The sequence below is a fragment of the Gopherus evgoodei genome, chromosome 1 (assembly GCF_007399415.2).
Source record: "Gopherus evgoodei ecotype Sinaloan lineage chromosome 1, rGopEvg1_v1.p, whole genome shotgun sequence".
NCBI lineage: Eukaryota > Metazoa > Chordata > Testudines > Testudinidae > Gopherus > Gopherus evgoodei.
The window spans coordinates 224,590,458-224,662,012 of record NC_044322.1 but is presented as its reverse complement, the minus strand read 5'-3'; the positions used below and the strand labels follow the sequence as shown (position 1 = coordinate 224,662,012).

Sequence of the window (71,555 nt, the reverse complement as noted above, 5' to 3'; positions counted from 1 at the left end):
CCCCCGTTCTTCAGCTCTACAAGAAGAATAAGGGAAGTCAACTGGAGAGCATCTCCCGTCAATGCGGCACAGTGAGGATACCAGGATAAGTCAACCTAGGCTATGTTGACTCCAGCTACGTTATTTATGTAGCTGGAGAAACATAACTTAGGTCGATTCACCCCCCTTAGTGAAGACAAGCTCTAAATTTTAACATATACAGTTCAAGAGTAATTCAAAACCTTTTCAAAACAGCTTTTTAAAATTCAGAATCTCTCTAAGCTTCCTCCATCTGCATTTCATTCAACACATTCAAAGCTTTACCAGAGAGTTTTGTAATCAGTGTGGGGACTTTCTTGTCCTTAGAACCTCATATAGACTTTCAGAAGTGGCAAGGTCTTCAGTGGTAATAGTCTTCAATGCAGTCTGTTTCCTTGTATGCAGGGCACAATCTGTCCAAGCTGAGGGGAGGGAGAGGCAGGTGATGGTGGGATCTGTCCATGTTTTACCATCATGTCCAGATTCTACTTCCTCTCCTCCTCCTTTTCCAGGGTCTCTTTCAGCTCCATGGCTAGGTGGGCAGCTTACTGCTGCAGTTCTTCAGCTTGCCTCTCTCTGGCTCTTAACTCCCTGTGCCACCTTTGGTGTTCACGTTCTGTGTCTCTTTCTGCCCAGCTGAAGCTTTGCAGTTATTTTGCTGGTGCTCATATTCGTGCCTTACCACTTCGATTTCAGACCATAGGCAGCAGGTATAATAGGCCTGGGCAGACTAAGCCTCCTCTGGTGTAGCTGTGCCTGCTGGACACTGGTTGCAGGGCTGCTTGGGAAATGTTTGCATATTGGGGGGTGGTTATGCTTATTATGCTACTCAGCTTCTTGGGTTCATCAGCAATCTCCCTGGACTCAGGTTCTTTGGAAAGAGACAAGCTTTTCCCACAGGGTGGCTTGAGGTCTCGGGGCAGGGAGGGGAGGGAGAGATACAGCGTGGCTGGAGTGGCTCGGGGGGGTAGGGCTTGGGGGTCCTCCAGCCACAAGGGGGCTCAGGTTGCGATGGGGGGACCTTGGATAGAAGGCGTGGGGCTAGGGGGCTAGCCTCCCTGAAGGGGGGCTCCATCCACCGCCCATGTTTGACACAGATTTGTATGTGTCCACAGCATCCATGTTTGAGCTCACAGGTAATTGAATGCAATGCTGAGCGCCATGACAGAGTGTCTGCTACTTCCAGATTTTTTCTAGGAACATATTTATCAGTTGAGTTAAATTGCATTAACTTAAGCAATAGACATTGGCACCTCAGCAGTGTTTTGGTTTATATTTGTTCCACTGATGTGGGTTGCAAACAGTTGAAGGTCTGTTATCAGTAGGAACAAATCCTGTCCACACAGATATCCATAAAAGTTCTCATATGCCCTTGCTCTTGCTGGACACTCCTTTTCCATCCATGCACATCATTTTTCTGCTTCTGTGAGTGTGCAAGAGCAAAATGCAACTGGCTTCCACTCAGAGCCATGTTATTGCAACAATGCACCACCTGCTTGTATCTGCATGGACCATTGTGGGTTGGTTCACATCACAGTACTTGAGAACTGGAGCTGTAGGGATAACTTTTTACCTTTTTGAAGGCGATTTCTTGATTTGGCTTCCATAGCCAAGATGTGTTGGACTTTAATAGTTCACTCAGTGGTTTTGTCACTGTAGAAGGGTCTTGTAGGTATCGATCAAGGTAATTTACCATCCCCAGTATACGTCTGGACCGTTTACAGAGCTCACTTACACACACCACATGGTGATCGTCATATGATCCTTTAAAACTCTGCCAGGTATGGCTGAGGTTCACTTAAATAAGGTATTTTACACACAGTGTCACCTAATGTCTGAGCAGTATAATGCGATTTATAATTCCATTACAGGAGCTCTTTACTACCGCACAGGTCGGAGGGTCCTGGCAGGAATGTAGTGACTCCCCTCACCCCTTCTTTTGCTTCCTGTGAGCAAGTCAACCTGCATTGGAGTTTACTTCTCCACTGGAGCCCTGCTAACTCGGAAACTTCTTTTAGGACTCAAGCACTGGGACTGGGCGGGGCAAGTGTGGACTGGAGTGAAGTTGAAATGAAGAGACTGTGAGGGAGGCAGAGGGAGAAGGTTGGTGCAAAAAGCCAATCTGCACAGAACAGAGAAAGCCCAGTTCTTCTTCGAGTGATTGCTCACATCCATTCCAGTTAGGTGTGCGCGCCGCGCGTGCACGTTCGTCGGAAACTTTTTACCCTAGCAACTCCAGTGGGCCGGCAGGTCGCCCCCTGGAGTGGCGCCGCCATGGCGCCCAATATATATCCCTGCCGGCCCGCCCGCTCCTCAGTTCCTTCTTACCGCCGTGTCGGTCGTTGGAACTGTGGAGCGCGGCATAGCTGTCCTCCACATCCCTAGCTCTCCTAGTTCTCTATCGTTTATCTATCGTTCATCTCTAGTCTATTATAGTTGTTAATTAGTTGGTTAAGTAGATAGTTAAGTTAAATAGTTGTTAAGTAGTTCTTCGCCGGGGGCTTAGCCCTTCCCGGCACCCGGCGCCAGGCTCATGCCTGTTTCGCCGGGCTTCAAGCAGTGTGCGGCCTGCAAGAAGCCCATGCCTACCAGCGATCCCCACGAAGCGTGCCTGAAGTGCCTCGGGGAATCGCACAGATCTGACAAGTGCCGCATCTGTAAGGCTTTTAAGCCAAGGACAAAGAAGGAGAGGGATCAAAGGCTCCGGACTCTCCTCATGGAGGCGGCACTTGACCCGACGGCTTCGCAGGCCGTGATCTCGGCGCCGGCACCGGATCGCACCGGCACTGAGAAGACTCCCCGGCACCGGCCCTCTCCGGCACCGGAGTCAGAACCAAGGCCGTCGAAGTCCAATACTCTGGCCAGGCAGACCCGGCTAGAGCGCCCGGCCTCGACATCGGCCGCGGCACCGTCGACTCCGGGCCCAGCGGGTCCGTCGAGTCCGGTACCGCCGAGCTCCCCCATGAGATCTGGGGTTGAGATACTGGTCCCATCCACACCGGAGACCTTCGCCTCGGCTCGGGACCTCATAGCCCTGACTGAGCCCACTCGGCTGCCACCCCCGGTACCTCCGGTGCGGGTTGTGTCCAGAGGCAAGCCCATGATGTCGGCACCGCCCAGAAGATCTCGTTCACGATCCAGGTCCCGACGTCTTGGGCGCTCCAGATCCCGCCGCCGCTCGCAGTCCCGGCACCGCTCCCCTCAGCGGTACCGGTCGCACTCGCGGCACCGGTCGACATCGAGACGATCGCGGTCAGGTTCCAGTCGCCGAGACCGGCACCGTGATTCTAGGAGCAGGTCCCGACGCTACTCGCCGCACCGGTCGACCTCCCGGCACCGAGCCGGTGGCAGGTCCCGGTCCCGATCGACCTCCCGGCACCGAGCCGGTGGCAGGTCTCGGTCGACCTCCCGGCACCGAGCCGGTGGCAGGTCCTGGCACCGAAGCGGCGCCCGGTACCGATCAGGATCCCGGCACCGCGACAGAACTCGGTCCCGATCCCAATCCCGGCACCATTATGACTCCCGGCACCGGTCCCCGGCACCGAGACGATCCTCCGTGCCGGCCCGCGCAGACCCTTACCATCCAGGGTCGGCCCCTCCATGGCCCTCTAGACAGCCGTCCGTATCCTCCCAGACGGACAGCGGGTATGCGCTGGGCACCGACCGGCAGACGGCGCTGTTCGGTGATCCGCCGCTGCAGGACCAAGGCCCACAACAGTGGGGATTCTGGACACCCTGGGCATACCATCAGGCCCAGGGCCCCCAGCAGCTCCCTGCTAGGCCGGCGACTGCGGAGCGTAGGGCTCCTGAAGCCTCGTTGTCTCGCCCCCCTCCCTCCCCGGAAGGGGAGGAAGGGTCCAAGCAGCAAGACTCCGCTGTGGCTCCTGAGGCAGAGGCGAGGGCTGAGGAAGACCCTCAGTTAGACACTCTCGTGCCTGGGGTCTCCTCATCCTCCTCCCCGGATGAGGCGGTGGCGGGTACCTCCTCCAACAGTCCCCCCCCGCTGGATCTCAGGGCGCACCAAGACCTCCTCAGGCGATTGGCTCAAAATCTGAGTCTGCAGGCAGAGGAGGTCTCGGAGATAGAGGATCCAATTGTAACCATCCTCTCTTCTGATGCTCCCACCAGGGTCGCCCTACCCTTCATACGGACCATCCAGGCCAACGCCAACACCATCTGGCAGTCCCCGGCCTCCATCCCTCCGACAGCGAAAGGCGTCGAGAGGAAGTACATGGCCCCTTCTAGGGGATACGAATATCTCCATGTACACCCGACTCCGGGTTCACTGGTGGTGCAATCAGTGAACGATAGGGAGCGTCACGGCCAGGAGGCTCCAGCCCCCAAATCCAGAGAAGCCAGGCGGATGGACCTCCTTGGCCGTAAGGTGTATTCGGCTGGGGCGCTGCAGCTCAGGGTCTCCAACCAGCAGGCCCTGCTGAGCAGATATGCCTTTAATTCCTGGGTGGCAGTGGACAAATTTAAGGAGCTGCTGCCACAGGATGCTCGCCAAGAGTTTACGGCCATCTTGGACGAAGGCAAGAAGGTCGCACGCACGGCCTTACAAGCCTCCTTGGACGCTGCGGACTCGGCTGCCCGTACCCTCGCGTCAGGAGTTACGATGCGTCGCATCTCCTGGCTGCAGGTTTCCGGCCTTCCGCCGGAGCTCCAACATACTATACAGGACCTTCCTTTCGAAGGCCAGGGCCTGTTTTCTGACAAGACAGACCCCAGACTCAAGAGTCTGAAAGACAACCGGGTCATTATGCGGTCCCTCGGGATGCACACCCCCGTGACGCAGCGTAGACCCTTTAGGTCGCAGCAACAACAACAACGCAGGCCGTTTTCCCAGTTCCGCCAGCGGCAGGACCTTTACAGGCGCCGCGGCAGGAACGGAAGGCGCAGGCAGTCGGGGAACCAAGGGGGGCAGAACCAAGGCTCCTCAAAACCCCCGCCTGGACCTAAGCCTTCATTTTGAAGGTGCGCCCGAGGGCGCAGTAACAGTTTCCCCTATGGATCCTTCCCCCCCGTTTTCCAACCGCCTTTCGTTTTTCCTCCCGGCGTGGTCCCAAATAACATCGGACCGCTGGGTCTTAAGCATGGTGCAGACGGGATACCGCCTGCAGTTTGTTTCATTTCCTCCTTCCCGCCCTCCTTCCTCGTCCCTCTTCAGGGACCCCTCTCACGAGCAATTCCTTCAGCAGGAGGTGCAGACGCTCCTCAGCAAAGGAGCTATAGAGGCGGTTCCGGAAAACGAGAAAGGCAAGGGGTTCTATTCCCGCTACTTTCTGATCCCCAAGGCCAAGGGGGGCCTCAGGCCTATCCTCGACCTGCGAGAGCTCAACAAATACCTCGTGAAGTTGAAGTTCCGCATGGTATCCCTGGGGACCATTATTCCATCCCTGGATCCGGGAGACTGGTACGCCGCCCTCGACATGCAGGACGCGTATTTCCACATTGCCATTTGGCCGCGCCACAGACGCTTTCTCCGCTTCGTTGTGGGGGCTCTTCATTATCAATTTGCAGTCCTCCCATTTGGCCTGTCCACGGCCCCGAGGGTGTTTACAAAATGCATGGCAGTTGTCGTGGCGCATCTTCGGTGCAACTGTGTCCACGTGTTCCCTTATCTGGACGACTGGTTGATTCGGGGCACGTCGGAACAACAAGTCAACAGCCATGTCCGCGTGATCACCGGCATGTTTGCAAGTCTGGGCCTCTTGATAAACACAGACAAGTCCACCCTGAGGCCCACTCAGAAGGTGGAATTTATCGGGGCCGTCCTGGACGCCACTGTGGGCAGGGCCTCGCTGCCTCTGCAACGGTTCCAGACCATGGTGGCGATCGTTCAACGTTTGCGGTCAGCCCCATTGACGTCAGTGAGGACATGTCTAACCCTGCTAGGCCACATGGCGGCTTGCACCTTTGTGACCGACTACGCTCGGCTCCGCATGAGGCCTCTCCAGCTGTGGCTTATCAGTCATTACAGGCCGGCAAGGCAACCGTTAGACATGTTAGTCACAATCCCCCAGAAGGTCTTAGATTCTCTCGGCTGGTGGCTAGACCAGTCCGTATTATGTGCGGGTCTTCCCTTCCACCCCTCTCAGCCCTCGGTATCCCTGACAACGGATGCCTCAGATCTAGGCTGGGGGGCCCACCTAGGGACCCTGTGGACACAGGGCCTGTGGTCCCAGGAGGAGGTGGGGCTACACATCAACATGCGGGAGTTGAGAGCGGTCCGCCTTGCTTGTCAAGCGTTCTGTCATCAGCTTCAGGGTCGTTGTGTCGCCGTGTTCACGGACAACACGACGACCATGTACTATATCAACAAGCAGGGCGGCACCAGGTCCTCCTCCCTGTGCCTCGAGGCGATACGACTCTGGGACTTTTGCGTAGCCCACTCCATTCACCTCAGAGCTTCTTTCCTCCCTGGAGTACGGAACACGCTGGCGGATCGATTGAGCAGATCCTTCCTGTCACACGAGTGGTCCCTTCGCCCGGACGTCGCTCTCTCCATTTTCCGGAGGTGGGGTTATCCCCGGGTGGACCTCTTCGCGTCCAAGGGGAACAGGAAGTGCCAAGCGTTCTGCTCCTTTCAGGGCAGGGAGCCGGGGTCGATAGCGGATGCCTTCCTCATCCAGTGGTCGACCCACCTGTACTATGCGTTTCCCCCGTTCCCTCTGGTCCACAAGGTCCTCCTGAAGGTGCACAGAGACAGGGCTCTCGTGATCATGGTGGCCCCGGCATGGCCCAGGCAACACTGGTACACCATGCTGCTGGACTTGGCCATAGCTGGCCCAGTTCCCCTGCCCCTTCATCCGGACCTGATTACCCAGGACCACGGGACCCTCTGTCAACCAGACCTGCAGTCGCTGCACCTGGCGGCGCGGCTCCTGCGTGGCTGACTGGTTCCGAGCTGCGCTGCTCCACGCCTGTAAGAGAGGTGCTCTTGAGCAGCAGGAAACCGTCCACAAGAGCCACATATTCGGCGAAATGGAAACGCTTCTCCTCTTGGTGCGTAGAGAGAAATCTCCGCCCTATGGAAGTTTCGGTAACCGAAATCTTAGACTATGTTTGGTCCCTCAAAGGGCAAGGTCTGGCCTTATCGTCGTTGCGAGTCCACCTAGCAGCTATCTCCACCTTTCACCCGGGTGCGGACGGTCGCTCCGTTTTTTCTCACCCGACGGTGTCGAGATTCCTTAAAGGGCTGGAACGTTTATTCCCTAACGTCCGTCCCCCTGCTCCGACCTGGGATCTTAACCTGGTGTTGTCCCGGCTCATGGGGCCCTCTTTGAGCCGTTAGCTACTTGCTCCCTGCTCTACCTCTCTTGGAAGACTGCCTTTCTAGTGGCTATCACCTCAGCTAGACGGGTGTCGGAACTCCGAGCTCTTGTGGTAGACCCCCCATATACGGTCTTCCACAAAGACAAGGTGCAGCTGAGACCACACCCTGCTTTTCTGCCCAAGGTGGTCTCAGCTTTCCACGTCAACCAAGAGATTTTCCTTCCGGTTTTTTTCCCAAAACCTCACTCCTCAGGCAGGGAGCAGCAGCTCCACTCGCTGGATGTCCGTAGGGCTCTCGCGTTCTACATAGAGAGGACTAAACCCTTCCGAAAATCCCTCCAGCTTTTCGTGGCGGTAGCAGATCGTATGAAAGGGCTTCCTATCTCCTCCCAGAGGGTATCCTCTTGGGTTACGTCCTGTATCAGGACCTGTTATGACTTGGCCCATGTCCCTACGGGCCGTGTGACTGCGCATTCTACCAGGGCGCAGGCGTCGTCGCTGGCTTTCCTCGCCCGTGTGCCCATCCAGGAAATCTGTCGGGCAGCGACCTGGTCATCGGTCCACACCTTTGCTTCCCACTACGCCCTGGTCCAGCAGTCGAGGGAGGATGCGGCCTTCGGAACTGCAATGCTCCGTGCCGCGACTTCTCACTCCGACCCCACCGCCTAGGTATGGCTTGGGAGTCACCTAACTGGAATGGATGTGAGCAATCACTCGAAGAAGAAAAGACGGTTACTCACCTTTGTAACTGTTGTTCTTCGAGATGTGTTGCTCACATCCATTCCACACCCGCCCTCCTTCCCCACTGTCGGAGTAGCCGGCAAGAAGGAACTGAGGAGCGGGCGGGCCGGCAGGGATATATATTGGGCGCCATGGCGGCGCCACTCCAGGGGGCGACCTGCCGGCCCACTGGAGTTGCTAGGGTAAAAAGTTTCCGACGAATGTGCACGCGCGGCGCGCACACCTAACTGGAATGGATGTGAGCAACACATCTCGAAGAACAACAGTTACAAAGGTGAGTAACCGTCTTTTCTATCCCTACTGTTGTTAAGTTCCTAGTGGCTGTGAGATGCAGCAAAATGGCAGCTGTGATATCCTAAACCAGCTGCAGATTTGGTCCGAAAATCCTAGATTGGTGGGACATCTTGAAATACCCGGCTAGAAACCAATATGGGAAAAGTTATTGCCATATCATACATGGATACAGTAGATAGAAAAGTTAACACATCCAGTGGGATTGTATTTTGTAAAGCTGTGAATAAATTAAAACTGGGCTATGACATGGACAATCCTGGTCACCTGGGGTAACATACATTTCTATGCACAAATTGCAACAGACAAACAAATCATGGATTTTATTCTTTTTGGATTCCATGTTACAGGAGGCATGCTTGGACACTGATCTGGGAAACTGATGCTTATCCCTTTTCTGTTTTACAAGGATACATTTCACAGCTATCTGATTGCAGCTATTGGCTTGTGTGTGTTAGTAGTGTTAATGAGCTTTCTTCTTGTAAAAAGGATCTGAATAAGTTCTCCCCTGACCTCTGACGATGAACTGGGGACTTCAGGAGCAGACCATATGTGCATAGACACTCCTATCCTGCCTAGGTGATCAGCAGAGAGAGCTGCTTTGCCAAAGTGATCAATTTTGGGTCACAATTCACTTTAGTGAAGTTGGGAAGGTAATTGACATACTTCTCTGATAGGTTGCCCTTCAGTAAATACAATCCATCTTAAATTCTCAATTCCTGAAGGACAATCTACACTCATTGCTATATTTGTTGCAAAATATTTGGATGCTAATATTTGAACTGTGTTGTTAAGTTTATTAACCTTAATTTGGGATATTGCAGATTATATACTATATGTATTTTATGACTTTTAAACCAGACTTTGTACTTTGGGATAATTTAAGCATTATACCCAGATTTATGGACACACTTTCCTTAACCTGTATATCAGATAATTTGAACATGAGCTTTAGTTTTAATAAAAAAAAATTAAATTTGAATTCAGGGGTAACGAAATGTTATCCTTATTCTATGAGTAAAGGACAGCGGAACTATGCCTAGCAGGTCCTGATTGAAGGGGTCACCCTGACTTCAACCTGACTAGCTAAGCAGGGGTGGTGATTCTAACTCCATGTGAAAGTCAGAGGGGATGGGGACAGGGACTCTGTTTAAAGAGTCCTAGATATCACTTGATTTCCCCCTCTCCAGTGTTAAAGCCAGAGATGATCAGACTCAGTTGAGAGTCTTTGGTTTTATTCAATGATTGCTAGAGTTTAAATTGCTGATAAAGCTCAGCCCCTAGATCTGCCTAACTGAGACCAGGCCTCAGAGTTTTTGCAGGAACTCTTAACTTTTGATTTACCTGGCTGGTGTGTGCTTAAATTCTCTGCATTCACAAAGATTTTGTACATGTAACTCTAGCCAGAACCTCACTGAGAGCTGAGCTGGTTTGATGTGCAAGAAGCTACGTTCCTTGTTGTTCCTCATGTTTTTGGTGATTTTTGTACTGCTGCTTTAACACAACTGCATTGGGATTGATATTGGAAATGAAAATCAAATACTTTTCAGAAGCCCACTGTCGGCAAATCACTGGACAATACTTAGTATTTCTCTTTGTTGTACTATAACTGATGTAAGCAGCTGTGAGGAGTATTCAACTGCATTCACTATGAAAGTTTGCTAATATCCTACATTCCTGCATCTGGGCCTGTGCACTGCTGCTTCACTCGAGGAGTCCAGACACCCATCTCCTGCTTCCGCCCCTGTGCGATCTTCAAACTAGGGGAATATAGGTGTTTGCTTGCCGAGCTTGCAAGCGGGGCCTGATCCAGTAGCCAAGCTCAGAGGCCATCTACCAGATCGGGCCATGTTCAAAATGAAGATGATGGTGCTGCCACAACTAGTGCCCTTATAACTTTAGCCCAATGGTTGGAGCACTCTGCTGGGATGTGGGAGACCAAGGTTCACTTTCCCTCGTCCAGTGTCAAGAAAGGATTTGAACATGGGTCTCCCACCACTCAGGAGAGTGAACTAATGAGTGGGCTATGGGATAGTTTGATGTGGGGCTTCCTCTGTCTCTTCTGTTGAAGCTGTTCCACTCTTGATAAATACGTAAATAGGCATTGGGCCAAAGACAATGAGTAAGAATTACACTGCAGCCTGGTGATTTGGGCACCCATCTGGGAGTCTCAGCGTCCAGTCCCCCTGTTCCAATGATTCCCAGTGGGAGTTAGGCACCCTAGGTACTTTTGAAAATCCCACTAGGCACCTGCCTGCATCTTTAATTGCCTACATGCTGTTGTCTCTTTTTGACCTGAATGCTAAGTCAAAAATTGTGGCAATAGAAATAGGTGACAGATTTCTTTCCAGTTTTGTTTGCTCACAAGTAAGTGCAAAGTCCTGTGTCTCTGAACACCGAGGAAATGAAATAGCAGGAAACAGCTTCTTTTGCCCACAGCACTGAGAGCTCTTTTTCAATCTTCTCCTTTCACTCAAAAAAATCTCTCCCCGGGTTTCTTTCAGGGTCAGCCACTGTGCTTTCAGCTGCTCCTTCAGGCTCTCTCACTCACAGGCTTGCTGTGTTAAAGGGGTCACCAGTACAAAAGTTTGAGAACCACTGAGTTAGCAGAGGAGGACCATACAGAGCAGTTTGTTTACCTACATGTACATGTCCCTTGAATCCTCCTGAGAGATCTCAGTGATCTGCAATCCTGTCTTGAAGGTTTCTAGGGATGACAGCCTTATTTCTTCCTCCACAGTAGAACACTTTCCCACACCAGTCAGTGATAACTCTGGCAAGAGCCATTGCAGTACATAGGCTAGTAGCATATGGGCCCGGGCGGCTTTGAGATGCCAGCAGCTACCCTCTGCTAAAATCACCACTGTTTGTGGAAAGTGGTTCCAGTATTCAGTGCCGTTGGCCTATGCTGCATAGTTTCATGAAAAGGAACAATTCCCTCCTCATTTCCCTCACCCCTGGTGGGCTACGCTCAGCGTGGATGGTGCCGCAGCCAGTACTGAGCACAAACTCTAAAGCAGAAGTGTCAATTAGAATGGCTGGTGCAAAACTTTAGGGGAGCAAGGGAAGGAAGTTCTGAATTTTAATTTCTGCTTTCCTTTGTGACTATAGTGACAATGGTACCTCCGTGTTTTTTGTTCTGTACCTGCTGCCATTGTAACCTTGAGGGATTCCCCCTCCACACCCATGGAATACTTGAGCCAGATAAAGAGGAGAAAGAAGACAACTTGGCATGACATATTCCAGGAGATTGTGCAAGCCAGTACTGCATCAGACTGTGAGCAGAGGGCCTGGATGATAGGGGTGGCTCCAGTCCCCAGCACGCCAAGCACGTGCTTGGGGTGGCATGCTGCGGGGGGCGCTTTGCCGGTCGCCGGAGGGCGGCAGGCGGCTCCGGTGGACCTCCCGCAGACGTGCCTGCGGAGGGTCCGCTGGTCCCGCAGCTTCGGCGGAGCATCTGCAGGCAAGCCTGTGGTAGGTCCACCAGAGCCGAGGGACCAGCGGACCCTCCGCAGGCACGTCTGCGGGAGGTTCACCGGAGCCGCGGAACCGGCGACCGGCGAAGCACCCCCCATGGCGTGCCGCCATGCTTGGGGCAGCGAAATGGCTAGAGCCGCTGCTGCTGGAAGGTGAACACCAAACACAGCCTGGAGAAGGAAAGAGAAGACTGGAGCAAGGCCCAGGAGTCCCAGCAGGAAAAGGAGAGGGAGATGCACAAGGACGTAATGGGGCTTCTCCGGCAGCAAACACAGATGCTGAAGACTCTTTTGGACCTATAGGTTCAGTGGTACTGGGCTTGCCTCCCATTGCAGTCCATGCAGAACTCCATTGTAGCACCTCCCTACACCCCCTCAACATTCCATGTGGCATTAGGAACCACATCCCTACCCCTGCCACTCCACACCAGGGGAAACTATAAGAACAACCACAGCTTCACACATATTGACCTGTCAGAGCCACGGTTGCTGTATGTGTAGCAGAAATTGATTTGAATAATCTTTCTCCTTGTTAAGTTCTCTTCCATTCATTTGTTAAGTTTTTGATGTATTTGCTTTTGAATTGCACCATATGTTGTGAATGTATAAAAATGAATTATGTTCCAGAAAATAGCACTTTATTGCTTAACAGAACCAGAACAAAAAAAAATTTGTGCAGAGTGCTTAGTGGTATTGAAAGCACCTACTTACTTGTTATTGTGCAGTGTGAAACAGCTCATAGGATCAGTGATAAACAGTGTGATAATCATAATGTACAACAAGCACCACACAGTTCCTAACAGACTCCAAAACAGCAGGGCCAGACAGAGCACAGTACACCACACGACATTACTGTGGCTCACTATTAAAGTGCTCTTTCAAGGCCTCCCTCACCCATATATCTCCTTGTTGAGCTCTTCTAATAGCTCTTGTGTCTGGCTGTTCAAACTCAGCAGAGAGCTGCTCCACCTCCACTCCAGCAGAAACTTTCCCTCTTTTGCCTCACAGACATTGTGCATGACACAGCAGGCATCTACAACTGCTAGAATATTTTTCTCCCAGAGATCCAATCTTGTGAGTAAACAACACCATCGTTCCTTTAATCTACCAAAAACACGTTCAACTGTCATTTACCACCTGCTGAGCTGATAGTTGACTCTTTCTTTGATGCTGTCGAGGTGGCCTGTGTACAGCTTCAGGGTCAAGGGGTAGGCTGGGTCCCCCAGGATGACTACTGGCATTTCGACGTCGCCATTGGTAATCCGCCAGCTGAGAAAGAAAATCCCTGCTTGTAGCTTTCTGAACAGTCCTGTGTTCTTAAAGATGCAAGCATCACACATCTTCCCAAATCAGCCAACACTCATATTGGTGAAGTATCCCCAGTGATCAACCAACACTTGAATAACCATAGACAAATTAGAAGATTGGGCTAAAAGAAACCTGATGAGGTTCAACAAGGACAAGTGCAGAGTCCCTGCACTTAGGACCGAAGAATCCCATTCACTGTTACAGACTAGGGACTGAATGGCTAGGAAGCAATTCTGCAGAAAAGGATCCAGGGGTTACAGTGGACGAGAAGCTGGATATGAGTCAACAATGTGCCCTTGTTGCCAAGAAGGGTAACGGCATTTTGGGCTATATAAGTAGGGGCATTGCCAGCAGACCGAGGGACGTGATCATTTCCCTCTATTCAACATTGGTGAGGCCTCATCTGGAGTACTGTGTGCAGTTTTGGGTCCCACACTACAAGAAGAATGTGGAAAAATTGGAAAGAGTCCTTTGGAAGGCATGTGTTTGGAAACACCACTGTTATTGCTCTCCCACACTGCCCTCACCACAACCCCCACCTCTCTGTCCACCCTCACCATGATGATCTGTGATAGTCTTGAGGTGATGAGCTTCCCATGGTTTGTCACAGAACAGCTCTCCCTTGTAGCTAAACCAGTGGTGGATTACTGTACGGGCTGAGGGGGCCCGTCCCAGAGGCCCCAGACAATTCAGGTGCCCCACAAGAGCAGCTGGAACTCTGGCCTAACCCCCTGCTCCTCCTCCCTGATCCTCCTCTTCCCCCTGAGGCCCTGCCTCCATCCCAGTAGGAAGCCTGTGGAAGGGCGGTGAGCAATTCCCACTGCCCCCAGGCAGAGCTAACTGAACGCTGCTAGCCCAAGCCAACGCTGAGCTGGCCTGAGCCCCTGCTGGACCAAGAGCCCCCCCAGCCTAGTATGGGCAGTGGTGGACTAAAGGCCCTCCCCATGTGGGGTTGAAGCGAGACCCTCTCCCTCCCCCGACCTCCATGCAGTGCAGAGCTCACCTGAGCCCCTCTCTTTTTCCAACTCCCCTCCCCAGCATGAAGCTGCTCTGAACCCCTTCTCCCTTTTCCCCTCCTCCCCCTAAGCTCCTTTTTGGCAAAACTGGCCATTTGTCCTGTTTGCTCTTGATAACTGGTGATCAGTTGACAAGAGAAAACAGGACAAAAGCCCAGTTTTGCCAAAAAAGTCGGGACATCTGGGGCCAAAATGGGACGTATGGCATATGGCCAGGGGTGTGTTTTCAGTCAGGCCCCCCTTACCTGGTCAATACCCACCCCCAGGAGCCAGGGCCACCAGCAAGACTGGGGCCCGCAGTTGGGGGCTGTGAGGGGGGGTGCAGCCAGGAGCAGAGCCACAGCTGGGGATGGGGTGGGGCTGGGGTGGGGTCAGAGAGGAGCTGGGGGTAGGGCTGCACCCTGCTGCCCCCCAAACATTCCTCCATGTCCTCCTGGGGGTCATGTTCCACAGTTTGGGGACCACTGCCCTAGGCTGCGGTATGATCTGCCCAGGGTGCCTGGGCAGCTGTGGGGAGCCCCAGACCCTGCACCTGCCTTGGGCAGGGGGCTAGGATGCCCAAGAGTAGCCCCCAGCCCATGTCGCTGCCCCCCAGAGTGCACTGCCCAGGGCAAGTGGAGGGTCCAGGGCTTCCCACAGTGGCTCAGGCTCCCTGGGCAGCTCTTACCATGGCCCGGCTTCTGGCCATGCCAGAGAACGAGACCTTGGGGCGAAGGGGAGCAGCAGGGGGCATGGCCCCATGGCAGGGGTGTGTGTGCATGCGGGGCCCAAATGTTCTTTGTGCCCAGGGCCCCAATATATCTTAATTCACCTCTAACCTAAACAAGCAAAGTTGTCAGCCCAGAAGCTGTCTCAGTAATAGAGCTTAGATCTTTACTTGTCAGGTGAGTTTGCCTGCCAGTTTCCCCCTCTCTGCCCTCTCCTCCCCCAATGTTTTAGCCTCTAAAAGCTACAGGGGCAGGGAGAAGGGAAAAGTGGGAGGCACACTCCCTTGACAAGTGCTATGGACATAGATGACCTGTGCCTGCTGATAGTGTGGGGGCACAACCCCAGAGCAGCTGAAGTCATCCCCCCCCATTCCTGGCAGCCCCCCACCAGGAAAGCAGTGGCCCCTCAGCTGCTCCCAGTTGTTCCTCTGTGCCTCTCCTGGCAAAGTTAAAGCTTGGTTGCCTCCCAGCAGCTCCCAGCTGCTCCTCCACTCCTCCCTCTTCTTGACTGGTGCAGCTCACTGGCTCAGCTGTGAAGCAGGGTGGGGGCCTGGAGGCACCATGTGACCGAGCAATCTTGGGTGGAGGGCATGCGACCCTGCATGCCCCTCCCCCCCCCACAAGCCTTGCCTCTGATTATGGGAAATGCACAGCTAGGCCATTCAAACCACCTTAGCGCTGTCCTCTAGTTACTCAGCTGGATAATTAGAATGAGCTTGACATTTCAGGGTTTGCAGTCCCAAAGCAGATTAAACTGATTTTTCAAAATGATTCAAGGTTCCTTTTTCTTTCCCACCTTGTGTCACTACACGGTAGAGTGAAGGGTGTTTGGGGGCCATAGCTGTGCCTTTTTGATCTGAATATGTTTGGTTTTCTTTTAAATGCATCCTTAACTCAGAATTGCTTGGCTTTATAATGCTTGTTTTTCAGATGATTACTCTATCCCTGTGAAGCTTTCCCCCTTAAATTATGCATACACACTTCCCTTTAGTATAACTAACTCTCTGTTAGCATAGCTTTTTCTTTGAGAATATGACTCAGAGGAGCATTCATGGTCCCAATAGCCACTAGGGTAATTATTACCAGAGCTATGGATGTTCATGCTCAAGGCATGAGCAAATTGCTAGCGAGGGTCAGGAGTCTGGTAAGAAATTTCCCTCCATGAGACAATGTTACCTAGTGAGGTGCATTATGGGGCTTTCTCTCCCCCTCTGAAGCATCTTGGCATTGGCTACTGTCAAGCATAGGATACTCTATTAAATAGACCAATAGGCTGATCCAGTGTGGAAGCAAGTGGGAGAATACACTAGGTGAAATCATGCTCTAGGTCAATGATCCCGGTGCTGTGTGGGGAGAGCTAAGCTGTTGTCCTGGGGAATGGTTAATGTGTACAGACTGTTAATGGTGAAATTGTTGGCAGCTTCCCACCTCCATCCCACCCTGTACCCTCCCTGTGTGCCTGGGCAGGGAGGTGAAGGCTGGGTTATCTCTGACAGGTCATGCCCAACCTCTCTCTGCCCCATTTGCCTGCACTAGGCCTGGATAGGTCTGTGCGTGGGAAAGAGCAAGCAGATGTGTGGGTTTGGGTGGGATCTCAGAGGAAGGAGGGGGCTCAGCAGAGACCCCCATTTTCAAACCAAGCAGGGATGTTTCTCACCCTCCTTATACACATAGGGCTCAGGCCCATCCCCCATTGCTTCCCATAAAACATCTCGACTGCTGCACCCCCAGTTTGAAGGAGCATCTTCCCCTTCCCTCAGCACCTCATTTAGCATTGGTTCAGGTTAAGTGGCCAGCACTGCATGCTGAGCTCCATCAGAAAGGAGGTTCTCATTGCCACTGCCTGCTCTGCCATCTCCCCTCACCTTTCTTTCTGTCCCTCTCCCTCATCAGACAGAGCTTACCTGATCCCCTCCCCCTAGTTTGTCAGGGACCAGCTAGAAACCTCTCCTGTTGGCTCCGGTTTCTCCTCACCTTCCTCTTCTTATTTGCCAGATGGTCCTGGCCCCCTGCCCTTATCTTACTGTCCCAGGGGTTGTTTGCAGAGAGAGGTACAATGGGGCGGACCCAGCAGACAGCCAGGGTGCAGGGAGCCAGCAGACAAACTGTATCTGCCTCACTCACCACCCTCGCTCTGCACCATGGGGAAGAACAGACTGCCCGGTGGCCCCAGCATCTTCCTCCTGCTCCTCTTCCTCCTCCCTGGAGACACCTCACCCACCACCGAACCGTAAGCTGCACACGGAGAGGGGGCTCATGATGTTTTTGGGGAATCAGGAGTCCTGGGTTCTATTCCTGGCCCTGCCACTGACTGACTCTGTCACCATGAGGAAGTCACTGCACCACTCTGTACTTCTGTCCTCCCATGACTGCCAAGGGGGTAATGATACCTTGCTAATGCAGTGTGTGTGTGAGGATGGAGGGAGGGCTGAGTTCTTTAAGGTCGGTAAGGTGCTTTGAGATCCTTGGATGGCTGGCAGCAGGTCAGTGCATTGTATTGTTTTCTCTCTCTCTCGATCATTGCCCATGCATTCCCTCCCACCTATTAATAGGTAAAAGTGAGGGGTTCTGCCACAAGGGAGACTCTCTCACCTGGGGCTTTGGCAATATTGCTCCCTCCTCTGGTGCCAAAAAATCACTGGGGGCCACTGCAAAGCAGCCATCAGGTTTTAACAAACACAGGTAAAGACCGCAGCTATGCGTCTGTGCTTCCTCTGAGCAAACAGACTGAAGGAGATAACAGTGCTGCTAGCACTGACCCCTGTTTCCTCTGAGATACATACAAGCCCCCTGACATACCAGCCAGCAAAGAGATCGCTGCGGGCTAATGCTCTGTTCTGATATGCAAAGACTCGATTCCTTATCCCAGTTCCTCACTACTCTGGGGCTGGCAGTCACTGGGAGTACTGGGAAGGCTACTCCTACTACTGCCCCCTAGAGATCAATGCTCTCCATTGCCACCTGAGAGACTCAGGTTTGATTCCCAGGCTCTCTCTGATGTATGTCTACATTGCAACTGGGAAGGCACCTCCCAGCCAGGGTCTACAGACTTGCATTGTTAGTGTGAGCCCTGCTAGTTCACGAAAACTAGCAGTGTGGACATTGTGACTCAGACTGGCACTTGGCCTCTCAAGGGGTTGAGCATCGTGGCACCTACTTGTTAACACTCTGCTCTGCCAGGTGGGAGACCTGGATTCAGGGCTTGTCTACACTTACCGAGCTGCAGCTGCACCACTGTAGGACTTAGTGAAGATGCTACCTACACCGACGAGAGAGCTTGTCTCATTGGCATAAGTACTCCACCACCCCGAGAAGTAGCTATATCAATGGGAGAAGCCTTCCTGTTGACATATCACTGTCTACACTGGGAGTTAGGTTGGTATAACTGTGTTGCTCAGGAGTGTGAATTCCCCACCCACCCCACCCCCTTAGTGACATAGTTACACTGACATAAGTTTGTTGTGTAGACCAGGACTCAGTGTTTGATGCAGGCAGAGTCCCAGAACTAGGGTGATCAGACAGCAAGTGTGAAAAATCGGGACAGGGGTGGGGATAATAGGTGCCTATATAAGAAAAAGTCCCCCAAAACAGGACTGTCCCTATAAAATCGGGACATCTGGTCACCCTAACCAGAGCTCTGGCTGAAATGCAAAAGAGTCGGAGAGAAATTTTGTCCCAGGGAAACCATGCAAAGTGCACTTGCTCTGGTCCTTTCTTAAGATCTAGCACCACCTCGTGGCCATTTGCAGTAACTGTACTAAATAACTTGTCCTGTTTAGTAAATAATCTCTGCCACATTTGTCTCTAGTGTCTATTGCCTTGAAGATCACGTCTCAGACTATAAAAAAGAGCTCTGGAGTTAACACTCCATTATTGTTCACCCATTGGAAAGAGTGTTTGTGAATCTAGATTACATTATCTAGCAAATGGGACAACTGTGGTCATTTCTGGCATTTGTCACTCCTCTCTAATACCCGTCCTGCACACAGTGTGTGACGTGGAGTTGCCAATGCCACTGTTGCTGTACCAGGCAGTGGCTCAATGTCAGACACTACTAGCATTAACAGCTGTCAGTCTTGTTCCACTTGTCACCTTGGCCCTTCCTCACTCACCAGCACCTCTCGTGGTAATATGTTATAGACACAAGGGAAAAGTCCTCGTCATTTGGAAAAAATATACAGCTCCCATTGGAAGGTGAAGGCTGAGACCATTAACTGGTTTTTTTCTGACCTGTGCCCTTCCCTTCCCAGGCAGTACATGGTGCTAGTGCCCTTTCTGATCCACACCAACGTTCCTGAAAAGGTCTGTATCCAGCTGACCCACCTGAACGAGTCTGTGACGCTGAGCGCCACATTGGAATATGCAGGGGAGAACAGGAGCCTGATTGCAGACGTGGTGTCAGAGAAGGACGTGTTCAAGTGTGTCCCATTCACGGTGAGTCTCTGACCCCCACAATGATTATATCTGTGTCACAACAGTAAAGCATAAGGATAGTGACCAGAGGGATTAACTCTTGGAGCTCTGGTTGATCAGCAGGTTAACTAAGAGAAGCTAGTCTGCGAATAGAGGAGGTTGCCTGGACTGTGGCCTGCCCTGCCCTGTGCCTGACCTGCCCAATTCCCACTGCATATGCAACTCCTTTCTCCACTGCTGGAAACCCAGCCTCAAGATCCCCCTCTCTGCTGCTGGAAACTTTCTCAGTCCTCCCTACAAAGTCACTCCCCTTCTTATTCTAAGAACTCTCCTCAGTCCGTTGGAACACCAGGATGAGAGCTCTAGCTCAAGGCAGCTGCTGCTGAACCTTAGTTTATAGAAACCACAGGGTTAGAAGGGACCGCAAGGGTCTATCTCTAACCCCGCACCAAGAGGCAGGATTTGTTGCATCTATACCATCCAAGACAGATGCTATCCAGATGGCTACTTCAATGGTTTCTAGTCAGTGTGGACAGGAAGCTACAAGGGTTTTAATGGCCCTAGGCCAAGATAACTGTATGAGTTGCATCCCCACTGCAGTGTATCATAAACAGTGGCCAGGCTCTCTGTGGCTCCTCAAGTGATAGTTCTCAATGCTGAGAAAGGGTCACTGACTATTCCTCCTCAGGGTCCCCCTGATCAGTGGCAGCAGGCATGTGAGGGAGGCAGAAGGACTTGTGGGGGGAATCAGGGTACAGGAGGAGTTGGGACGCTGGAGTAGGGGGTGCGGTGGGAGAGGCGTGCAGTTTTTGGGTGCATGAAAGGTAGACTTTTCTACCTGAAATTATCACCACCACATAGCCAGAGGCGTAGAGGGAGTTTTGAACAGTGAAAAAACAATAAAAAACATGATTTGCTGTTTGGTTTTTTTGGTCTCATGATTTTGGAACCATCTCATGATTTTCTGGGTCTAATGCTGATGGTTGATCTCTTGAGGTTGGCAATACTGTCATGATAACTCAAATGAAAGGGTTATTAGTAAGGTTGGCAGAAAGGATTCAACGAAGTGAGTTACAACCAAAGATGAATGCAGTAATTGCCAAATTTGTCCTCTCAGGGGTGGGTCACTAGAGGACACAAGGCTAAATTTGTCCAATGAGGCTCTTCAGGCCTCATAGCTGAGATGTTCCTTCTAGACCAGCTTGCTTTAGAAGGGCAATTAGCCTGAAGGTCCCACTGGCAAGGGTCAGTCCCGTAGTCTGATGTATCACTGGAGTCCCTCTGTGTTGTCCTGTCCTGTCATCAAATGTAGCAGTTGACTCACATCTGCTTGCATGTTGTTTCACCTATAGGCAACGATTAGGCTGCAAGGCCACCCTAAACTTCCCATTATGCAATCTCCCTTTATGGGCACAGCACTTTCCCTGTTCCCAGAGTCTACCATTTGGTCAAATCATGTTGATGCTTTCCCCAGGCAAATCCCCGGTATCTAGAACAGGAGTTCCCAAATTTTAATGAATATTTCCTCCTGGGACAGCATGGAGGATGCCATTTTGAAGAACAAAGTGGTATTGTCTATGCAATGTGATGTATGGTGCGTGTGGAGGTCATGCTGTGCAGAGGAAGCCATTTTGTAGAGCAAAATGGCGTTCTCCATGCATCGTGACTTGCCTGCCCATACATGTGAGGCCATGCTGTGTGTAGCAAACTGGCATCCTCTGCACAGTAGGATTGCTGCGACCCCATTTGCTGATGGCATGTCCCCATTTGGGGTCATGACCCACAGTTTGGGAACTGCTGGTCTAGAGCAACGGTTTGCAATAGCTTATTTCTAGTTACTGCACTTTTAAGTCTTGGAGGGCTGCCGCCTCCATTGGTCCCAGGGCCCCATGCCAACCTCTCTTTGGTTCTCTGGTTGCCGGGCTGCCTGCTCCAAGTATCTACTGCTTTCTCACTGGGTTTATCCACACCTGTATCCTGATGGCATCAGCACTCTGCTCTTTGCTGAATGCTCCTAAGCCTCTCTCAGCTGGCAGTGGCTGTTACTGGGTCCTCAGAAAGCAAGCTGCCTCCCAATCCCCTCGTGCTATTGGCCAGGAGAGGGGACTGGATTTGCTTTACCCCTCCTTCTGATCTATCTCACCATTTGGTGGTAGCGGGCAACCGCTCAGCAGGTTCATCTCACTGTACTTCCAGCAGCCACAGTTAAGTACAAATGGCCCTTCAGATCGGACTTGTGCTTCAGATCAGACCTCAGATGCTTGGGAACAGCTTGTCTTGTGAGTGTAATAAATGGGTATGTTGTGTGTGATCATGACTCCGACTGCTACCTTGGTGACTAACTCCCGCTACTAACTGAGAGCTAACAAGACTCCTCAATTAGCTCAGGAGACAGGGACCTGGCCTTTGGGTCTGATGTTAAATCCCAGCTGATGAATGCAGTGTACATAGCTAGGATTTGTGGCACAAGGACTGGAGAGTGAGACTTAACTTGTGTAGGGAGTCAACATGTTTAATCTAGAAAGAAGTTTCCACAGAGTCAGGATTGCAGTGGACGAATCCCTTTAGAGGAACAGTATAACAGAGGAAGGGGGTTTATTCCCAATCTCTGCAGATGGCAAGAAAAAAGGAAGATACATTTTGGGCTAAGACACGAAGGGAAATTTGTCAGAGCGCTGGGGTGGAGGAAGCTGGTCCGAAGCCCTGTTTTGCAAAGCACCCAGAGCACCAGGTTAGAGGGAATGTTAGTGGAAATGTGGAGATAGGGGAGGTCAGCTTGGGTGCCCCTGCTCTAATACTTGTCACCGCTGTGGTTGGGCCTGTGATGGCTTCCCACAATGTCCTCATCTCTTAACGGCAGGTTCAGTTAAAGAGGCTGTTGAGGGGAGTCTCTAAGGCAGGGGCTCTTTTACTGTTCTACAGCTTCCCAAATCTAACAGCTCATCATCAGCGTTTCTCACGGTGCTGGTGAAGGGACCAATGCTGGAGTTCAGGAGCCGGAAATCGGTGCTGGTCAAGAACTCAAAGAGCCTGGTCTTTGTCCAGACGGACAAACCCATCTACAAACCAGGACAAACAGGTACAGGGAATTGGGTGGGGAATCAGGAAATCCTCCATAGCCCTTATAAGCATTGGATCCACATTGGCCTGACATCGCAGTGCACTGAAGGTGCCAGATCAATAGTCCCTGGAAAATGAAGAATTTTTTTTATCCCCACATTGGTGCACCCCCTGCTGTACCTGTGCAAGCCACACACACACACAAGCACACACGCTGCCTGTGTGCCTGGAGGGAGTTCAAACTCTGTGGCCTAGGCAGTTTTCATCCTCTTTACTGAGACCACCAAAGAGGAGACATCACTCACTGCAATGATGTATTTTTGTGACTTGGATACTTGTCCCACTAAGAACTAGGCTGAGGCCCAACCAACTCATTTCGCATAAGCAATCAAATAGCCTTTCAGGATGGAAACTGACTTTGCTCACTATAGACATGGAGTAAGTGCTGTAAGGTGAAAGAATTCCGTAAGTCATGTTGATTGTGCCATCCATCCCCATGACTTGGAGCTGAATTGGAAACTGGTGCCCTGAAGGTGGAAAACTCTGTACTATTTTCTTGATAATCCTGAAGCCAGTATTCTTAGTCTGAGAGTAATGGCTCAGGGCGATCAATCTGGTGCTGGAGTGGAGCTGATTTCCCAAGGTTTGTCTTTTCTAACATGACCTTGTTGTATAGAACACGACCTTGAGGGATTGTGTTAATTAACATGATGTTGCATACAACATTTCAATCAGTGTAGACATAAATAAGCCACGTTTAACATTGCGTCAGCTGGTCCTGATGAATCTTACAGTTCCAGTAGTGTTTACCCATGATTAGTAGCCACCATGTGAAATATGACTTGTCCATATCTACACTGACTGCAAAGCTGCTTTTCACATTGTGTTAATTAACATGATTCCTCAAGATCTTGTTCTAACATGACCTAATTTTGTAGTGAACTCAAGTCCATAGAGCTGAAAGACTCCATATCCCATTCCCCAGCATGCCATATGCCTGACATTTCCTGATTTGGTGGCCGAATGTCTCATCATGGAAATCTCTCTGTCTGTCTGTCTGTCTCTCTCAGTCCTGTTTCGAGTTGTCTATCTGGATGAAAACTTCCATCCTCTGAATAGGCTGGTAAGTATGCTAGTCATTAAGTCATCAGTGAGGGGAAAAGGATGAGAGAAATGTCCCTTCGAGAGGAGATGTTCCTCAGATTAAGGTGGGGCTCTAGTGCCAGGAGTATCCCAGAGCTTTCTGACACTCCAGGACTCTTCCTTTAGACTGCTTCATAAAGTCGTCTTGTTACAATCTTGGAAAGATTTGGGAATGACATGACACCACAGACAACATTCATTAGCCACTCAGCACTAAGCAAAACTCACTTGTTACTAGGGTCGCAGAAGCTGCCCTTAGCCTTCCAAGGGGAGCAGTGGGGGCAAAAGACATATCTGGCTTCAAGACTAAGCTGTAACATTTATGGAGGGATGGTATGATGGGATAGCCTAATTTTGGCAATTGATCTTTGACTATTAGTGGTAAATATGCCCAATGGCTTGTGATGGGATGTTCGATGGGGTGGGATCTGAGTTACTACAGAGAATTCTTTCCTGGGTGCTGGCTGATGAGTCTTGCCCACATGCTCAGGGGTTTAGCTGATCGCCATATTTGGGGTCAGGAAGGCATTTTCCTCCAGGGCAGATTGGCAGAGGCCTTGGAGGTTTTTTGCCTTCCTCTGCAGTGTGGGGCATGGGTCACTTGCTGGAGGATTCTCTGCACCTTGAAGTCTTTAAACCACAAGTTGAAGACTTAAATAGCTCAGACATAGGTCAGGGGTTTGTTGCAGGAGTGGGTGGGTGAGATTCTGTGGCCTGCGTTGTGCAGGAGGTCAGACTAGAAGATCTTAATGGTCCCTTCTGACCTGATCTATACCAGATCTATATCTGATCTATACCAGATCGCTGCAATTGGACCATTTATACTGGTATTTCTCCTCCCTGATATACCAGATCACAACCTGAAACCACCATGCTGCTATCTGCTTCCTTGCTAGAGCTGAACAGACCAATGGTCTATCTCATGGTCCCCCAACCTTTCTATGGGATGGGCACCGGACAACTATCCACCGAGGACCGTGGCAGCTGGACAAGCAGCCACTGAAAATGCTGCCATGAAGCGGGCAGCGTCAAGAGGCGTCACCGCCCGAAATGCCGCTGAACTTCGGTGGGATTTTGGTGGTAGCGCTTCTTCATGTTGCCAATTCTTGGTGGCATTTCGGCAGCTGCTTGTCTGCTGGTCAGTAGGCGGATGCACATGGATGCCCTGGCAGGAGACATGGCATCCGCGGGCACCGCATTGGGGACCCTGTCTATATCTACTTCAACCCTGTCTCTCTCTGACTGGGGCCAGTGCCACATGCCTCGCAGGAAGCTTTAAAACTCTCATAATGCATCTCATTATGTAGTGCTGTCCTATGGAGGGACATTTTTTCCAGGCCTTAGTTGGTGATTGGTTTATGCCTGAAGCGCGATGATCCATAGCCCTTGTAAATTTATAGCCTAGCTGGTGTCACTCAAGATGCTGTTCTCCTTTACATTAATGTCTCTGATCCTTTTCAGCACTTGCTAACATTTCCATCTGGGGTATGAATTCTAAACTCATTCTCCCTTTGCACTTTTTTCCAGGTTCCACTGGCCTATATTGAGGTATGTAGAGGAATTTACTTCATGTTCAGAACAATCACATCTCACCATGGGCAGCAATCAGCCCCTGGCTGCTTCAAGCTGCTTCTTGCTGATTTTGTTTAGACCCATAGTGCTAACTGGAAGAGGGATACACTTTACCCCCCACAGTGCCAATAATGTATCCAAATACTGCCATGCAACCTTCCTGATATTCCAGTCCTGGGCTCCCCACACAACTCTGCCAATGCTTCTCATTTCTCACAGGCATCACCCCTTACTGTCCAAGTAATCTTGTGGTCTTGACACCTCTAGGACCCCCAGAAGAACCGTGTGTATCAGTGGCAAGAAGTTGAGTTAAAAGGGGGCTTCACCCAGCTCTCCTTCCCCCTCACCTCCGAGCCCATCCAAGGGACCTACAAAGTGGTGGTGCAGAAGAGCTCTGGGGACAAGGTGCAACACCCCTTTACTGTGGAGGAATATGGTAAGGATGGCTGCTTTCATAGTGTCAAGCCAGTTGCTGATAGTTGATCCAAGGCGTTGACAATGGAGAATGAAGGCTAGATTGAATGGGTCAGTTGGTCTGATCAGCATTTTCTGTATTGGAATGGGGCAGGGAGGAGTCTGTACTCTCACAGGTTGGGGTAATGCCCTCTTCAGAGTTGTCCTTTACTGTCTATCTTGAGGGTCGAGTACCAGAGAACTCAGTGAATCCTCCACCAGTACCACCAGTACAAGATCTACACTGCTGGAGCGGTAGACAACCTGTGATCAGGGTCCCAGTGGGGGCCAGTTGTGGTCATTCAGTTAAGCTGAACTGCAAAGAATGGGGCAGACAATCCCCATAAATCTGGTGGATATTCCAATACTTAGATTTCCAAGTCAGCATAAAAGAGTTTCTTTATTACCTCACTGGTTACTCAGAAGTACAAACAACACAGTTCTCTTAAAGTGATCCAGCCTCAGGCCTCCGTCCAGATACTGAAGTCAAATATGATGTTTTCTGAAAATCTTATTTCATCATATAAAAGGAAAGGTTCTACCAATCCCAGGTTAATGAATGTTTCAGATCTTACTCAAATGCATTCTACAGCCAATTCTTATTAACTAAACTAAAATTTATTAAAAAACAAAAGAGAGGGAGTATGGTTAAAAGAGCAATATACATACAGACATGAGTTCGATTCATTGAGGTTCAGAGTCATAGCAGAGATGTTGAGCTTTGTAGTTGCAAAGAATTCTTTCAGAAATAGTTCATAGGTTAGAGTTGTGATAGACCCAGACCAGTGGGGTACAGGAGTCTGGTTGAGGGCAAATATACTGGTCACTAGTTGAGTAGTTTTCTGTTCCCTGAGTGACCAGAGCAGGGGCTGCACTAGAGTAATCAGGAACCTGCAAGAATAAATTAAAGCAGACAGGCTGATTAGAACACCTGCGGCCAATCAAGGCAGACTAATCAGGGCACCTGGGTTTAAAAAGGAGCTCACTCAGGGAGGGGGGAACCAGAGGAGAGGAAGTGTGTGTATGGAGCTGGGAGCAAGAGGCACAAGGAGCTGAGAGGGAGAGGGAGAGAGAGAGGGAGACAGAGAGAGAGAGAGAGAGAGGGAGAGGGAGAGGGAGAGGGAGAGGATGTGCTGCTGGAGGACTAAGGACAAGCATTATCAGACACCAGGAGGAAGGTCAAGTGGTGAGGATAAAGAAGGTGTTTGGAGGAGGCCATGGGGAAGTAGCCCAGGGAGTTGTGGTTGTCATGCAGCTGTTACAGGAGGCACTATAGACAGCTGCAATCCACAGGGTTGTGGGATGGAACCCGGAGTAGCGGGTGGGCCCAGGTTCCCCGCAAACCTCCCAACTCCTGATCAGACACAGGAGAAGTTGACCCAAACTGTGGGGAAGATCACTGAGGTGAGCAAATCTGCCAAATAAGCGCAGGACCCACCAAGGTAGAGGAGGAACTTTGTCACAGAGTTCAATGTCCAACTATCCTATTCAGGGTGTACTAGCATAACTGGGACCTCAGTCTTGAGACTCAAACTTCCCACAATGAAGCATAAGCAGATCTGAGATGACAGAATCAGGACCCAAGGATCTTTTATACAATTTCATGTCCTCTTTGACAAGTTGGGAGTTCCTCCATGAATAAAAGGTAATTAGGATGACTTTGAAGGAGTCCATCACTGGTACTTAGCTATATGGATTAACATAAGGCAGTTTGCTTGTTTCTCCACCATTTACAGTGCATTTCAAAGAGCGATGAATACAGAGATATCCCATGTTTACAATTCATTTAAATGCTAGGACAGGGGTAGGCAACCTATGGCACGTGTGCTGAAGGTGGCACATGAGCTGACTTTCAGTGACACTCACATTGCCCGGGTCCTGGCCATCAGTCTGGGGAGCTCTGCATTTTAATTTAATTTTAAATGAAGCTTCTTAAACATTTTAAAAGCCTTTTTTACCTTACATACCACAATAATTTATTATATATTATAGACTTATAGAAAGAGGCCTTCTAAAAACGTTAAAATGTATTACTGGCACGTGAAACCTTAAATTAGAGTGAATAAATGAAGATTCAGCACAACATTTCTGAAAGGTTGCCGATCCCTGTGCTAGGATGTTCTTTTAACCTGTGATAGCGTTCTTTGATAGGATAACGAGCCTTGTGGATAAGGGAGAAGCGGTGGATGTGATATACCTAGACTATAGTAAGGCATTTGATACAGTCTCACATGATATTCTTAGAGATAAACTAGGAAAGTACAATTTAGATGGGGCTACTATAAGGTGGGTGCATAACTGGCTGGATAACCGTACTCAGAGAGTAGTTGTTAAAGGCTCTCAATCCTGCTGGAAAGGTATAACAAGTGGGGTTCCGCAGGGGTCTGTTTTGGGACCGGTTCTGTTCAATATCTTCATCAACGATTTAGATGTTGGCATAGAAGTACGCTTATTAAGTTTGCGGACGATACCAAACTGGGAGGGATTGCAACTGCTTTGGAGGACAGGGTCAAAATTCAAAATGATCTGGACAAATTGGAGAAATGGTCTGAGGTAAACAGGATGAAGTTCAATAAAGATAAATGCAAAGTGCTCCACCTAGGAAGGAACAATCAGTTTCACACATACAGAATGGGAAGAGACTGTCTAGGAAGGAGTATGGCAGAAAGAGATCTAGGGGTCATAGTAGACCACAAGCTTAATATGAGTCAACAGTGTGATACTGTTGCAAAAAAAGCAAACGTGATTCTGGGATGCATTAACAGGTGTGTTGTAAACAAGACACGAGAAGTCATTCTTCCGCTTTACTGTGCGCTGGTTAGGCTTCAACTGGAGTATTGTGTCCAGTTCTGGGCACTGCATTTCAAGAAAGATGTGGAGAAATTGGAGAGGGTCCAGAGAAGAGCAACAAGAATGATTAAAGGTCTTGAGAACATGACTTATGAAGGAAGGCTGAAGGAATTGGGTTTGTTTAGTTTGGAAAAGAGAAGACTGAGAGGGGACATGATAGCAGTTTTTAGGTATCTAAAAGGGTGTCATCAGGATGAGGGAGAAAACTTGTTCACCTTAGCCTCCAATGATAGAACAAGAAGCAATGGGCTTAAACTGCAGCAAGGGAGATTTAGGTTGGACATTAGGAAAAAGTTCCTAACTGTCAGGGTAGTTAAACACTGGAATAGATTGCCTAGGGAAGTTGTGGAATCTCCATCTCTGGAGATATTTAAGAGTAGGTTAGATAAATGTCTATTAGGGATGGTCTAGACAGTATTTGGTCCTGCCATGAGGGCAGGGGACTGGACTCGATGACCTCTCGAGGTCCCTTCCAGTCCTAGAGTCTATGAGTCTATGAATTATCAGATTACAGCATAGACAGGGGCTGTTGATTACATTGTCAACCCTACTCATACATATGTAAATACACAAAACCACAAACATTATTTCCTCACATGTCTTTTGAGGGTTATTTGTTTTGCAGGATGTTTAACCTTTTCTAGCCACGTGTCACACACCCACCTTAGAAAGACTCCAATCAGACAGGAATGTGCTCCCCTTTGAGTCAGTGCTGACCCCAGTGCAGCAGCCTGGTGCTAGAGGCACTGTGCTGTTGGAGTCCTGAGGTTTCAGATGCGCTACAAGGCCAAGGTCCTGACTCCTCCTGGTTAATAAAAGTCCTGAGGAAGTTTCTGCAACAGCAGGGTGTGAACCCCAGTGCCCTGACCACATTCCAGTTCCATTACTATCCTACCTCCCTGAAACACCTCCTGGCAGTGCCCCCACAGAAAGTGTTCACTGCCCCTCTTAGGACATGGCTGTATAGTGTGACTGGCTTGGTGTGTGTGATGCTGCCCTGTAGTTACTGGCTCATAGAAAAGGGAAAAGCAGCTAGGGGAGATCTCCTTTGGCTAGAGGCATGTGATTCTGGAACTCAAGGAACCCGGGTTTAGGCTTAGCTCTCTCTGCTTGTGTATGCAGGTATGTGATTTATATAATAAATATATCTGCTGTCAGACACCATTGTGGGACAGACTAGCTGCCATGTTCCAACTCCGAGGCTGTATATTGGTGGCAGGTGAAGTAATCTTCATACTAATATGGCATTAGTTTAATAGAGGCTGAACAACCGTAGCTCCATTTATTTCAGCAGGAGTTGCAGGTGATCAGAACCTCGGGAAATCAGGCCAATGAGAAAGGCTATGAAATGCATTGGGTCTACTTGGGAAAGAGGCCTTAGAGCAATAACCAACTCTCCTTATCATGTTACCCTCTTTCCACTGTGCTTATCATTCCTTTTGGTCTCTTTTCTGCAGTGATGCCCAAATTTGAAGTGCTGGTGAAGCTGCCCAAGGTGATCAGCATCCTGGAGGAGAAGTTGAAGGTGACAGTCTGTGGTCTGTGAGTATCATTCTTATATTCACTCCTTTTTGGTGGGTCTCTCAGCCCAATTGCTAATGAAGCCCCAGCTGGGAGCTGATATCAATATGCTTTAAAATATTTCTTAATACAGTTTTTGGGACCTATACACAAAGGCATCATGGCCCAGGGCCAAGAAGTGAAATGCTTCCTGTAAGGCTCTGTTTATAACAGGCTAACAAGCTTTTCATCAACTGCTTTGTGGAGCACTTTGAGCTCCACCCCTTGTGGGCATAACACAAGAGCTATCCCAGGTGTTCTGCAGTTGTTGGTTGCAATGCCTGTGGAAAAGTGTTTGGATCAGGTCCAGTAGGACTGGTGCTTTTAACAAAGGTGTCTGCATCATTGTTGATGGGGAAACTATGAGGCAACCCTAGTTCAGCTAGTTCACCTAGTGCTGCCCCGCAGAGCAGTGTCTCGTGTTTGGCAATCTCCAGAGTTCATGCTGAGCACTCTGAAATACACGGCAGAATGCACTGTGACAGTGAGTTGCAAGAAGTTTGGTATGTAGTAATTTGGTCAAAAATAGACACTATGCAACATGCAGACAAGTGATTCAGCTAAGCATTTCCAGCAGTTGGTATTCTTGCAATTGGTTCTTCAAGACTGAGTTCTGTTCTCAGCTGTACAAGAAACATGGCAAATTACTTCAGTAAAGTTGGATGGGATTTACAGAGGGACAGCTGGAAGCTTTGCCCCTCATACAGATGCACACCATTTATCTGGATCTGTTGAGGATACTCTTGGAACAGTACTTTTATTTCTTGGGTACTCACTGTCCAAATTAAAATGGAGGGGACTTAGAGAAGAGTAACACAAATAATGGAGGGGCTGGAAGGATGTACTCATGAGGAAGGACAAAAGAGCTAATAGGCTAAGTCAGCCTGATGCAGGTAGGGCTTACTCCATAGCTGAATTTGAGCCCAATATGTTAACAAAGCTGTGGCCACCAAGCACTTCCCTCTTATCACTAGGCTGCGTCCTGGAGAATAAACAACCCTGCCCAGGTCCTTGTGGGGATGGACTAACCATCTCTCCATCTCTTCCATGTCACTAATGGCCTTGGTTTTCTTTCACCCCTCCCTGGTTATAGCTATACCTTTGGAAAGCCAGTTCCTGGCCTTGTGAACGTCCATGTATGCCGGAAATATAACCAGCCAGGCACCTCCTGTTATGGTGAGGATGCAAAGGCAGTGTGTGAGGAATTCTCTGGACAGGTGGGTCATTGCTACTCTGGTGCGTGGGGTGGTGTGAGATAAAACTGTATATATGATGTGGGTACAATCCTGCACTGACAGGGAGCTAGACTGGATAGATTAATAGGGTTTTTTCCATGAAAACACTATGGAATACCAGACTAGATGTACCAGTAATAACGGATCTGGACTCCTTGCCATTGCAATGGCATCAGGCACTAGTGCACCCCAGTCCCTCTTATTCTCTGCCTGTGGCACATAATAGTCTAGTCTCCTAATTTTGGTTGTTGGATGAGCATGCAGCTACTGGATGATGTGGGCAGCAATATTGCTGTATATTTCAGAATGTTCGTTGTCAGTTTATGGGCTTTCTGAATCTGGGGAAAAAAAAACCCTGAACAATGAAAACGTAGTGTTTGCCAATTTCTTTTTTCTCAGTTCAGTGGGTGGGGATGGGTTTTCTGAGTATGGTAAACCTTACAAACAGGAGAATAAGAGACAAAGTCTCGAAGAATTTTGTTCTTCTTTGTCCATCAGGCAGACAGCCACGGCTGCGTTTCTGAAGTGGTAAAGACCAAGATATTCCAGCTCAGGCGAGCTGGGTACGAGGATAAAATCCATGTGGAAGCCAAGATTAAAGAGGAAGAGACAGGTATGAATTGTATGGAATTGCCAGGGCTGTGTGGGAAGCCCAGGACTGGAATAGCAGGGGGGCTGCAGGGCAGGACTGAGAGCAGGGCCGCCAGAGGATTCAGGGGTCCTGAGGTCTTCGGCAGTGGGGGGCCCCCTCTGCCGAAGACCCAGCACTTCGGTGGTGGGTCCGGGGTGGAAGGACCTGCTGCCGCGGGTCTTTGGGACACTTCGGTGGAGGGTCCTGGAACGGAAGGGCCCCCCGCCTCCAAATTGCCACCAAAGATCCAGCACTTCGGTGGTGGGTCCTGGGGCGGAAGGACCCTCCCCCCCCCACTGCCGAATTGTGACCGAAGACCCGGAGCGGAAGAAGCTCCAGGGGCCCAGGCCCCAAGAGAGTTTTCCGGCGCCCCTGGAGTGAGTGAAGGACCCTGCTCCTGGGTCCCCGAAAAACTCTCATGGGGGCCCCTATGGGTCCCAGGACCTGGGGCAAATTGCCCCACTTGCCCTCCTCCCTCTGGGCAGCCCTGACTGAGCTGTGTTGGGAGCCCAGGGTGAACAGCAGGGGGCTGCAAGGCACGATTAAGATGTGTTAGTTCACGACCCCTCTTTTTTCTCTTCTCTTGCAGGGGTGGAGTTAACTGGGAAGGGCTCCTGCAAACTCACATCCACCATTAGCAAAGTCACCTTTGAGAAGATGGACTCCCATTACAAACCTGGGATCCCCTTCTTTGGGCAGGTAGGGAACCTCTGAAACCACAAGCAGTTAAATGACATGTGAGTATCAAATGAGTGTGCCACAGAATCTGCAGTCACAGGGTGGTGGTATCTCCTCTCCTTCCATGGGAGCTGCCGGATCACAGTATTTTTAACACCCAGTGCCTTTGCTTCTTTGTCACAAGTTCTGACACCAGCATTTCTGCAGAGTAAGACCCAGGGTTGTGCAAAGCTGGTTATGCTCAAACTGAGCTAGAGTTTACCTATCTCTGTGAGACCCCAGCCACTCTCCTTGACTGTCCTGAGGGCCCAGAGGAAATGCTTGTGGTGGAATTTTTCCTCTGGCACTTCGCCTACCCTTTTCTGTTCTGAGGATGCCTTCTGCTGTGTTGAGTCAAGGTGCTGCTTCTCTAACTCTTCAACTGTTTGTGAAACTCACAGCTCTGGGATGTGTGACCTCTGAGCCCACTGTGCACTCGTCTGACCCACAGGGAGTGATGAGAAAGATACAGTGAAATGAGATTCAGAGATTGCATTTCCCACTCTGGGCACAGGGTGTTGTCCTCACCTCAGACACTTCAGTATTCTCTGGCATATTCATTGCTACCTGCTTCTGAGAGTCCCTTAGCAGATTCCCTAACCACAATGTGTTTCACAGCAAGCACTTTTCATGGTGATGGAGTAAAGGGCCAGTAAGATTGTGGGCACCAACTTCCTTGCCTAGTGTAAACATGGGGCATTGGTGTATCTCCTTTAGGTGAAGCTGGTGGATGGGACCCATGCGCCAATCACCAATGAAATAGTCCAGATTTCCGTGGAAGAGAGCGGCTATCAAGTCAACTACACGACGGATGATCAGGGGCAAGCACGGTTTGCCCTGGACACATCTAAGTTCAAGTTCGCCTCCATTGGGCTCAGAGTGAGTGGCTGAGGGAGGGCGAGGAGTTACTGATGAGGCTTCAAGGGGAGTATCCTTTAGGGATTTATGTAGCTTTTCTGCTGAAAACAGATATCCTTTCACCCAGAGAGTGTGTGTATATATCTATATCTCCTTCATATCTGTGAGGTGGTAACAGCCCTGCCATCAGTTGTGTAGCCACATATGATAAACACACTTATCTTGTACTTTTGACCATCTCACTCTGCCCATCAGTCCCCATCCCCCAGGACTGATTCCAACATTCAAAACCTCTGAGCTGCCATAAAAAAAATCAACCTGCCACACAAATGGCTTCTTTGCCCCAAATGTAGAGTTTCCTGCTGAGATTGCATTAGCGTGAGATGCAACATCAGAATAAACAAGCCTCAGTATGTGGCCTATCTTATTGTCCAAACATATAACAGGTGGAAAATAGACTCGTTCTCCGTTATCTCGCCCTCAAAGAGGGAACATTCTATGATGCTTGATTTTTTTAATGTAACTCTCTTGTCCCAGATTAAAAACATTGAAAATGTCCACAATGTAGCAGAGACATTTTTGAAATTTTCAGAGATTATAGGGAACAATTTCAAGAATCTCAAATCAGACAGGTTAAAATAAAGAATGGCAAGCCTATGGGGCAAGCTCAAGGCATTAAATAACTTCCTCCTGCAAATACAAAGTAGTTCTCTTCTCTCTGCTCTCAGACCAAAATTCTCTCATCTCGAAAACTGCTGTTCAGTTCGGATTTTAAATTCTGTGGGTACAAGGTAAATCATTCGTAGTTGTCTGTAAAGTTCTTAGCACACTTTTGGTGCTATACAAATAATATGTCATAAAAATAATGGGCCAGCTTTCCTATAGATGTTAATGGCAGCTCTGGCTGAGTAAGGATTTTTGGATTTGTACTACTATTACTACTAAAGAAAGAAAAAAAGAATGTGTCTTGTTTTGTACATGGCAAGGAGTCCATGTCCTCTGTGAAGGGCCGGTGCAACCATTTAGGCAAACTAGGCGGCCGCCTAGGGAGCCTAGTGGTTGAGGGCACCTAAAAGCCCTCTCAGGCAAGGAGGTGGAGTGGAGGTGATCTGGGGAAGGGGGTGTGGGGAGGGTCTCCTGCAGTAACAGGGGGCCGGGGGGAGGAGCGCACAGGGGAACTGCTCCCCATCCGAAATCACCTCCACTCTGCCTCCTCTGCTGAGCACACAGCCCCTGCTCTAAGTCTCCTCCAATTGGCGCCGCAAGACTGGGAGGGGAGGAGAATTAGAGCAATGCTGGCATGCTCAGTGGAGGAGGTGGAGCCGAGGTGAGCTGGATCAGGCTCCCCGGGCGGGGTTAGCTGCCGCGGTGGGGGGAGTCTCCCTGGGCGGGGTTGGCTGCCATGGGGAGGGGCTTCTCAGGCAGGGTTAGCTGCCATGGGGGAGAGTCTCCCCGGGTGGGATTAGCTGCCGCAGGGGGCTCCCTAGGAGGGGTTAGCTTCTGTGGGGGGTGGGTGGGAGGGGCTCCCCGGGCAGGGTTAACTGCTGTGGGGGGGTAGCTGCTGCGGAGGGGGGCTCCCCAGGAAGGGGGGTGGCGGGTTCCCCAAGTGAGCAGCAGATAACTGAGTTCATTTGGTTATCTGCTGCAGGAGGTGGGGTTTGTGTGAGGTGGGCTCAAGGTGGAAGTTTCGCCTAGGGAATGAAACTTCCTTGCACCGGCCCTGCCTCTGTGGACTTTATCCTGTGAAATGCTGAACACCCTGATTTCCTATTGACTCCATGATGAACAAAACACCCAGCACCTTCCAGAAGCAGGGCCAGATCCAGGGTTTTTGCTGTCCCAAGCAGCGTGAAGGGAAGAAAAAAGCCACGATCGGTAGTAGCTCCACCGCACCGCTTTCTTGATGGCAATTTGGCGGCAGGTCCTTCCCTCTGAGAGGGACTGAGGAACCCGCTGCCAAATTGCCGCCAAAGAGCCAGACATGCCTCCCCTTTCTGTTGGCTGCCCCAAACATCTGCTTGCTGTGCTGGTGCCTGGAGCCGGCCCTGTCCAGAAGCAGGCCATTATTATCTCGCTCTTTTAAACACATGCTGTGAATTTCAATTCCATTTTTAAATGATTTATATAAATATTTTCTCTGCTACCAGGCAACTCATAAAACAGGCACCTACTGTTACGACCGTTCCTGGACCAGTCCTTCATATGAATTGGGCTATTTCAGAGCAAAGCGGTTTTACTCTTCAAGTAACAGCTTTCTCAAAATAGAGCCTGTGTCAGAGACACTAAGCTGTGGCCACACTCAGGAAGTCCGGGTGCACTATATCCTGAAGCCAGAGGCCGTGGGGGAGCAGAAGGAAATCGTCTTTTACTATTTGGTAAACTTGGACATACTGCTCTTTGTCTACCTATAGATGACGCCAACAGATAGGCCCAAGCACCTGCCAGACAATCAGTCCCTGGACAATAATTCTAGGTGGAGCCACAAATTGTGTGTGGCCTGGGGTAAGGACTTGTACCTATATTACCCATAATCCTTCACACTCTTTTCCTTGGGCTGATGCCCTTTGCTGAGCCCCAATACTGGGTACCAACATTTTATGAGGAGAAGAAGAGGAACTGGGTTCTATTGCCTCTGATTAAACACAAAGAATTTTGCTAGCAGAGATCAATAGAGCAGCTCTGCTGGCTCCAGCCACCTGAGGCCCAAAATTCCTGACATTCCTCTCACAGGTTCCCCCATTCTAATGCCTCTCCTACTCATAATACCCATAACAGGAAGGCTTCTTCTTCCATGCAGGTGATGGCCAAAGGAGGCATTGTGCGAGCAGGGACTCAGGCTCTGGCTGTGGAACATGATGATGGTGAGCTCTCACCACCCCTTCCCTTATCTTTGTCCCGGGAGGCTAGGCCACTGTGACTGAAACACAGGCTGCTTCCATATGCAGTGAGAGAATCATCATGTGCTATCCCCTGAGATGGGGGAAAAAAGAGGGGGAGAACAAATTTCTTTCCTCTATAGCCATTCTAGCTCTGCAGCTCTGGCTGAGCTCTAATCCCCCCAGCTCCTCATATCTCCTGACTGATATATTCTTTGTCACTGATGTCAGTCTCAGGAGACTCTCATCTTGAGTAATTCAGGCTGGATTTGCTTTAACCCTTGGGTAGAAATTGCACCCAATCTGCATCCCTCCTTCAGCCACTAGGCTCTTACAAAATTCTCCTTTTTATTTTTTGGGGCACGTGGGGCTTCTGGGTTCCTGAGGGACACAGTTAATAATGAGAGTCTATAAACTAGATTGAATCTCACCAAACTTATGTCACCTGTATATGCCAAAGCAGTAAGAGCTGATGTTATCATCAGCAAATCAAGATCCATTCCCTGTGTTTCCATGTGGTCAAAATCCCAGCTGTAACAAGTTTGGCATGAAGGGAAGCCTAGAGACTCTAGAGAGGTGTGTGGCCCTGGCCTGGAGCCAACTTCCTGTAACTTAGCTTTTCTCTCTTGTTTTATTTGCTAGTTAATGGGACCTTCTCACTGATGCTCCCCGTGGAGTCTGATATTGCTCCCCTGGCACAGATGCTCATATACACCATTTCACCCAGTCAGGAGCCTATTGCTGATTCAGTAAAATTCAAGGTCGAAAATTGCTTTGCCAATAAGGTGGGTGTCTTGATTGAGAAACCCCCAATTCACTTGAAGTCATTGATTAGAGAGCAGCAGCAGTTTGTATTTATTTATTTAGATTTATGAACATTAAAACAGTCACTTATCAAATGCTCTGGGTGATTTTATTGTATATTAAAAATAGCCCTAAGATTAAGCCATTTGTGGTATTTCAGATGAGGTGAGGAGGTGGAATAGATTTCATAGCCGAAGGGTCCTCCCAGACAACACACTACCAAGAGCCTCTCCTTGTAAAATTGACAGGGCTCCAGCTCTAGCACCTCCACTGATCTTCACTGGCACTGTGGGATGGCAAGGGATGTGGGTTAGCCAGGTAACCAGATTACAATCTAGTTAGCTTACTACCATCACCTTAAATGCAGCCCAGTAACTGACAGGCAATCAGTGCAGATCATGGAGGACAGGTAACAGCCGTACAGCCTCCAATCAAGGGACAGATCTAGTTCTTGCTGTATCTTCTGGCTTGTTCCCTCCATCCTACCAGCATCACTTTCACCTCCTCCATACTGAACTCCAACCAGCCTACCCTTATCCAAGCCACACGCTGTATCAAGCAGTCAGTAAAGCATTCAGTAGCACTGACTAGATTGGATGAGACAGAGGAGAGCTGGGTGTCCTCAGCCCATTGAAAGACCATAGCCTATGCCCTCCTAATGACCCCATATACTCTTTGAAGAAGAGAGAGGACAAGATGTGCCCTGTGCAACCCCACACGAAAAGGCCCTCAGAGCAGAAGACCAATTGCCCAAAACTATCCTTGGGGACCCATCTGAGAGACAGGCACCGAGCCACCGAAGGGCTTCTCCTCTTCTCCTAGGGTTCACAGGCAAATGAATGCCCCTTTGAGATCAGTAGAATCAAAGGTGGTTGACAATATCCACTTGGACACCTGTACCTAGACCAAAGGTATTTAGGTGCCTAACTTCCATTAATTTCAATAGAAGTTAGGGATCCAAATACTTTTGAGGATCTGGGCCCTGATCTTTATTCATCATATGGAGATCATCTACCTAAGCAGTTAGTGCAGTCACTATACCAGCTCTAGGTCTGAACCCAAGTTGGCCCGTGTCAAGGGGAGTCGAGGCATCTAAATGCTGTGAGAGCTGTTTCACTGCAACCTTCTCAATAATCTTAACCAAAAAATGGAAGAATAGGTACTGGGCCGCAGTTAGCCAGCTTGTCAGCATCAAGTGACAAGTGAAAGCCACACAGTAGCTTCCTTAAGAGAAGCTGACAGCCTGGGAATGTTGACAGTTTCCACCAGGCCCCAGCTGTGGACCCAATTCTTCCCTGGTGGCCTTCATCAGCCAGTGAAGACATGGGTCCAAAGCACTGCCTGTGTGGCTCAGTGTATTCCCAATATCTCTAGAACCTCAGTGAGGATCACTGGCCTAAACTCAACAAAGGGAGGGCTTTGTCAGGTGATAGACTGAGGAGTGGGCCTTGTCGCAGTGCTCTTGCAATCTCCAGCTGATGGATGGATTCTTGGGAGCTATTACCCATCTGCAGCATCCAGGTCCTAGGCTGTTCTTCATTTTACCAGGGCTGCTGTAAAATCAGCTCCCTGATGGCCCACAATCCTTCCTGGTATATCCAGGATGCAGCATAGGCTCTGGGCCCAGAGCACAGGTGTGTCCACTGTACAAGCAGAGCCAGCAACCGCTTGTGGTAGTATCACGGTGTTCATGGTAGCTATAAAATCATGAACTGAGTCATCAGTGTGAACAGAGAATTTACCAAGCACCGATTGCTCCAATGCCACCTTAGAGAGTAACTGAATGTCAGTAGATAATAATGTATATCTGTATCGGGAGCCCAGCACTGGAATAGCAGGGGGCTGCAGGATCGGTCTGAGGGGCATTGGCAAAGCTGTGTGGGGAGCCCAGGACTGGAATAGCAGGAGGGCTGCAGGGCAGGACTAAGGGGCATTGGCACAGCTCTGCGGGGAGCCCAGCACTGGAATAGCAGGGGGGCTGCAAGGCAGGACTGAGGGGCATTGGCAAAGCTGTGTGGGGAGCCCAGCATTGGAATAGCAGGGGGGCTGCAGGGCAGGACTAAGGGGCATTGGCACAGCTCTGCGGGGAGCCCAGCACTGGAATAGCAGGGGGGCTGCAGGGCAGGACAGACGGGCATTGGCAGAGCTGAATGAGGTGGTTCCAGGACTGAGTTGTGCTGCAGGACAGTGTGTGAAGGTATCTGGAGAAGTAGCTCCTCTAACTCCTTTCCTGGGGTTGCAGGTCAACTTGCATTTCTCACCGGCTGAGGGCCTCCCCGCCTCCGACACTCACCTCCAGGTCGGAGCATCCCCAGGCTCCCTGTGCGCCGTCCGTGCTGTGGACAAGAGCATCCTCCTCATGAAGCCTGAAGCCGAGCTCTCTCCCAGCTCTGTAAGTGATCAGCAGATGCAAGAGCTGGTCTTCTCTTAGGGGCTGTGGTAGCAGAAAATGTAGCAGCCTGGTCCAAGCAAGACCAACTCAGTGCTGAGGAGTGGCATCTACTGGAAAAAAAATTCTTTCTGTCCATGGGAAGGTCTTAATGCTGTCCTGCCCTTATCTTATCATCTTTCGCTAAAGTCATAGCATAATTCCCAATTCTGAACCTTAGCGTCCAAAATATGGGTACTAGCATGAATTCCCCTAAGCTTAATTACCAGCTTAGATCCTGTAGCGCTGCCACCAATCAGGACTTAGAGTAGAGTGCCTGATAAACTCTGGTCTCCCCCAAAACCTTCCCTGGGGACCCCCAAGACCCAAATTCCTTGAGTCTCACAACAAAGGGGAATAAACCATTTCCTTCCCCCTCCTCCCCTCCAGGTGTTCCCTCCCTAGTTTCCTGGAGAGATATACAGATTCAAGCTCCGTGAATCTAAACAAAGGGATTCCCCCTTCTCCTTTCTTCCTCCCAGATCTTTCCCTCCCTGGGTACACTAGGAGATCACCGTGATTCAACTCCTTGAATCACAACACAGAGAAATCAAGTGGGTTCCCCCCCCGCTGCCTCTCACCTCCCTTCTCCTTCCCTGTTAAGTACAGACTCAATTCCCTTGAGCCTCAACAAGGGGAAAAATCAGACAGGTCTTAAAAGCAAAACTTTTAATAAAAGAAAAAAAGAATAAAGAAAATCACTATAAATTCAAGATGGAATATTACAGGGTCTGTCAGCTTATAGAAACTGGAGAAAAAAGCCTCCTCCAGCAGAAATACAATTTAAAATACTTTTAGCCAAATACACATTAGACCCCTACCAGCCAGATACACATTTGCAAATAAAGCAAAAACAATTAAAAAGACTAAACCGCATTTCTATCTTTTGTACTTACTAAATTGGAATAGAAGATTAGAGAGCCTGTAGGTACGTGTAGTCACTCTCAGAGCCCAGAGAGAACAAAGCAAAACCCAAAAAACACAAACAAAGGCTTCCCTCCACCGAGATTTGAAAGTATCCTGTCTCCTGATTGGTCCCCTGATCAGGTGGTTGGTTCCCTGTTTGTTAACCCTTTACAGGTAAAAGAGACATTAACCCTTAACTATCTGTTTATGACAGCTAGGTAAGAAGCAGAGAACCGGGCACCGTTTAGATTCCAGGAACTTTTTCAACTCCTTTGGGATGCTGCCATGTCTGGAAACAGCCCTGGCCAATGGGGCTGCTGATTTTCTCCTGTTCAGGGCCTATTATTTACTTATATTGGTGTAACGCCTACAGGCCTAGACCAGTCTCAGGCACTTTACCAACATATAGTAAGTAACAGTCCTCCCCTAAGAAACAAGGGCCATTGGTATGAGCATTAGGGCCTTTAGCAGGTACTTTGATATAGCAGATCATAACAGCCAGAGCAACAAATTGCCCTCAGCCAAAGCAGCTTCCCTCTTTCCTGCTCCCTGCTCTGTAGTGTATTTACGGCTCTTGGTTTATTTTCTATCACTTCCATCTTCTCTCTGTATATAGCCGTCTGTCTGCCTCTGCCTGTCTGTCTCCCCCCGCGGTGTTTCATGGCACTTGGTATTGATGAGGCCAAGTGACGCAGTTCTGTTTGCCCAGGTGTATAACCTGCTGCCAGTGAAGGAACTTCAGGGGTATCATCATGGTACAGACACGCTGCCGATGGATCCCCAGGAGGAGTGCATTGCCGCAGAGAAGATAATTGTGAATGGAGTCACCTATGCTCCACTGTCGGAGCCAGATGAAGAGGACACTTATAGCATCTTGAAGGTAAAGTTTCCTCATCCTGTCCTTGTGCCTGTGGGGAGATAAGGACATTTAAACCTGCTGTGAATGGCATGTGGTGCAGGGCTAGTTTCTCTGGAGTGCTGATCATGGAGTTGTATCTGGAGCAAGTACATAGGTGGTGAAAGCTTCCACCATGCACTGGCTCTCATCAATGTGCTGCAGGTCTGACCTGGAAAAATCAGGTGTGAGCACCTCTAGGGCGAGGCAAATGCTGTCTTCATGAGCATTTCAATCCTTGACCTCTCTTCCAAGGCTGCTAAAAAGGGGCCTATTAGTGCTCATGGTGAAGGTGTTCTTTGTAAAGGGGGGCACCTGCACCACTAAGAACTGGCCTAATACTCACCAGCTTATTTCACATAGCAATGAATAATCAGTATATAGGAACACCTTGGAGTCGCTGCTGATTTGAGACTAAATTGGAACTGGTGGACTAGAAACAAAATAATCCATGTGCCTTTACAATCCTCCAAGACTAACGAATGCCCTCTGAGCTGGAGCTAGATTGGAACAAGACATCTAGAGATAAGACTCTGTATTTCATTCCCTGATTCACCCACACCTCTGACCTGGGGTTGGATTGGAAAACGGAACCAGTGCGCTAGAGATAAAAGGACCCTGTATCCTATTCCCTTACCCCTTTGAGCCATCCATTCTCTCAGACCTGAGACTGAGTGTCACCCTGTGCTCTATGGGTAAGGCTAAGATTTTTAGTAAAAGACACGGACAGGTTACGGGCAATAAAAGAAAATTCATGGAGCCGGTGACCTGTAGGGATAGGTAGGAGGGGGAATGGAGTCCTAGTGGCTGCAGTGGGGGTGCAGCCATAGGGGGCAGACAGCCCCTGCTCTGGAGCTGGCAGCAGCTGTGGGACAGGGGTGCACGGCCCCTATTGCAGCTCCCACGAAGCCCTGGCTGCAGCAAGGGGGGAAGAGTGTGGTGGGGCAGATGGCTCTGTGAAGCTGCAAGGGGGGCACGTGGCCTCTGTTGCAGCCACCGGGCAGGGGTGCATGGCCCTGGCTGCAGCCCCCACCAAGCCCAGGATGCTGCGGGGCTGAGGCACACTGTCCCGGTTGCAGCCCCAACAAAGCCTGGGACACTGCAGTACTAGGGCACATGGCCCTGGCTGCAGCTCCCAGCAGAAGCCATGAGGCTGGGGCACACGGACCCGACTGCAGCCCTCACCAAGCCCAGATGCCGCAGTGCTGGGGCTTCAGGGTCCTGGTTGCAGCCAGCCCCAGCTGCAGGGCAGGGTCACACAGTCCTACCTCCACCTCCTGAAGTGTAGAAATCACAGAGGGCTGGTAAAGTCATGGAATCTGTGACTGCTGTGACCTCCATGACTAAATCATAACCTTACCTATGGGTGATAGGCTCCATATCCCATCAAGGAAAAGTGTCAAGGTTTCATCCTTGCCCATTAAACCCCTAATACTTGTGTATGCAGTGGTGTTGTAGCCATGTCTGTCCCAGAGCAGGTGAGTGAGGTAATATCTTTTATTGGCCAATTGGTGTAAACTCAAAAACTTGTCTCTCTCTCACCAACAGGAATTGGTTCAATAAAAGATATTATCTCACCCACCTTGTCTCCCTAATACTGAGGTCATTTTCAACCTCAGTAGAAATAAATAACAAAATGTGTGGTGGGTTTTTCCCTACAGGAAATGGGTTTAAAGGTCTTCACAAACTCCAAGGTGAGGAAGCCACATTATTGCCTCCAGTTCCCTCCAGTTGCTTGGCATTACAGACATTATGAAGGTGAAGCCGGGAGATCAACACAAGCACTCAGGAGAACTGGTAAAGGCCAAAGGCCTCACAGGGATTCTGTTCTGAGCAGAGAGCACATCTGTGTTTTGGGGTGAATGCTGTTGCTCCTAACTGGCTGCATGTTAGCTCTAGTGTTGGGACTGGGGTTGTGGATTGAGCATTTGGAAGTCTTTCCCACATCATGAGGTGACCGCTCCCTCCTGAAGTTTGAGGTTGGGGCACACTTCTCCTGACAGAGTGAGGGGCCTGCTTTGATAGCCTCACCCTTGGAGGTTAATGGAACCAGATTGTTTCTGGGAGTTCTGAGGGAGAACATTATGCTGCTGGCAGACAAATCTGTGAGTAGCTCGCTAAGACTTTACAATGATTTTCCATCCTCAGGCATCAGTAGAGAGTTCCCCAAGCACTGCTTTCTGGAAAGTCATCATTGTCATGCTGTCTGGAGTGGCTCACAACCATAACTGTCTACCTCAGGGCAGATTGTCAGAAAACAGGGCAACACCCCAAATTGGTGGTGTATTCTATAGTTAGATTTCACCAAGCCAATGACAAATGTGAACTTCTGGATCACTATATCAATCTTACCATGGAGTCACAGACAATCCCCTTAGATTCTCCAGTCTATCTTGCCCTCCAAACAGACTGAACTTTGTGATAAAAAGTCACTTATACCAAAAATCACCTCACATTTCAGAAGGCTTTCAGTCCCAAGAGACCAGTCACTTACCCCTAGATCTTACACCAAAGATAATGCTGGTAGCCAATTCTATAGTAAACTAACTGAAGATTTATTAACTAAGAGAAGGAAATTAGAGTTATTGAGAGGTTAAAGCAGGTAAAATATATGTACAGGTGAGTCACAGTCTGTAATTCCAAATGGTGGCAGTGATGTAATAAACTGCCAGCTTCCCAAGTCTTTTCAGGATACCCAGATTGTCTCTGGGGATCTCCGCTTCGCATCTGGTGCACTTCCCTGTAAGAGTCCAAACAGTCCAGAGATGCAGGATCTTTCCTTGAGTCCATACTTATAGCTTCTTCTCACAACAAGCTGACAGGGTTACTGCCCACATGGGCTTTTCCTCTGATGACAGAGGCCTGGTCTACACTACGCTTTTAAACCAATTTTAGCACTGTTAAACTGATTTAACTCCGCACCCGTCCACACTACGAGGCCCCTTATATCAATATAAAGGGCTCTTTAAATCGGTTTCTGTACTCCTCCCCGACGAGAGGAGTAGTGCTAAAATCGGTATTACCATATCGGATTAGGGTTAGTGTGGCCGCAAATCGACGGTATTGGCCTCTGGGTGGTATCCCACAGTGCACCACTGTGACCGCTCTGGACAGCAATCTGAACTCGGATGCACTGGCCAGGTAGACAGGAAAAGCCCCACAAACTTTTGAATTTCATTTCCTGTTTGGCCAGCGTGGAGCTCTGATCAGCACAGGTGACCACGCAGAGCTCATCAGCACAGGTAGCAATGCAGTCTCCTGAGAACAGAAAAAGAGCTCCAGCATAGACTGCATGGGAGGTACTGGATCTGATCGCTATATGGGGAGAGGATTCAGTGCTAACAGAACTCCATTCCAAAAGACGAAATAAAAAAAAATTTGAAAAAATTTCCAAGGCTATGATGGAAAAAGGCCACACCAGGGACTCAGTGCAGTGCAAAGTGAAAGTTAAGGAGCTCAGACCGGCCTACCAGAAAACCAAAGAAGCAAACGGAAGGTCCGGGGCAGGGCCAAAAGCATGCCACTTCTACACTGAGCTTCATGCAATTTTAGGGGGCTGCACCACCACTACCCCACCTCTGTCCATGGATTCTGAGGTGGGGGTTGTAATCTCAACCATGGCTGAGGATTCTGCGGAGGGGGAAGATGAGGAGGAGGAGGAGGAAGAGGAAGAGGAGGACGACCTTGCAGAGCGCACACAGCACTCCATTCTCCCCAACAGCCAGGAGCTTTTTGTGACCCAGAAGGAATTACCCTCCCAGCCCTCCCAAGCCACTAGCCCAGACAGTGAAGCCATGGAAGCGACCTCTGGTGAGTGTACCTTTGTAAATATAAAACATGGTTTAAAAGCAAGCGTTTTTTAATGATTGATTTGCTATGAGGGCTTGGGATGCGTTCGCGGCCAGTAAAGTTACTGGAAAAGTTTGTTAACATGTCTGGGGATGGAGCAGAAATCCTCCAGGGACATCTCCATGAAGCGCTCCTGGAGGTACTCCAAAAGCCTTTGCAGAAGGTTTCTGGGCAAGGCAGCCTTGTTCCGTCCACCATGGGAGGACACTTTACCACGTCATGCATGTAGCAAGTAATCGGGTGTCATTGCATGACAAAGCATAGCTGCGTATGGTCCCGGTGATTGCTGGCATTCAAGAGACATCAGTTCTTTATCTCGCTGTGTTATCCTCAGGAGAGTGATATCGTTCATGGTAACCTGGTTGAAATTCAGGAATTTAAGTAAGGGGACAGAGATGGCCATTCCTACTGGGCTGTTTGCCTGTTGCTTAAAAGAAATCCTTCCTTGCACGTAGCCAAGCGGGGAGAGGGAAATAGCGCTGAGCTTTTTCACGTTTGGCTATCAGGGATCTTCCTTGATACTAGCCACCCGGGGGGGGGGGAAGAGGGGTGATTAGCAGTGATCTTCCATGATACCAGCCATGTGGTGAGGGGAGGGGTAAAGAGATCGTCCCACAGAATTGGGGGGGGTGGCTTCTGCTGCTGCATGTTAACAGGAAAGAAGCATCACTGAACGGGATTTGCTTGGTTTTTGGGAAAGGAGGGCATTGTGTATATGAAGGCTGCAGAAACCAAAAGGCAATGGCTTACCATGGCCGCATGCAAGCTGAATTCTGATGCCCGGGCCTGCGTCTATGAGCTCTGTAACACCAGAGCCGCGGGCACTCAATATTAAGATACAAAATGCAACCTTGTAGTGAAATCACATGTGCTATGTAAGATGAATAGTGTTGTTCACTGTGAAAGAGTATAACCATTGTTCTGTAAAATGTATCTTTTTAAATACTTCTCTCCCTTTTTTCCCTCCCTCATGCAGCTGCACGTTTTTCAAGTCTCCCTACTCCATCCCGAAGGCTATCTCAGATAAGGCGGAGGAAAAAGAAGATGCGAGACGAAATGTTCTCGGAAATCATGGAAGGGACCCGCAATGAAAGAGCTCATCTGAATGAGTGGAAGGACATGGTATCAAGTTACAGGAAAGATGCCAGCGAACATGAGGACAGAAGGGACGCTCGAGATGAGAGGTGGCGCCAGGAAGATCAGAGGAGTAGGCAGGAAGATATGCGGTGGCGAGATGCAACGCTGGGGCTGCTGTGTGATCAAACTGATATTCTCTGACGTCTGGTGGAGCTTCAGGAAGAGCAGCGGGGTCACAGAGTGCTGCTGCAGCCCCTGTGTAACCACCCTCACCACTCACCATGTTCCGTATCTTCCTCACCCAGACGTGTAAGAACGTGTGGGGGAAGGCTTCGTGCACCCGCCCACTCCACCCTCGTGGATAGCCCATCCAAAAGGCTGTCATTACATTAAAATGTTTTTAGTAGCCTTTTCCTTCCCTCCTATCCTCCTCCCAAACCACACCTGGGATACCTTGTCATTTCTCTCCCTCTTTTTATAATGACTTTTTAATAAAGAATACATGAGTTTTAAACAATAGTGACTTTATTTCCTTAAGCAAGCTGTAATCTAAGGGGGATGGTGGGTTGCTTACAGGGAAACAAACACAACAGTTACACCGTACCCTGGCCTCTGATGAAACTCGTTTTCAAAGCTTCTCTGATGCACACCGCTTCCTGGTGTGCTCTTTTAATCACCCTGGTGTCTGGCTGCGCGTAATCAGTGGCCAGGTGATTTGCCTCAGCCGCCCACCCCACCCTAAAGGTCTCTCCCTTACTCTCACACAGATTGTGGAGCATACATCAAGCAGCAATAACAAAGGGGACATTGGTTTGGCTGAGGTCTGAGCAAGTCAGTAACGTGCGCCAGCGCGCCTTTAAACGGCCAAATGCACATTCTACCGCCATTCTGCACTTGCTCAGCCTGTAGTTGAACAACTCCTGACTACTGTCCAGGCTTCCTGTGTATGGCTTCATAAGCCATGGCATCAAGGGGTAGGCTGGGTCCCCCAGGATAACTACAGGCATTTCAACATCCCCAACTGTTATTTTCTGGTCTGGGAAGTAATTCCCTTGCTGCAGCCGTTTAAACAGACTACTGTTCCTGAAGGCACAAGCGTCATGAACCCTTCCTGGCCATCCCACGTGGATGTTGGTGAAATGTCCCTTGTGATCCACCAGTGCTTGCAGTACCATTGAAAAGTACCCTTTGCGGTTTATGTAGTGGGTGCCCTGGTGCTCCGGTGCCAAGATAGGGATATGGGCTCCATCTATCACCCCCCACAGTTAGGGAATCCTATTGCTGCAAAGCCATCCACTATGACCTGCACATTTCCCAGAGTCACAACCTTTCGTAGCAGCAGCTTAATGATTGCTTTGGCTACTTGCATCACAGCGGCCCCCACAGTAGATTTTCCCACTCCAAATTGATTTCCAACTGACTGGTAGCTGTCTGGTGTTGCAAGCTTCCAGAGGGCTATTGTCACTCGCTTCTCAACTGTGAGGGCTGCTCTCATCTTGGTATTATGGCGTTTTAGGGCAGGGGAAAGCAAGTCACAAAGTTCCATGAAAGTGCCCTTATGCATGCGAAAGTTTTGCAGCCACTGCAAATCATCCCACACCTGCAAAACTATGCAGTCCCACCAGTCTGTGCTTATTTCCTGGGCCCAAAATTGGTGTTCAATAGCTAGAACCTGCCCCATTACCAGCAGGATCTCCAAAGCGCAGGGGCCCGCGGTTTGAGAGAATTCTGTGTCCATGTCCTCATCACTCTCGTCACCGCGCTGCCGTAGCCACCTCCTCCTCCTCACCTGGCTTTGCAGGTCCCGGTTCAGCATAGACTGCATGAGAATGCGCGAGGTGTTTACAAAGTCCACGATTGTGGTATTGATCCGAGCAGGGTCCATGCTTGCCATGGTATGGCGTCTGCACAGTTCACCCAGGAAAAAAGGTGCGAAATGGTTGTCTGCTGCTTTCAGGGAGGAAGTGGTGAGGCTGTACCCAGAACCACCCGTGACAATGATTTTTGCCCCGTCAGACACTGGGATCTCAACCCAGAATTCCAATGGGCGGGGGAGACTGCGGGAACTATGGGATAGCTACGGGATAGCTACCCACAGTGCAATGCTCCAGAAATCGACGCTAGCCTCGGACCATGGATGCACACTGCCGAATTAATGTGCCTAGTGTGGTCGCGTGCACTCGACTTTATACAATCTGTTTTACAAAACCGGTTTATGTAAAATCAGAATAATCCCGTAGTGTAGACGTACCCAGAGTGAGTGTTTGAGTGTTTGCCTCTGATCATCACACACAATGACCACTTGCTTTGAAATCTGCACTTTTCTGTTTAAAGTTCTTCATTTTCATTCTACAAGGCTTCTTTCTCCTTTGATGGGTTATTTAGTTACAGGGTATGCACAATGTAAATGTTTGCTGCTACATTATAACAGGATACAGATAAGTGAAAACAAAGCAGGTAACATCCCACTTGTTTTCATGAAGTTGAAACACCACATACTCTGATACATTTAACAATCACTTTGATCTATACTCACACAAAAGTGAATTGGCATGAGCTGGCACCTGGTCAGTCAGGGTCACAACCATAGTTTATGGATGATTAGGGACAATTGAAGTGGGAGGGAAAAATCTTTATGATGGAATTAGTCAGCTTCAGCCAGGGTCTTCTGCCACTGGCACATTATGGCACCAATAGCCCCCAGGTTGTTAGGCTCTGATAGTGAACCCAGAACCTTAGGTGGTATCCTTAGCTGCTGCTCCTGACCAACAGCTTGAGTGGTAATGGCCTACAAATCCACAGCAGCCATGCCCCGATCCTCTGATTGAATGGACAGGCAGTACTCTTAGTGAGTACCTGGGCTATTTAAAGGCCCCAACAGGATGAGAAAACTGTCTGAGCAGCAGATCATTGCCTGCTGATTGCTGCCTAGACAGTCTCGCCTGACCCTGCCTTGCTGCCTCGCCTGGTCTGGTCTCCCTGATGCACTGACCTGACCCCTTGAATTGAACTTTCCAGCTACTGACCCCTGAGAAAACTCTGACCGCTGCCCCAGGCTGCCTCTGATACTGATCAGCCTTCCAGCTGCCCCATCATCTGCCCACATTTGACCACTGCTCTGGACTGCCTCCGCTATCAGACATTAGAGAGGTTGAGGCTGACCAGTTCCAATATAAAGATTTTCTTAATTCTTGTGCCATACCTGTACAGGGGGCAAAAAAAAGGATTGTTTGCCACTATTATAAAGTCAGTGAGGTTTTTTAGAGTGGTGGGTAGTCTGGAAACACCTAGGCTCTTGTTGCTTGGTGACTGATTTGAACATTTCCCACCAGCAGGAGAGATTGTTAATTGGAGTATATCTGATTTTTCAGAGGTACATTTTAAATTTATGGCAAAGAGCCTAGAACATTGGATTGGTGGGATTTTGTGTGTATTATAAATCCAAATAAATAAATAGTGGTGAGGTATCAATAGATCTGGGTAGTTAAATATATTGTAGGCAGAAACTCTGATGCCTCTGCTATTCCAGTCCTGGGCTCTCAACACAGCTCTGCCAATGCCCCTGAGTCCTGCCCTGCAACTCCTTTCTAGTCCAGTCCTGTTCAAATGGTAATAGTAGCTTCTATGATAAGCAATATCTATATAACCTTTAGGGCTAACCCAGGCCAAGCATTGGGAATCTTTCGCTTGTGTGATCCTTGTCCCTCTGACTCCAAGCAGCATTAAAAATACAGTTCTTCCTTATTAGGGCTTTTTATTCCTTTGCCCCTTCTCTGAGTTGCATTGGGAGTAATTCAGTGGCCCGTCTTCTCTTCTTGGTGGAGGAGGAACAATCAACTGATGTTCCACAATGATTTGTCTGGTGTTGATGGGCCACCTTTTGTGTCAGACTGGTATTTCACACTCGTTAATGCTTCTTTTCTGTCTTGGTCTTTCGCAGTTACAGAGCAAACACTTAATATTACCTTAGAACATGGGATACAGATATTATAAGTGAGATTAATGCCTGCAGCTGCTTACAAGGATTCCATAAAGTCTAAACACTGAACATATTTTTATAACTCTAATGCCTAGTTTAACAATACTAATACACAGGTGAGCAAAAATGGCTGTTATTTTCCACACACGAAAAAATAAGGAAAAATGGGAAAATCATTTTTTTAAACATATTTTTTGTGGATTTTTAAAATTTTCATCCAAAATAAAAAAAAATTTTTTTTTTCCAGTTTTCCAACAATCCCACCCCCCAGAAACTGTTGATGGAAACAGACAACTTTATATAAGAATTTCCATTGAGTCAAAAAGCTGTGTTTTCCTCCGCAAAATAAAATCTTTGAGAAAATTGTGACCAGCTCTAAGGCCCATCCTTTGAAAGGCTGGGGGCTTCACAGTGATGGTGGAGCAGAAAATGACATGCTGGAGTCCTGATGTGACCCCTCAAACATGCTTCAGACATGGAACTTTCCATTCCCACCCTGCCCACCACAACCGATTTGGGCGTCTGATTACATCAGTGTAGCTGGAGGGGAGAGTGTCCCAGGGTGTGTCTAAATTGCAGTGGGAGGTGTAATTTCCAGGTCTTACAGACACACACATGCTAGCTTTGATCAAGAGCTAGTGCACTAAAAAGAGAAGTGTAGCTGTTGCAGCACAGATGGGGGGTTGGGCTAATCCCCCCCAGCGCAATCCTGCTGGGTCCCTATGTGTGTACTCGGGAGGCCAGCCTGTCACTGCTACACTTCTATTTTTAGCACACTAGCTTGATCACAGGCATTGTAGTGTACGTACATCTACTCAAGCTGGAAATTACACCTCCAGCTGCAGTGTTGACCTACCCTCAGAGATGGAAGCATCAGACTGGTATTGATGCATTATATCTATGTTAATCAGTTGTACTCACACCTCCCAGGACATGCAGGATCAAGTTACCCTGTCGTGGCTGAGACCCTTCCAGCAGAGGTGGAAACAGTTCGAAAGTATTTCCCAGAGACATGGATTTGGGATTTAGTGCCTGTGACGTGAGTAGCTGGTTGTTGCTGTTTTAACATTTCATTATTTTTTGTGATGATAATATGAATTCCTGATGGTTATTGAGCCTCTTTCATCACCCCAAAGTACTTTTCAAACTCTGTGTATGCAGGAATCACTCAGCCACCTGCAGGCCATTCCCCAGTGGCAGATGTTTACAGTGCAGAACAACACTGCACAAGCATTTAGAAAGGAAAGTGAAAAAGAGTCCCAATTCCAATTGAAATTGCAGGGGGAATCTAAGCATTTGGATTGTAATGGCCCCGGGTGAGCCCCCTTCTTCTTGTTAAAAGGGTTGTGGGGTCTTTAATGATCACTAGTTGTCAAAATATCAGCTGTATGGGTTATCTGAAAGACAGCATCTCCTCTGGCACAACATCTCCCAGCACAATGGGCTCAGTGCTAATTCAGAAGGGAGAGCACCCCCTACTGAGTCCCCCCATCACTCCCTGCAGCACTGTACCATAGTCGAGCATTGAGATCAGTGTGGACTCAGAGGGGAGAGCATTATCTACTGAGTTCCCTATATCACTCCCTGGAACACTTGGATTTTCCTTCAGTGTCTGACCAGCCTGTGATCACGATCCTCTCTTTTTGTCACCAGCTCCAATGGAAGTGCTGAATTGCCCTTGACAATCCCCAACACCATCACAGAATGGAAAGCAAATGCGTTCTGCACCTCAAGTGACACTGGCTTTGGTCTGTCCCCAACCGTGTCCCTCAGAGCCTTCCAGCCCTTCTTTGTGGAGCTCATCCTGCCCTACTCCGTGGTGCGTGGTGAGGCCTTCAGGCTAAAGGCCACTGTCTTCAATTACCTGACCCGCTGCATCAGGGTAAGGGACACTCACACCATCCCCATGCAACCAAACCCACAGGCCATGCTTCTCTGCTTCACAAACTCCTGTGTCTGTAGCTCTTTTTAGCCCTCAGTCTCGCTGCAGCCCCTGTCCTCCCCAAACACCTGTGCACCCAAGCCTCTATGTTCCTGTAACTCCCAAGCACTCCAAACCCCTGTAACTCCAAATCATCTACACTTCCAAACCCATGTGTTCCTTCAACCCCCTCTGTCCCATATAGTACCACAAACCTTGTCCTGCCCAATTCTCTGCACATCCCATCTGCCATACTGTCTGCATCTCTAGTTACTACTAATTTCCCTTTCCCCCTCCCCGATGACACCTTTCTGGACAATTGACAGGTCAGCATCTCACTGGCTTCATCTGCCAACTTCCAAGCTACCCCTGTGGAGAAGGAAAAGGCTTCTTATTGTCTCTGTGTGAATGGAAGAAAAACGGTGTCCTGGGCTGTGACCCCAATATCTCTGGGTAAGAAGCATTCAAGCTCTGATATCTTTGGGGGCTGGATGGAGTGGCACAGAAATCTCAGGGGCAGGGACCTGGTAGCTCAAAAACCTGCTGGTAGGGGATTCAACTTCCCCAAGACCCTTCTTTGGGGTGTTTTATTTCTGTTCTTGGTTGGGGAGTGATAAGCTCCTCCTCAGACAAGACAGAGAACCCTGGATGGTTTTCAGCTGTTGGACCCTTCCATTCAAAAGACACTGTCTGTACAGTGAGGACCTCCATCAACACACTCTTCTCTAACACACCAGTGAAAGATGAGAGCTGGCTGGGTCTCTTCTTTCAGCAAGAAAAGCAGGCTATAGTCCTTGGTTCTCACATGGGCCAGAACACTCATCCAGAATGAGGGTGATTTGTGATGAAACTGGAAGCCTGAGATACAAGTATCACCCATCTGCTTCATACCTGCTCATATCACATAGTGGAGGAACCATTTAGTTGAGACACCCCATGGAAAACTTAAAGTCCTGGCCATCCTGACTAAGAGAAGAGCCCATCTGAAAGAACTTAAATTGTTTTAAAATCCTGTGCTGATTTAGAGACAGGCATGAAGCCAATCCACTGATCCAAAAGAACTCTGAGTATCTGAAATCCAGCTCAGATCTGGATACAGCTTTGTGGGTTGAGCTCATCTCACCACTGAATACAAATACAAGTGTGACAATGAGATTCATTACCTATCTCCTTTATTTGATCTTTGTTTCTTCTTTCATTCTTCATTTGTCAGCTTTGTTAGTAATGAATCAGAGCTTAGCATTTCTCAAAGTCTACCTGAAGTGTCTAGATCCCCACTGAGCTCTTATTATAGCCCTGGTATCTGGCTGCTCAAAATCAGCAGACAGCCATTCCGCCTCTGCCCTCCATCCCAGTGGAAACATCTCCCTCTTTGTTTCATAGATATGAAGTGCACTGCAATCACCTATAACTATGGCGATATTTTTTTCACTGAGGTCTAAACTCGTGAGTAGACAGCGCCAGTGGCTTTTCAAGTTGCCAAAGGCACATTCAACTATCATTCTGCACCTGCTGAGCCTGTGGTTGAAGCACTCCTTGCTGCTATAGAAGTAGCTACTGTATGGCTTCATGAGCCAACGGAGTAAAGTGTAGGCTAGATCTCCCAGGATCACTACTGACATTTTAAAATCCCCATTGGTAATCCTCTGTTCTGGAAAAAGAGTCCCTGCTTGCAGCTTTTTGCATGTGTCATGCACCTTCTCTGACCATCCCGTGTTGATGTTGGTAAAACTTTCCTAGTGATCCACCATTCTGCATTACCATAGAAAAGTAGCCCATTCTTTTGATGTACTCTGGCAAGGTGGTCTGGTGCCAAAATAAGGAAGTGTGTGTCATCTGTTGTCTCACTGCAGCTCAGGAACCCCATCGCTGCAAAACCATCCACTATGTCTGGCACACTACTGAGAGTCATAGTTTTATGTAGCAGGAAACAATTAATGGCCCTGCAGAATTGGATGACAGCAACTTCCCATGGTGGATTTCCCACTCCAAAATGTTTCCCAACTGATTGGTAGCAATTTGGTGTTGCAAGCTTCCACACAGCGATCGCCACTCGCTTCCCCACCATCTGTGCAGCTCTCATTTTGGTGTCAATATGTCAAAGGGCTGGGGCGAGCTCTGCACACAGTTCCAGAAAAGTGGCCTTGAACATCCACAAGTTCTGCAGCCACTACTTGTCATCCCATACCTGCAGAATGATGTGATCCCATCAGTCAGTGCTTGTTTCTCAGGCCCAGAACCAGCATGCCACTATCTGCAGCTGCTCCATGACTGCCAACAACAACTTTGAATTGTTTCTTTCCATGGTACACGACAAGCTAGCCTGCAAGGAATTGTCATATTCCCCAGTGCTCCTCTTGAAGCTCCGGAAATGCTGCAGGATCAGGCATGTTATGTTCACAATGCTCACCACAATAGTGCAGAGCTCTGCAGGATCCACACTTCCCACAGAGATGGCAAATGCGCAAGTTTGCAGTGTTTTTGAAAAGAGGAGCAAAACATTATGGGATACATATATTATTATGGGATGGAGAAAACTGCATCTTGGGATATTGAAACCATATTCCCAATCACCCCTGCATGACTTTTTTGCACCCATGATGCATTGAAAACCCTTTCCAAAATACCTTGTGCTAGATGGTGGTGAGTTGCACAGTGCAATACTTACCCAGAGTGCACTGCTCGCTGGATCAGTGCAGGCACTGTTAGTGTGAACGTGCACTGCTGATACAAGGAGAATAGTGTGGACATTCAAAAATGATTTAATTATTGCTGTGGCTGCACGTTGACCTAATTTAGGTCTACATAATTTTGTAGTGTAGACATGCCCTTAATAAACTCCTGACTACCCTCTACTTAACTCCTTGGTTCTAGCCAATTGCACCCCCAAGGAGCAGAATTTTTTTCAAATACTATCCTGATTTAACAACTGTCATTGCCACTCATTGTCATTAGGCTACAACCGTTTCCTGGGAAACTTCTCAGGTGAGCACATCTGGATTAAGAGGTGCTGACTTTGTTAAGTAATTTGTGGATGTGATGGAGAATGTAATTATTTCTTTCCTTCATGGCCCTGATGGGCTAAATGGGAGCATTAACTCTTTGCTTGACTCAGCCAGGGCTCTGTGGATAGAATCATAGATTCTAAGGCCTGAAGGGGCTATAAGGACCCTTTAGTCCTGTGTAACAGAGGCCATGGTCCTTAGCCAGAAATCAGAGCCATTACTCCCTGCACTCCTATCCATCTTGCCCAATTCCTGCCTGGACTGGGAAGGCTACTGCAAAGTGATCCTCATGTCTTGTCTGCACTGTGGGTTTTTTTTTTTACCATTGTAGCTCACTGATGTAGCAGCACCAGAACAAACTCTTAGTGTAGACGCACTAACTGGTGTAACCAGTGACTTGCACTAGTGCCACGTGCCCTCGTTTGAAATGAAAGTGTCAGAGTAACCACCTGCAAGAGTTAGTGGCTGTATTCTGAGGCCACCAAAAAATTTGTTGTGAGAATCCGTGTCTTAGACCATGCCTGTGCTGGGGTTTTTCACATAGATGTAGCTGCACCAGAGAAAACCCTGAGAACAGTCCTGCTTCCCTGGAGTGAGTCACTTTCACACCAGTAAGCAGGGCTGTTCTCAGGGTTTGCTCAGGTGCAGCTACATCTGTGTGAATAACCCAGTGCAGGCATGGTCTGAGGTACTTCTACCATGTCTACACTACAAACTTATGTTGACTCAAGTTACATTGTCATACAGCTGCGACAGTTAACACATTACTTGTATGCAGGTATACTTGGCTCCTTATGTCAGAGATATGCATACTTATCAGAAGTGCTTGTATCGATGCAGAGTGTGGTGCACCATGGATAGGTATTCCACTGCCACTCATCAAAATGAGAGGCGCACTAACAGTGGAGAAGAAAGTGACGATCACACTGTAGAAACGTGCTACGCCAAATTGCTACCAGTCAGTTGAGAATCACTTTGGAGTCAAGAAATTCACCGCAGGGGCTGTTGTCATGCAAATATGAAAAGCCATTGATCGCCCCCTGCTATGCAGAACTGTGATTCTCAGCAGTGTGCAGGACATAGTGGATGGATTTGCAGCAATGGGGTTCCCAAACAGTGGTGGGGTGATAAGTGGCACACATATTCCTCTTTTGGCAGCAGGCCATTTGCTTCAGAGTACATCAACTAAAGAGGCTACTTTTCTGTGGTTCAAGTGTTAGTGAATCACTGACATCCGTGTTCACTAGTCAGGGAAGATGCATGACATTCGCATCTTTAAAAACACAGAACTGTTCAGAAAGCTGCAAGCAGAGACCGTCTTTCCTGACTGGCAGATTACCAGTGGCAATGTTGAAATGCCAGTTGTTATCCTGGGCGACCCAACCTAACCCTTGCTCCCCTGTCTCATGAAGCCATACACTGGCCACCTTGACAGCACCAAAGCATATTTCAACTAGAGGCTCAGCAGGTGCAGAAAGAAAGTTGAATGTCCTTTTGGTCATTGCAAGGGGTGCCAGCATTGTTCACAAACAGATGGGGCCTCAGTGAGGAAAATAGCCCAATGCTGTGTCTTGCATAATATCTGCTCCTAGATATCCATGTTTCTATGCGTAGTTCAGAGCTGTGCCTGCACAGCATCTTCTCCCCAAAGGCCCAGGAGATCCAATATCTCCTGTCTGTTCCAGGCAGGAGCATGTCTGGAGTGTGTAGCTGGCATGACAGCTGGGCAGTTGCACTCAACAAGGGAGAGTTGCTAGGTGTGCCCACTAAGCTGGGCACCCAAGAAAAGGAATTTCAAAAATTTGCAGGGCTTCAAAGGGTGGGGGGGAGACTTCTGGTTTCTGTGACCCCTGGCCAGCAGAGTTCTCAGTGGTGACCAGAGCAGTCAGCGTGGGGCATTGTGGGACAGCTGCTGGAGGACAGTAGCAGTTAACATAAGTAATGGAGTGTTTACACTATCACTGCATTGACCTAAGGATATCAAACTTGGCTCTATGCCGCTCAGAGCGACGATGTTATTAAGTCAGTGTAACAGGGCACTTATGTCGATAAAAACCTAACTGAAATGTAGACACATGCACAACTAGATTTACATAAGCTGCCTTGCGCCAACCTAACTTTGTAGCGTAGACCAGGCCTACATGAGATATGACATGAGCTCTCTCTCTCTACAGAGAGGTTTCCATGTAATCAATGGTGCTGAAGAGTGGAGCACCATGGAAATGACATTTACACCCCTGTAGTTGCAGTGCCTGGCAGAACACTTATCTCTCTTTGTTTCAGGTAATGTGAATTTCTCTGTGAGTGCAGAGGCCTTGAAGACGGAGCTGCCCTGTGGGAACGAGGTAGCAGTGCTCCCTGAGACGGGGCAGAAGGACACAGTGATCAAACAGCTGCTAGTGGAGGTATGTGGTGCTGCTTGGTCCCTGTGGTATAGAGAAGTGGTAAGTTTTCACACAGTGTGACGTAGGCAATATGCTGCGCTATAATGCTCTGAGTAGGATAGGAAAACAGTAATAACTTATATAGAGTGTGACAGTATATCTGTCCATGCCTCCTCTGTTATAGGGAAGCTGTGACAACTTGCTACATGGCCTAACAGAAGCACACATGTGGGAGATTCAAAGCACCTAGGGGAATTAGGTGTACTTTGGAAAATCCCACCCACTATAGCATATAATACTGTATATTCCCTTACAGAAAAAACATTGCATAGTGTGCCAAATAAGCATAACATGGTAATATTGCATAACCTCTCTCTTTCCTAGGGCAGCAATGGTTGCTGACATTGTTACACGGTGAAATGAAATAGCACAGGGTAATGCTGTACACCCTCGCCTCTGCAGGAAAGCAAGAACTCATTATACAGTATTTATACTCAGTAACAAATGATACATAAAGCTGCATTGCCTCTTCGTGTGTCATAAAAAAGCAACGATAACTAATGACATTTCATGATACCAACAGTAATGCCAGTTATAATAATGTGCAATATCATCCATTCCTATTTTCCTTATACCCTATTGCTGTCCTTTAATGGAAATAGAAAATCTGCAGCATTACAGAATGTAGAATTGTTGATATTTCACTGTGTAGTAAGTTGTCTTTGCCAACATCAGGTGATGTGATAAGTTAATGACACATAGTGCATGTCTTCTCTGTTATAGGGGCATTAAGGTACCATCTTGCACAGTGTGCTACAGGTAACTAGTAACCCATGCAATACAACTGCACTATTCTTCCCTTGGGTGTGAAGAGACAATAACTTAGTAGTAGCTGGTTTTTATTTTATTCTAATGGATTATTATTTTATGAATCTACAACATCAGTCCATGGAAATTTGCAAATCTCCTTCTTTCTCTGATTCACCGACTTGGCCCTTTACATTTCTCTCTGTCTTCATTCATTGTCTCTCCATTTTTGTCAAACTCTCTCTTTTCCCCACCTCTCCTACTGCCTCTTTGTCTCTTTCTGAAGTTTCGCCGCCCTGTCCTCACACAGACTTTGTTCCTGATGCCAGATGTTCAGTCTGTCTGCAGCTTCTCACCTTTCTCATTTTCCTTCCCCTCCCAAGCCTGAAGGGATTGAGATGGAAGCAACCTTCAACTCTCTGCTCTGTGCAAATGGTAAGGACCTCTCTGCTCCTTCTTCATCTATGCCCTTTGCCAGTGGATGAAGAGTGACAGCCTCAAGGAGGGAGTGGGTTTATTTGGGAGACTCTGCGGGTGCGGTAAGAACTTGAGGTGTCAGGATATAGACTAAGCAATGATGGGGATGTTTCTGTGTGGAGAGTCGAGACACATTTCCTAATCATGAGGACATTGCTTGGAACATTGAGATCTAGGGCATGACAAAACCCCGGAGAATAGACTGCATGAGCAATCCTGGCCCAGGTCTCTGGGGGATGGGCTTAAAGGGGTTTTAATGGGACTTTTCCAGATTAAAGATTATTCTATGGAGTGAAATTACAAACTGGATTCTACCATCTGCCAATTGCCAGCAAACAGGAAGGGCCAAAGAACTGGAGACTGCAGTTTCCCATCTGGCCATGTGGTGGCACCTCACTCCATGGAAAAAGCTGAATTTTTCCCATGGATCAAAGGACCCCAAGCCAAAGGGGACAGTTGGGTGTCTCACTGTCCAGCTAGGAGGAATGGAGCTGTTGAAAGCAGGGATTCCCCATGCAGGGGGCGGGTGGAAAGCAGCGCTCCAGGTTCTGCTCTGGGACCCATTCACTGTTGAGCATGGGGGCATTTTATTGCATCACATCTGTCTGAATTTTTTCCCTCAGGAAATTCAGAAGCAGGGAAGATTTCCCTGAAGCTTCCACTGAACGTGGTGCAGGGCTCAGCCAGAGCCTATGTGACAGTGCTGGGTGAGTGCAGCAACTCAGAAAGGACCTGCCCTGGCAGCTGCGGCCACTGATCCTTGTCTGCCTGCCGTGCCAGCCTTTCCACCTGGTCAGCTACGTACTCCCTTCATCAGTGTCCCCATCATCTCTCCATTCATCTCTTCTTGTCTCTTTTCCTGTCCCTGTTCTCCTTTATCAGTCTCCCTGTGTGTTGGCCTTTTTGTCTAAGTATCCCTATTCCTATCCCAGACATCTTCCTACCCTTCCTTCTCCCCATTCTCTCTCTCTGTGTTTCCTCTTCAGAGTATGGCTCTGACTTGTTTTTCCCTCTGTCCTTCTCTCTCACCTGTTACTACCTGTGGTCTGTGGTGAACTCTGCCTCCGCAATCCACCTCTGTGGGACACTGACTCCCTGTGTCTCCATCCCCAGGCGATATCCTGGGCACAGCCATGCAGAACCTGCAGCAGCTTCTTCAGATGCCCTTCGGCTGCGGGGAGCAGAACATGGTCCTGTTTGCCCCCAACATCTACGTCCTGGACTATCTGAATAAAACGGGGCAGCTGAGCGAGGAGACCAAATCCAAGGCTATCGGATACTTAGTCAGCGGTGAGGAGGGACGGGGCTTTTGTTTCTTCACTTGCTCCCTTCCAAGGTTGTGCTGGGAGCTTTCTGCCTGACCTGTGGAGAGAGTTTCCCTCAGCTGAGGACAGAGGGATGGGGTTGTGTATCTGGGGAGTGGAGTCCCCATTTGACACTGGCTCACTATTGTCAGTTGTCTGAGCACTCTGGTTATGTGCACTCATTGCCGCACGAGAGCTACTGGCTGCTGTGTCCATCCTATGAGTCATCCCTACAGTGTGGAAATGCTGCACACGGTAGCCAGGTGAAATGGCTTCTCAGCCTGGGTGCTCTAGCTAAGCAGACTGTGTGGTGCCCCCCCTCTTGGAGTATGATGGTGCTGCCCATGTGTCGTATGTCAGTTCCCTCTGCTGACTAGCTTGTGGGATGGAGACGTGTATGTTTGTGTACCAGTGCTGGCTAGTACACATAAGGCCTAGGAGTCCCTTTACTGGCTGAGCTGGTGAGCTGCTCTCTCACTCCTTACTGGTTTTTTTAATGATGTATAAATCCTGCTTTAACTTTCCATTTCAGGTTATCAGAGGCAGCTGAATTACAAGCACCTGGATGGCTCTTACAGCACATTTGGGGAGCATTACAGGCAGCAGGGGAATACCTGGTGAGATTTCTTGCCAGTTATGCCTCCCCTAAACCTCCTCTGTTATATAGTTATAAAGGAAGTGTTACATTTTAGTCAACTGCTGATGCTGTTAAAGGCTTGAGGGCTCGCTGGAGCTTTCACAGTCCCTTGGCGTATCACACAAAAGGGAATAGGCTTCATCAGGCTGCTGTGTATAAAAAGTACCTGTTCCCACTGGCCCTGAGGAGAGAGAGAACTGAAGAGGCAAAGGGAGTGGGATGGTTTCAGGTCATTTTTGAAAAAAAGATGGAGGGATCCGGAGTGGCTGTTCCAGACAGGGAGCTGCAGAGGGCCAGACTCTCATACCCATAGTGGTGGAATTGGGTTAAAGGTAGAGAGCAACCTAGTGCTAGATAGGACCATAGGAATCGCTATGCCATTGATCGCCCATTATCAAGATAATTAATAGGTATACAAATTTTATTAAAGTAAGTGTTTGAAATGAAATATACAGAGGTTGAGAGGGAAGGTACTGTACATCTGGGGTCAGGCTTGGTTGTGGGTGGTTACAGATATCGTTTGCAAGGATGAAGACATACGTACATATCGCATAATTGGCATAGACCCAGATTGGGGTGCAAGGTTTTTAAAGTGTCAGTGGATACGTTGGCTCAGGTACGCCACCCAATAAGGAATCCAAGTCAGTATCGATGGAGCGGATAGGTACATGGGTGAGGTGCGTCCCTTGGTCCGTCAGGGAAGGAAGGGGTTATTTCCCTGGTCGGCTGTCTCGATTACTTGGTGTGGTATTGGCGGTGTCCGGTGATGTGTTCGGTATAAATGTCTCTGGACCACCTGATGGTGTCGGACACCATGAGCTGTCTCATGAGCCAGGCGTAGCATTAACAACACCAGTCCTAGTACTGAACCTCGCAGCACCCCACTGTTAGCCTTGTGCTATGATGGAATTGATCATTTAATTCTAGCTTTTCTTTTCTGTCCCTGAACCAATTTCTGATCCACAACAACACTTTGACTCTCATCCCATGATTATTCAATTCATTTAGACTTTCCAAAAGGCTTTGAGAAGGTCTGTCATAAGAGACTACTAAAGAAATGATGTCAATCAGTTCTCATTCATTCAGCACTTTATTGACATGTTCAGGGAATTCTAAGAGATTAGTGAGGCACAATTTTCCTTTGAAGAAGCCATGCTGGTTAGACCCCCATCAGATCATGATCTTCTGAATCTTTTATTATGCTTTTTTTAATTGTCATTTTCACTAGTTTACCAAGTATAGGCAAACTGGTGTATAACTCCTTGGAACTCCCATGGAGTCCTGTTTAAATATAGATTCAACATTTGCAGCCCTGCAACCCTCTGCAATAAGAGGTGTATTTAGCATGAAGAGGGCTCATAAGTTTGAGAGGCTAGTTGTGTTCAGGGAGGATTTTATAAACAGGAAGAGACAGCTTGAACTGGATCCTGAAATCAATGTGAAGGAGACTATGGAGGTGTGTGAAAGTGGAAGCAATGTATTCATGCTCTCTGCCCTATGGCCTCCAGCTCTCTGGCCCCTGCTGCTTCCATTCAGGCTGGCGATGCCCCAGGACCCCATCCCCTCCAGCGAGCACAGGGCATGGGAGGGAGCTCTCACTGCTGCCCGCTCTCTGTTGCAGGCTGACAGCCTTCGTCCTCAAGTCCTTTGCGCAGGCCCGCTCTCACATCTTCATTGAGGAGAAGCACATCCAGGACGCCCTGGCCTGGCTCGCTGGCAAGCAGAAGGACAACGGCTGCTTCCGCAGCTCCGGGACGCTCCTGAACAATGCCATAAAGGTGCTGTATCCGCCCAGACAGCTTCCCATGGGCCTCATGGGACCCATACAGGATTCCAGTGATATGGAGAGAGCTACAGCTCTGCATGGGAACAGTTCAGACACTTCAGCACATGGGGCCAGGGTGGAAGGAACAGAGGATGACATGGTCCTCGGAACTACCATGGAGATACGGATGGGCAGATACTGTACTGTATGTGGGACCTATCTGTACTATGGGGAGGAGAAACGAGGGGGCAGATACATGATAACTACCATGGGAGGTAAATGGGGACAGAAACACAGAGTGTGTCTACACTGCAGCTTGGAGTGTACTTCTCAGCACAGGTAGACAGCCACAAAAATAGCAGTGTGGCCATGGCAGCTCAGGCTAGTTGCCCAAGTACATACTCCAAGCTTGAGCATGACTGTATTTGGGCAGCTAGCGAGAGCTGCTGCCTGTGGCTGCACTGCCTTTTTTAGTGTACCAGCTCAGGTGGAGCTAGTGTGTACGTCTACCTTGCTAGGAAGCACGTTCTCTGTTGCAGGGTTGACATACCCATTTGTGAGAGCTATCATGGGGCATGGCAAGAGTGGGGGGATAAAGGGGATGAGGATGTAGTATGTAGAGAGCTCCTGTGGAGCAGGGCCCAGAGGGGAAAGGCTTTGGGTGTTGCGTAGGGTTAATGTCTATCTCTGTGGTTCCCTGCAGGGTGGGGTGGACGATGAGATCACGCTCTCTGCCTACATCACCATCGCGCTGCTGGAGATTCCTCTGCGCATCACTGTACGTATCCACACACACAAAGTCTCCTTCATGAGTTCCCCTGGGTCAGCGGCCTCCCCTCTCCCCCACTCCCTGTACCCAGCCAAGTCCTGATAGTGGCAACCCGATGCCCTGATAAAGTGACCTCTAAGGAAAGGAGGGAAGAAACCAGTCTGGAAAGGCTTTGGCTCTGGCTCCAGAATGAGATGGTGCCCAGGCCTCAGACGCATCTCGGTGTGCAGTACTGGTTCTGGCTGAGCTCTGCTTCTTTGATTGGCTCTTTATTTTTTTTTTCCATTCTGCATATTAAAAAAAAAATCCAAAATTCATGTCAAAAGAGCTGTAATGCTCGGTCGCTGTCTCCTGTGGTCTGGCTGCAGCTCAGATGGGTCGGACCGATGGAAGCTTTTCAGCCTGACAGCGTCGCTACTTCCTTCTTCTCTACTCCTGTTTGTTTTATATAGTCTCTGTAAACATACTAGGTGTCTAGTCATGCTTTTCATTGGATGAATGACTGGGAGGGATTGTATACTCGTTGACAGCTGGTGGCCCATTGCTATCCATGGCAGAGTCTTTCATTTGTCTTCCACATTTTTTCTTGGTTAAAATTCAATAAATAGCCCTAGACACTTCAGACGACCTTAATTTCTCCAAGTTGTGAGGACCTTGTGTCTAACATGGCTACCCCATGGGAGGCAAGAATGTGATTTTTGTAACTGCTGAAGCTGTCTCAGCTAGACACATTTAAGCCACATTTTTGTGCTCAGTGGCTCACAGTGATGGGGTGACCAAATTACTACAAGATTCTGAGTTCACTGGGACCATGCAAGTGCCTGGGGTCAAACAGTCACTCATCCTATCACCAGCATCTATGTTATATTAGATCCACTGCATCTCTTATTTAAACCCAGCTGTCTCTGTGGTCATGAGATGACAGCCTGCACAGGCAGTGCCCAAAGTCTAGCTCATATCGTCACACTGCGAACACTGATTATTTCCCCTCTTTGCTCCCCGCAGCACTCTGTGCTCCGTAGTGCTTTATTCTGCCTGGAAACAGCCATGGAACAGGGAGGAAACCATGTGTACACAAAGGCACTGATGGCCTACGCCTTCGCCCTGGCGGGGAAGGAGGAGAAGCGCAGGGCACTGTTGGACTCGCTTGATAAGGAAGCTGTGAAAGAGGGTGAGACCTGTTTATGGGCCCTTCTTCTGCATTCCAGCCCACTGGCCCTACCCAGCCTGGCAGGAGAAGGGTTTGATTGTTATTACTATAACCTTCAGTCTGTGCTGCAGCAGGTTGGGGTTATTTAGCCTCTTCACACATTTTAGATCAATGAACCCTAAAAACCCTGGCACCGGCCATTCCTGGGATCTGGCTTCATAAAATGTGGGAGACACAGGCACAGGTGCAGCAACCTAATTAGTCACTGAGAGTTTTCATACCCAGAATGTATCAACCCACTACAGAGATTATTTATTACCTTCATGCTTTGTATTGACATGTCCAGCAAGGGTTGGGACTCCATTCTCCATCCTCCATCCTCAGAGACACTATGTCCATAACCCTCTACGCAACAACCAGATATTCGGTAATAAACATTTCCTTTTCTCCTCCCTCTCCCTTCTCCCACGGCAGATGGCTCCATTCACTGGCAGAGGCCCGGGAAGCAGCCAGAGGCCGATCTCCCATTCTATCACCCTCGTGCTCCCTCTGCCGAGGTGGAGATGACGTCCTATGTGCTCCTCGCTTACCTCACCATGCAGCCGGCATCATCCCAAGACGACCTGTCATTGGCAGCTCAAATTGCAAAGTGGATCAGCAAGCAGCAGAATCCCAACGGGGGCTTCTCCTCCACCCAGGTGAGCTGTTCCCATCCCCAGCGGCAGGAGATATCTATCTATCTATCTATCTATCTATCTATCTATATCAGGTTGCCAGAGAAGGACGAATAACCCAGCATTGGAAAAGAGACGGACTCCTCCTGGGGAGGGGGATGGGACAACAGTGCCCTCGCTGCAGGGTTTAGAGAACCTCTGTTTCGGAGGGTTTTAGATCATGGGATAGTCACAGCATGGAGTATGGCTACATCAGATCCCCACAGGCCTTAGTGGGCTAATGAGGCAGGAGACTGGACAAGTGATGCTCTTGTGTACAGAGGGCAGATTTGTCTCCCTTAGCATCCATGAGCATGATGCTTTCCTCAGCTCCCCACAGCACTAACCCCATCCAGCCTAGCCAATCCAACTTAGGAGCTGAGGCCTCCCCAGAGAAGCAGCAGTCAGTCACTGCCAGACACACCTTGGTGGGACGAGGTCACCATCCTGAGTTATGTAGAACCAGAAAGTGCCACCTGATTAAAGGCAGCCCAAAACACATCCCTCTTGAAGACAGTACATGAAGTGTTGGCCTTTGGAAGACTACTTCACTGAGGGATTTGGTTAACATAGTAGGGTTGTAATTCTGTTTTCCTGCTGCTGAGCCATATGGGTTATGTGTCTGCTTTGTCAGCTGTCCCTTCAGGTTGCTCCTTCATGTTAGGGTGGGTGGCTTCTTCCCTCAGCTCCCTGTAGTGGAGTGTCAGAAATCCCAAAACCTATGTTCCCAAAGGTACTTAGACAGTTGGCTGCTTTTAGTGGGAGAAATGTGCTTAACTACCTGTGAGGATCTGGGCCCAGGGAATAGGTGAATGGCTTGTGGGAGTGATGGGTAGAAAATGGGTGGAAATGGGAAAATCCGACCTTTCTGAGCAGAGTGGGGCTGTGTGGGAGGATCTGGTGGGGTTGGGGCTCCAGGCCCATAGAAATGGCTCATTCATTCCCTTGGGCACCTGGGCCCATCTCTCAACTGGCAGGACACAGTGGTGGCGCTCCAGGCCCTGTCCCGATACGGAGCATCTACCTACACCAAGAGTGGAGGAGCATCCATAGTGACTCTGCAATCCACAGGCAAATTTCAGACCCAGTTCCAGGTGGATCACACGAACCGTCTGCTGCTCCAGCGTATGGCACTGCCAGAGGTGCCAGGGGACTACAGCATGGGAGTGACAGGAGAAGGATGTGTCTACGTGCAGGTGAGGGGTCCTGGGGTAGGGGGAGGGGGAGAGGCTGTTACTGAGGGAAGCCCGTCTCATTCCCATTGGAGATGGCAGGGTGAGGTGGGATGGGCAGAGGAGAGAAGGGAGAAAGAGATGGGGATGAGGATGAGAAAATATGAAAAGGTATGAGGAGAGAGCATGTCCAGAGTTAGGGAATGGGGAGTTAGTGATAGGAGGAAGGCAGAGAAGACAAAAGTGGGAATGAGATGGACCAGGGGGAAGGAGGCAGAGGAGATAAACAGAGAGGAGATGTGCACAGGCTCACATAAAACTGTGTATTCTCTTTCAGACCAGCCTGAGGTACAATGTGCTCCCCAAGCCAGAAGAGGCACCATTCGCACTGGAGGTGCACACGGTCCCCGAGACATGTGACAGCCCCCAGGTCCACAGGACTTTTAGCATTGCCATAAACATCAGGTAACTCCCCTCACAGGACCAGGCCTTCCGGAGCAGCCCTAGCTTAGGTGCTGACTTTCTAATGTGCCAAGGGGTGCCCCCCACCCCCAGGCTCTGCCCCCATTCCACTCCTTCCCCGAAGGCCTCACCACTGCTCTGCCTCTCCCCATCCCCGTCACGCCCCTGCCCCGCCTCTTCCCACCCCATTCCACCCCCTCCCCCAAGCGTGCCCCAGCCTTGCTCCGCCCCAGCACCTCCTGCACGCTTCAGGGCAGGAGGCACTGTGGGGAGGGAGAGGTGCTGATAGGGGGGCTAACGGTGGGTGCTAAGCACCCATCACTTTTTTTCCATGGGTGCTCCAGCTGAGTCACCCCAGGAGATTGCAGGTGGACCAGCAGGTGGGGTGGGTGATGCCAGATCAGGGGAGCGTGCACCTGTGCCAATCAGAGTTGAGGTGCATCAGCTCTGTGCTGAGATGTATTAAACCTTGTTTCGTTTCCCACTTGGTCTCCCAGTTACACAGGGAAACGCCCCGTCTCCAACATGGTCATCGTTGACATTAAGATGCTGTCAGGATTTATCCCTGTGAAGTCATCAGTGAGGAAGGTAAAAGCCTGTTCTGTGTATGGGCTATAGCCCCCCCAGAGCCCCTTGCCTTCAGCCCTACCTGAGGGGTATCTGGCCCCCAGTGGGCTTCAGTTCCTGACCCCTCATATTATGGGTGCAGCCTGATCTCATCTACAGCAGTAGGGCCCTCCATGTCTTCTGTCTCTTCTTTTCCACTGGAATCCTGAAGGGTCTGAGAGTCCCCAGCCCACTTCTGTCACAGGAGCCAGCTCAGACCAGCCTTTCACCTACAGATTTCCCAGCTGCAGGATCTGCAGTGTAGACAGCAGCTCCTCCCATGCCTGACTCCAGACTGGGCTTATGGAGACCTTGTGCAGTGACCCCTGGCATTGCAGACAGCGTTAGCCAGTCTAAGACCTAGAGAATGAGGAAGAACTATTAGATCTGTTTGACTGAGGTTGGGTATATACTGGGATTGGTGCTGGCTTTGATTGGGGTCCAGCACCTCAGGAGCACTTTACACCTCAGTGAATCAGTTGGGTGGGGACACATACTCTGCCTCTTTACTTACAGCACCAGGGGAAAGAGGTCCTGGTGGTTCTCCATCACTGGCCATTTTTAAATCGATATTGGATGTTTGTCTAAAAGATCTGCTCTAGGAATTCTTTTGGGGGAAGTTCTCTGGTCTGTGTTACACACATAGGCGTAGTTTGACTTCTGTATTTGTGGTAAGGGAGGGAAGCAGCTCCAGTCAGGGCAATGGGGCTGTGCATATGGGGGGTGGGGCAAATTCCACACTTGCCTAAGGATTGCAGTTTGGGGGGACAACACCCCCAGTGTCCCCAAACTACACCCATGGTTATACAGGAGGTCAGATTACATGATCACAAAGGTTCCTTCTGGTCTTGGACTCCATGAATTTGTAAAAGCATCCTATTCCTTAGGGCTCTGGGGTGGTTTGACGGGGAGCTCAGTAACATCCTGCTTCTCTCTCTTGGCCGCTGGCAGCTGGAAGGACATCACCACATCCACCGCACAGAACTGAGCACCAACCATGTGCTGCTGTACATGGAGCAAGTGAGTGACCACATGGGGCCAGGATGGGCCAGAAAGAACCACCCCCATGTACCGCAATAGAAGTGCCCAGGGGAGGGGATCTCCCAAGCCTCAGCTGGGATAGACAAATCCATGTATTGCTGTCCAGTGTTTCCCTTCAGCACTTTCCCAACACAGAGCCAGGGCCCTGATCTCCCCCCATCTACGGGTACCAGGGACAGTGGCTCATACCCGGGGGTCAGGCAAGGCTTAACCCACCTCCTTTAGGGCCTGAATCCCTGCCAGTCCCTGCAGCCAAGGAAGGCAGATGCTGGACCTGCAGGATCATGGGGGGCACCAATGCGTGGAGGAGATGTGGAAGGAGAGGGTGAAGTGGCTCAGAGCTTCTTGAGCCTCATCTGTTTCCCTTTCAGGTGAGCAATGTGACTCAGAGCTTCTCCTTCGCGGTGGAGCAGGACTTCCCCGTGCAGAGCCTGAAGCCGGCGGTGGTGAAAGTCTATGATTACTATGAGACAGGTGTGTGTGTGGGTGGGGCTGGCAGCAGTGGAGGCTGGTGGGCCTGTCATGGAGGGTGAAAAGTCATATTCAGAGCCACAGTAAACCTGCTGGGATATGGGATTGAGTATCTCCCTGCTCCAGGATGAGAACATGGGGGCATATAGGGTTTACATGCTAGGGATCATCCTGCACTGACCTCATGCTCGCACCATGGGAGTCTCTGAGGCCCCAGGCCCCTCGTGCACTGTAAAGGGAAGATGCTAATCCTCGTAGGTTAGCGTCAAAGGGATCTAGGAGGGCCCTGGATTCAGATCCTGCCCTGAGATCCCAGCTCTGGGTGTGACCTGGAGGAGGCACATTCACTCCTCTGTTTCCAGCGAGGGAATTGGGGTGACAAAACCAAAGCCCAGTGGCAACCCCAGTTATTGTGTGTCAGGCGAGATGCAAATGGCACTGACCTGCTGGAGATGCCTGCTGCCCTGTAGCCTTGTTGTAACCTTTGCCTTCCTCCCATGGAGCCCAGATGAGGTTCCTTCAGTGCCCCTGGAGAGAGGACTCCCTCCTCTCCTGCCTGAAAGGTGCCAGCTCTCTGCTGCAGGGCCTGGTGGAAGTGCGAGGAGTCCTGGTTGGGTCTCACACAGCCTTGATCACATTTCCCTTCCTTTGTGTCTTCCAGATGAATTTGCCATTGCCGAGTACAGTGCCCCCTGCAGCAAAGGTAGTGTATGAAGAGATGACTGTGAGGTTTTCAGACTGCCCAGGGCTGCTCAGTTAGCACAGAGCTGAAACCCAGCCTGAGTCTTCTCAGCCTGTCTGGAGGGTTGTAAAAGTGGCTGTTCTCTTTTGTCCCATGTCCTGGAGTGGTCTGCCAGCACCCCTAAGTGCTCAGGGGAGAGGGGAACGCCAGCTCCCCCACATTGTCAAGTTCAGATTCAGGCCTTGAATCTGAGGCAGCAGGCTTGGTTAGTCCCAAGATTATGTCCTCCCCCTCAGTCAAAACTAGTCACTGCTTCTTTCTGTACCTTTCTGGGACAGAGCAAGAGCAAGTCCTTCCAAAATCCACACTTGGCATCCCTCTTCTCATCAGGGCTGTTTTTAAACAGGCTGCAAAGCAAAACAGATTAATGAAAAACCATCTTCCAGGGTTGAGGTGACTCAAAACTGCTGGGAAAGGGGTCAGGGCTGAAGCCCTGAATGTTCTAGGGATGCATCTGGCCACTGTGGCAGAGAAGCCGTAGTCTGGGCAGGGCAGTGTCTCTGCAGCTCCTATACTCAGAATGAGGTGACCTACAAAAGGGAAAGGTTGCTCTCCATGAGTCATTGATTCCTCTGTAACTGTCTCACATTCTCTTTTCCCCATCATAGCTAATGTTGAGCAGGAAAATGCGTGATGACAGAGCTGTATTCTGGGCCCTGCTGGATCCTCTCTGCTCATCTCTGCATGCAGCAATCCCCCCTAGGCGAAGTGGTTTGATGTAGTGGTGAGGAAAACCCCTCAGCACCATATAATTAATGTTATAAATAAATTGTCATGATTTTGACCAGCTGCTTGTGGCCTCTTTCCCTGTTACTAAGGCTTATCCCTTCTTCCCTGTTGGGATCAGATTACAGGATAGTCTCAACCTTAAAAGAGATCCAGAGCCATCCCCAGCCATTGGTGCGAAGGAGGGGTTGTGAAATGACTGGAGACAGAGGGTCTCTCTGGGAACAGCCCTGGTGCCTGTGATCTGTGAAGATCTGTGCATCACAAGGGCCTGTTTAGTTGTGCAGGCAGGAAACAGACCCTTCCCTGATGGCATGATCTTGAGGAAGTTCTGAGGTTTCCTATGCTGTTTCCTGCACTGGGGATGGTCTTGGCCTAAGTTTCAGTTGCAGGGCCAAACTCTTCCCTCAATGACATTTGAAGTCAGTGCAGGTGTAACTGAAGGGAAATGTGAAGACCCTGGGGGCAGAATTTCTCCTGCTGGGTCTTGGTTGCAGGAGATGAAGGAAAGAGCCCATCTTGGCTCTCAGAGGAAGTTTGGAGAAGTTTGTGGCACTGGCAGTCAGGAGTGGCACCACAGTTTCTGGCATCCTAGGCAGAATTCGGGGGGCGGCATTTTGTGCTGTCCCCACAGGATGTGCGGTAGCTTCCGGTTCCGCTCCCAGTGCACCGCCGAAGAAGGACTCTCTGCCGAAATGCCACAGGTGACAGCGGCAGTCATTGAGCTGCTCAATTGCCTGTCGCTGTTTTCTGAGGCACAAAATGCCACCCCCCGAATCCTGGCGCCCTAGGTGACTGCCTAGGGTCGCCTAATGGAAGCGCCTGCCCTGGTGACAGTGAGGAAAGACATCTTTTTACTCATAAAATAAGCATGGTGTGTGTGAAGAGTTGGGGCTCAGCAGTCTGGAGAACGGGAACATGAGCTGGCCATGGAGAAGGGAGTTGGAAGGGTGCAGCCAAGAAGTAAGGAAAGCAGAGATGAGGATTTCAGCAGAGGGAGCCTTGAGATGGGGCATGTGCGCACACATGCATGCATATATGCACAAAACTTGCTCACCTCCATCTACACTGTAGCCCTAAGTATTGTTGAGCTGGCAGCATAGGTGCTGACTTTTATTTTTTCCCAGTGGGTGCTCCACCCCCACTCCACCCCAAGGCCCTGCCCCCTTTTTCCCCCTCAAGGCCCTGCCCTTGCTCCACTCCACACCAGCTGCCAAACAGCTGAATGGCAGCCCAGCTGAGACTGGCAGGTGCTGACCACC

The 71,555-nt window shown here is 49.4% G+C and overlaps 1 protein-coding gene across 1 annotated transcript; it reads left to right on the top strand.

Moving 5' to 3' along the window:
• Nucleotides 1-16,967: 16,967 nt before the first annotated feature.
• A2M (alpha-2-macroglobulin) lies at nt 16,968-69,539 on the top strand. Its single transcript, XM_030552989.1, is given in 37 exon segments — nt 16,968-17,065; nt 19,086-19,269; nt 22,171-22,327; nt 23,379-23,431; nt 24,979-24,999; nt 25,291-25,459; nt 29,784-29,868; nt 30,980-31,107; nt 31,624-31,734; nt 32,342-32,451; nt 33,187-33,348; nt 35,475-35,702; nt 36,125-36,188; nt 36,846-36,988; nt 39,250-39,399; nt 41,051-41,221; nt 42,898-42,994; nt 47,646-47,693; nt 50,775-50,798; nt 51,120-51,180; nt 51,795-52,023; nt 52,389-52,515; nt 57,351-57,472; nt 58,642-58,693; nt 59,359-59,442; nt 59,849-60,025; nt 60,572-60,656; nt 62,298-62,454; nt 63,145-63,219; nt 64,216-64,381; nt 64,835-65,058; nt 66,051-66,269; nt 66,583-66,710; nt 67,205-67,295; nt 68,265-68,333; nt 68,726-68,828; nt 69,487-69,539. Coding segments are annotated over 37 exon segments (4,416 nt in total). The 5' UTR covers nt 16,968-16,976.
• Nucleotides 69,540-71,555: the final 2,016 nt, after the last annotated feature.